The 72,089-nt window shown below is 36.5% G+C and overlaps 2 protein-coding genes and 1 pseudogene across 2 annotated transcripts; all 3 read right to left on the bottom strand.

Annotated features, from left to right (window-relative positions):
* Window positions 1-29,148: 29,148 nt before the first annotated feature.
* On the bottom strand, window positions 29,149-30,785 carry LOC113357212 (peroxidase 12-like). The gene is made up of 3 exons (XM_026600545.1): window positions 30,470-30,785; window positions 30,049-30,243; window positions 29,149-29,963 (listed from the first exon to the last, which is right to left on the bottom strand). The coding sequence occupies exons 1-3, from the start codon at window positions 30,728-30,730 to the stop codon at window positions 29,322-29,324; spliced, it is 1,098 nt and encodes a 365-aa protein (XP_026456330.1). The 5' UTR covers window positions 30,731-30,785; the 3' UTR covers window positions 29,149-29,321.
* A 2,230-nt stretch (window positions 30,786-33,015) lies between these two features.
* On the bottom strand, window positions 33,016-41,251 carry LOC113359915 (annotated as a pseudogene).
* Window positions 41,252-44,188: 2,937 nt separating this feature from the next.
* Window positions 44,189-46,011, bottom strand: LOC113357211 (peroxidase 12-like). Its single transcript, XM_026600544.1, has 3 exons — window positions 45,618-46,011; window positions 45,317-45,511; window positions 44,189-44,885 (listed from the first exon to the last, which is right to left on the bottom strand). The coding sequence occupies exons 1-3, from the start codon at window positions 45,885-45,887 to the stop codon at window positions 44,265-44,267; spliced, it is 1,086 nt and encodes a 361-aa protein (XP_026456329.1). The 5' UTR covers window positions 45,888-46,011; the 3' UTR covers window positions 44,189-44,264.
* Between the last annotated feature and the right edge of the window lie 26,078 nt (window positions 46,012-72,089).

Here is a 72,089-nt window from a genome sequence, read left to right as displayed (position 1 = left end):
ATTTGAAGACCAAACCCAAAAATGAGCATATTTCGCTAAGCTCACGAAGTGGGACCGAAAAATCCTTAAGCCAAACGAACTGGGGCTGAAAATTCCTGAGCTAATGGCTTGACTAGCTTGCAACTCGGTTAGCTTGGCTTAGCACGACTTGGCTCGGCTCGGGGTGGAAATATCCTTCAATTTAAAAGGGTGGGGTGTAAATATACCAAGTAGCATGGGAGTAACTTGCGACGCGTTGCATCGAATCAGGGCCACCGTACTACGTTGTGTCGCAATACACTAGAGCGAAACCAACTGACCGGCCGGACTATGGTTGCCGGCTCTTGCTACCCCTACTGTTGACGGAAAAGACCACCATCGCCGGTGTGCCGCCGACGACCTGCTGCTGCAACGGCGCCGGAGAAGGTGACGCTGACTTAGAAGGTGACGGAAATGGAATATTCCTCGAATACTCTGACGGCATTAGCTGACGCAATGCTGACATCACTCTTCGCTGACGTTATCAATGACTAAGCTGCTGACGTGGCAGGGGCTGACTGGTCCAAGCTGATGACGTGGCAGGTGCTGACTGGTCCAAGCTGTTGACGTGGCGTTAGACGTGACCGTCTAAAGTAGGTGAACAAAACCTCCTTCTAACGTGGGTGACGATAACTTCAAATGAGGGTGAACAAAACCTCCTTATAACGTGGGTGAACAACTAACTTAACAGGGGTTGACGACGCTGATATGGGTCAATTGAACTTTGACGTGGGTGTACGAAACCCGCTGATGTGACATGCCGCCGATCGTGGCCGCCGGCAACGCCGCCGACTTTTTTCTGATTTCTTTTTCCTTTTTCTTTTCTTGTATTTGAAACTTTTCGCCACGGTTTTCACGAACTGTGATCTTTCCTCTCGAACATTTTGTAACAGTTTTGTGAACTGTTGCTTTTTTTCGTTTTGCAACGGTTAGTGAGTTTAGCTGTTGTCTTTTCTCCTTGAACTTTTTGCAACATCTTTGGGAACTGTTACTGTCTCTCACAAACTTTCTTTGGACTTTTAGCAATGGTGCTGGACATTGTTGCAGTTTCTCATGGATTTTTCAGTCCTGTTTTTGCTATATTTTTGTAGCCCTTTCTGGAACCTTTTGAGATGCTTTTCTGGAGGTCTTCTCTAGGGTTTTCAAGCGCCTAGAGATGTAGGCAACTTGACAACCCTGTGATCATGACAGTATTGATTTTAATATACTATAAACTCGAACATGTGGACACTGCGTTATTTGAGAAGCAATTTTTCCGAACTTTGGACTTGAACATGCTGCGGATTGAACATCCAATCAACAATTTTAACGATCCTTGTAGCGTTCCATTCCTCGTGGCTTGTGAAGGTGATATTTTCTGCATACCTTGAACAGCGAATCTGGACTGCAGCAGTCGCGACCAACTGGACTGCAGTTACTGTGATTATCTGGTATGCAGCAGCTACGATCAGCTGGACTGCAACGATTGCGATGCAGCAGTTACGATCAACTGGACTGCAATAGTTATTTTTTACGACGTCCAAACTACTTTTTGACGGACACGATTTTGAAGCTTTTTGAACTACTTTTCTCAACGGGAAAACACGATCCTTTTTCTCGAAGTCCCCTTAGTCGGCGCCAATGTTTGCACCCAGAAATATTTCCTAGCACTAAACACGATGACTTTGGTGTTGTTGATGGAAACAGGGTTAATAACAGAAAATAGTCAAGAATGACAGACACAAATTTAACGTGGTTCGGCATGGTTTTCCTACATCCACGGACGAATCCCCTTGGGGGTGGTATTTTATTGATATTAGAATTATAGTAGTATTTTTTTCTCATTGCTAGCCTCTCCCCTCTCTAGCCCTCAGGACCTCCCTATTTATACAGTTGAATTCCTAATTTCAAATATAAACTTAAATGGAATTAACTGATCATTCATGCCTCCATGTTAAATTTTGCATGAAACTGCTCATTCATGCCTCCATGTTTAATTCTGCATGAAACTGCTCATTCATGCCTCCATGTTAAATTCTGCATGAAACTGCTCATTCATGCCTCCATGTTAAATTCTGCATGAAACTGCTGGAATTAATACTGCATGCAACTGACATGCATGCCTCCTGGCCATGCCCTGGATTAATTCTGCGTAAAACCCCATGAAACTCCCCTCTTGTATTAATTTTGCATGCTGGCAGACGAGATTGATGGTTGACAGGAAGAATGGGCTGGCAGTATGGATGGGAACTGGCTGACAGCGCATCTGGCAACATGGCTGGGAACTGGTTGACAGCACAACTGGCAGCATGGTTAGAAACTGGATGACAGTGCGGCAGAGTACTTGGCTGGAAATTGGTTAGCAGCACTGCTGGCAATATGACTGAAAATTATCTAGAGGTGCGACGTACAACCTGACTTTGACCGTTGACCGAGCGTTGACTTTGACCATTGACCGGTCTTTGTAATACTGGGAAGACTGGTGGGCTGCTTTTGTTAACTGGTTAACGGGCTTGGATGATAGCTGAACAGTGGCCCATACAACATTCTAGTCCTATATGTGGCAATTTTACTCATGGTACAAACACTTCTGCAGTTGAATATATGCCTGCTTCTGCGACACACTTCTTCCGTCTTATGTTCTTCAGCTTGCTTTGATCACAGCAGCAGAGAAGAATCTCTGCAACTTCTTCTTCTCGGCTCTATAGCCTCTGCTAACTACTCCTAACTCTCGATAATCTTTCTTGGACTCGTACCACCCCTTATATATACCTCGGGTCCTCTAAATCTCTTGGAAAATCTTTGTTTCTCCTCCACATCAAGTTACGAGATTTTCTTCCCTGCCAAGCTCCGGTATTTCTTCCCAAGTCTTGTTACGCGTCTTCTGGCCGTTATAAACTCTTTAATTGATTGAGTAGAATCATACAGAATATATTCTCTCTTCTTTTCACACGCGATTTCCTTTTTCTGCTGAATATCCGAGATTTTCATCTTCTCGGTATTTGTCGAGATAAACATGGAAGTTTCCTTTTTGTACGTTACCAGATCACTAACTTCCCTGTTTTGCTGTACCGTATCCATAATAATTCATATCCAAGCAAAACTCCGAGAAAATCTTGTCCAGAATTCTCCCAAAAATTTAAATAGACCCAAGAAAGGTCCATGCCCCTGTTTTGTCAAAGTCCACGATCCAGCAAATTTTAATCGAATCCATTGCATATATCAACCTTGTTTAGTCTTAATGAACCCAGGCCAACAAAATTCATGGATTGAATCTCTCTAAAACTCGACTAAAACTCAAATCCAAAATTTGCTCGTGCCTGCACCTATTTCCCGCCAAAACTGATTTTCAAATAAAGAAAATGAGCGCCCCTTAACCAATAATGAAGTATGAATAACAATGTGAGTGCCCCTTAGTAACTTGGTTATCCCTTATCCACTGTTGGGATCCCTTTAACATTTGTCCTCCGGGTACTTTTAGTAACATTTTGAACTGCCTCCAACATATTTTCAGGGTGCCTTTTACGCGTCCTTTGGGTGCCTTAAGTAATTTTCTCCCTGGTGTCCAAATTCCATTTTTCGAGTCAATTTCTACTCACAAGTGTATTTTACCAAAAACACCTACAAAGACATAAAAAGCCATAATAAATACAAAATCGAGTACTAATAATATACATAATTGAGATCAAAATAAACACATAAATGCGTCCATCATATTTATCTAAAAACTTTGTTAAAATTTATATCAATTTGCTGGTAAGTTTGAAAATCAATAAATTTCTTCAAAAATTATATTTTTGTTGTAGGGCCTACGTCTCATGGATGTGCGGCCCAACTAGATACCTAGAGTTTTCACTTTACATGTATATAAAGGATATGATACCCATGCAACCTGATCATTCCATTCAATATAAATTCTTCTCCTTCTCTGCCTCTTTGTCTTCTTCTATAATAATTTACTGCAATACGTTATCAACACGACTCTACCAACGTGCAATTTTCTTCTTCGTTCAAGATTCTCCATGGATTATTTCTTGAATATTAGCGTGGTTCCAATCCTTTTTTTTTTACCATCATGGATGCGTTACCAGGTATTTCTTTTGAACAAAAGAATTTCGTTTTCATAGTATTTACTAGGGTTTCACGAATGTATGATTATCAAAAATAGAGATTTCACCGTTAGATTTTCACAAAATTTTAACATGTTCAACCCAATTAGGTATGACTTACTCTTTTAAAATTTCAATCAAATCTGAATATGATGCAATCTCCAAAACTTGATTTTATTAAAACTGTATACGTTCAGGAAAACCCATAGTTTATAACAGCATAGTAAAGCCTAATATTGAATAATTTCAACCGTTCGATTATGGTGTATTTCTGGTATGTTTCAGATGTTGTTCTTGTTGAGCTACTGTAAAAATTCAAGAAAGATCCAACCATGGTAAATACTCTAAATTACGTGATATTTCCATATGTGTTCACAGAAACGTGAATTGGAAAAGTCATACGACTTCATGAATATCTTTTTATCTTGGAAGTAGGATTACCTTTAAATTGTATTATGTTTGGAGAAATATTTTTATGAATCATCTCTAGAAATTTCATCATCATCGGACATGGTTACAATTGTTTTCCGATCACTACAGTTGGATGATGAAATTTCCAATTTTAGGGTTAAAAATATATTTGTACCTATATGATAATAGTTTCAAGTTTATTATCAATGGGACATTCATATAGGGTTTTGAAGATTCTTCGTCCCTCCTCATTTTCCAAGGAAGAATGTTCTTCATCAATATGTCGTTTATCCGAAATAATTTCCTCCTGGATACATCAACACCAATTATTATTATTTCATTCAAGGAGAGCCATGGTCGCTTGCACGAAAAGAGATGCTTATATCAACTCCCTCATCGGTGCTGGATTCCTGAATTGTTTGCCCAGAAGTAAGATGAAGGCTGTCAACGATCAATGGAGCGAAATTCTGAGATTAACAAACATTTGTTTGTGATCCTAATTGTACGGATAAGAAAATTCATGACGGAGGAAACATCGACAACTCACCAAAGAAACGGCTGGGGACTGCACGTCATTTACTAACATCCTGTAGTCCTTACTTCTGGGTTCTCCGCCCCGAAGACTTTCTTCCATCGCCACGAAGTCTACATTGATCCGGGATCTCACTACATGATCATCTTGTGATAAAGTTAATGAAATAACCAGGAGTACAACTCAGTATGAATGATCTTTCACCATCACTCAGAGGTCCCAGAAGTACCATTTCTTAAAGTTGCATCCGTAGAGATGTCATCTCTGGAAACACCGTCTTTAGAAGTGTCATCATCGGAGTCAGTCATTCTTGCAAAGTGGCTGTGACAGATGCATAACATTTCTACTTCAACACATCGTTCATACAAATCACATGATTCAACAAAACATGAATCATGGAATAAAATTGCTCACAACAGCGTCTACAAAAATGGTAACTTTCAACTCTTACCTGTTTACGATTCCACTAACAGTAGTGATTGTGATACAAGAGTTAATACTTCAAAATTTGCTCGTTTCCTTGAACCTGCAAACACGAGCAAAATTTTTATTCAAAATAATAACTTGATTTCCATGTGAGCAATCCACAAAATCTTCACCGTATGAGCGACTCCCACCGAGTGAACACTCATTGGTTTTTGTACATACACGATCACAAAATCCATACAAACAATATTTTATCAGAAATTGTTTTCTTCTAGCAATTGCTGAAAATCAAAATTTGATTTTGCATAAATTTTCACTGTGTGAACATTCACTGGTTTTTCAAAAAATTGGATATGCGTCCATTCTATAATTGTGAAAACTCACATACAAACATTATTTCACCGCGAATAATTGTCTACTTTCAACAGTTGTTCAAAATAAAAACATTGATTTTACAAAAAAAAACATATATTTTAACGTGAAACTCACGTAATTTTGAAAATATATGTATATATACTTCTGCTCCCTCTCGCGAGCATCTGTCTTTGAAACGAGAGCATATTTCCAAAAAATTTATGAAAGCTCACATATCGAAAATAAAAAATTTCATGAAAGCTCATAGACAAATTTTTTATTACTAACAGAAGCACGTCTATTAAAAAAAAAACTTTTTTCTCTCGTCCGAGCATCCAACTTTAAAACGAGAGTTTATTCCATTTTGTGAAATCTCACAAATTTTTTATTTAAAAAAAAACCTCTTATGCTAGGGATCGTTGTTTGTTTCTTAAACTAGCGAACGAACATCCATTCATGAAACAAGGATTTTCCTTTTAGGCCCGGCCCACAAACGCTAAACCGACCAAAACTAGACCTCCGGTCGTCCAAATCAGCAGTGCTCCATCTTCCCGCGCTCGTGAGATGACACTCTATCATACTGTCAGGGTCCTTACCTGGGCATTTGCTCGGGCATGACACCATTGGAGCAAATCGGGGGATTCTAAAAATGTCTTTGTACGATTAAGCTCGATTGCTTATCTTGTCCACTGGAAAATCACCATCCAGTGCTTACTGCGGAACATGACTGTCCCCCACTAAGCAGGGGACTTAATGTTTATGGTGGATTTTCAACAAGGGCTAAAATCATAAAATCATGATACTACATGTTTCTGACCCGGCTTCAGGAACACATGTGACGATTCGTGTTTTATGATCCGTGAACCGTTTCACGATCTCTGACTGAGTGAGCATTCCTCTCAGATCCATGATGAATATGTTTCTCGAAAGGACTCCCACTAGCCGAGCGTTCGATGCTACGCATTTCATCGTGCCCTATATGTAGAAGAACGATTGGGCGGTCCTCTAGACATAATTGTTTGTTAGAGGGCTTAGCGCCTTCAGGACGTTGGCGATACTCGTTGTTCCCTGACTACATAGAGAGACCCCCCTCTACATAGAAGAACGATTGGGCGGTTCTCTGGACATAATTGTTTGTCGGAGGGCTTAACGCCTCCAGGACGTCGGAGACACTCACTGTTCCCTGACTATGTAGAGAGACCGCATATAGATTCAGGCGGCTCTCTGGACATAATTGTTTGCTGGAGGGCTAAACGCCTTCAGGACACCAACGTTGCACGTTGTTTCCTGATTATGCACTCTTCAGAACGAGTATGATGCTTCAACTATCTCGTATCTCGATTCTATAATAGATTAATTCTACCGTGACATTCACCGACTGAATTCCTAGAAAATATTCTATTTTATCTCATTACTCCGTTCCATGGCTATCCCCGGCTGATTCCATGGATTAGTAATAGATAACCATTTTATCTCATTACTCCGTTCCCTGAATTTCCCGGCTGGATTCATGGATTAGTAATAGGTACTCAATTCATTGTTATTACTCTGTTTCATGAACCATTCTCCGCTGAATTCCATGAATTAGTAATAATTACTCAACAATCGGGCGTCTGGACTATTGCCGAATAAGCCCTAAGAAAATGGTGCAAGTGCACTCAACAATGATGCAAGAACGAGCACCCAAATGCACGAACGAGCATTCAAAAATATGGACAAACGAGGAATCCTACACAAAATAGGAGAGAGAAAATAATATCAAAAAAATAAAAAAAAAAGGCGCCTAGGGACCGGGCGCACCGGCCGGCCGGTCATGCCGCCGTGGCTGGTCCCCCACGCCTCTCCCTTTATTTTTCTTATTTTTATTTTCATGATCTCATGAAGACTCCTTCATTCGACCAACTTTCCTTGTTTGAGCAAAACTCACGATTTCTCCACATTTTCACTGTTTCATGAAAAATAATAAAATAGGGAAAGGTATCATGGAATCGGGTTACATAGCCGGCCGGCCATGCCCTAGCCGTGGCCGGTCCCACACCTTACAATCCTTTATTTTTCATAATTATTATTTCCCTCATCTCATGAAACTCCCCAGTTTGAGCAAAAACCCTGGTTTTTCCATATTTTCTCAAATATTGCCCAAACCATGAAAAAGCCAAAAAGTCAAATGGTCACATGACCGACTAGGCTATTCACGGAAAATATTAAAATATTATTATTTTAATATTCTCAAAATATTGATCAAACGAGCAAAGTTCTACTTGCTCATTCGAGCAAAATCGAAAATTTCAGTCAAAGATCAAACTCTTCTGAAAATCCAAGATATTGTTCAAACGCACACCAGAAAATACCAAAACTCTCATGACTGAGACACGGACATTATGGTGACACGGGAATGCTTCCTTGACCGACCAAGGCCGGCCCTAGGGCTTGCAAGGAGCTAGTCTCACACATCTTTATGATTTTGACCTAATTTGCTCAATTGCTCATATTGGGTCCAAACTCTTTTCAACCGACTTGGAATTTGCTCAAACGACCATCACTAGTCCCACGACCAACAAGGGCCGGTCTCATTCCCTCTTGGTCGGTCCCTCACTTCTCCATAATTAGGTTTTATCACCTAATGCTCAATCGAGCACCTAATGATTAAACCCGCATTTAATCATCATTCCACCAACCAGTCAACAAGGGACTCTGGTGCGCGCTCATTCGAGCACTTGGGCACCACATGGTCGTCCATCATCCCATGTGGTCGTTTCCTCCTTCACTCAGTGATCTATTTTCAGTAATCCATCAATTGACGAACAATTGATCAAAAATTAGGGTTTCGAACAAATGCTCTGCAAATCACGATTTTGAGCAATTTCAAACACTAATAAATTTATGTTGACTCAGCAATCAACATCTGCATTAATTATATAATATTTGGTAGGCTACTAATATTTTAATTAATATTTTATTGGGTCACGTTACCAATAAGTCATCGAATTGAGCAATACTTGCTCAGTTACTTTAATATTGATCCTACTATCAATATTCAGTAATGTGTCGAATTGAGCAATACTTGCTCAGTTGTTCTCAATATTCAGTAATTTATCGAATTGAGCAATACTCGTTCAGTTGTTCGAATATTGATCTAACTATCACTATTCCGCCGAATATTACTCAATATTCAACAATTCGTCGAATTTACAATATTTGCTCAGACGAGCAATATCAACATCATTCAATAACTATAACATGTTCAATCCATGAATCATTGAGAATTCGTCAATCATGCTCAATTCAACAAAACTTAGACTTATTGTCTATTCAATCACGTCACATGGGGGATAACAATTAGGGTTTTGGTCTGCCGGCATCCAACACGTGTGTTCATCCACGATGAGAAATATGAGTAAGTCGTGCAAGAGGTTGAAGGAGTTAGCAAAGTAGTGGGTGGACGATCGATCAAGTCTCCGCACGACGTGGAACTGAATTTACCACGATCTCCCACTTCCCCATTTCTTTCACTCAAGAAACTGCCACACTTACTGGGATCAATGTGTTTACTATTATGACAATATAAATAAGTTCTGAATCGATGACTGGGAACAAGATTCGCATACACAGAATTCTCTCGATCGAAACTTATTTACACAGTTCACATACTTGCAGAAACCTTCAACACATCCACAATCCTTGACCATCATTGATCCCACACAATTCTCAGCTTCCCTCCTACAGATCAACCCATCTCCCTCTTTGTGACCGAATTGACTCCGGAACGACCATTGACTTGGTTTAGGCCGGAGTCCTACAGATTGATCTCTCGATCTCAAAGCACTCATGTGCAGTGCATCTGTTTGAGGTTAAGCAGTTTGCTCGGTTGAGGAGTCTCGTCCGCACGGTCGTCTCTTCACTTTCCTAAAAAACCAGCGAATCGTTTTTCCCCATCTACAAACAGTTAATGGATATATGCGCAAAATAAAAGATTTGATATAAAATGAGACATTAAAACACTTGGGATGTGATAAAAGACAACAAAATGATCTAGAAATATGCATTATTAGGCACCGATCATTTGACTACTCCAGGGGAACTTGGTGGAGATACTATAGATTTTCTAAAAACATTTCGAAATTACATGGCTAGTCATGATGCGAATATCAGAGTGGGAGATTTCCTCTTCCATAAATTAGGGGTTGTCATTCAAAAATGGATTGGTGCACAACTTGTTGTTCAGTCCCCATCCAATTTCTTGTAATTTCTATCTTTATTATTTCCATCAAGAAAATAATAATTGGAAAGACTGATTAAAAAAAATCAACGATAAAAAAATATTATTTTTACCTGGATATGAGAAAAACCATATATATATATATATATATATTTATATTTGTAAAAGCTAATTATATATTAATATTTTAAAAATAGATTTGTAAAAGATAAAAGTAGAAACTACCATTTAGTCCTATAAATTATATAATAGAGTGTGTTTGGTTCAGTTGGCCTAGTTAACTGTCTGTTTGGTCCTTTTTAAAAATATATATTCCTGCTTGGTCCTAGAAATTATTGTTGGTCCTACGGTGGACAATACCCACGCGGGATGATGTCATGGATGATGTAATTGTCGCTTGGTTGTGACAGAAATACCCTTTTGGGACCATATATACTCAATCATTGAGAGAGAAGAGAATCATTTTCAAATTAATTTTCTCTCTCTTCTTTGGTTTTCAGATCTACTTTCTCTCTCTTCTTTTTTTTTGGATATTTAACATTTGGTACCCAACAAATGTCCAACACCTAGCTTTGGTACCCAACATTTGAAATATTAAGGGTTGGTACCTTGACCAGACATTGACCGTTAACTACCATTAAATACTTCATTTGACCAGTTATTTTTTAATATTCTAATTTTCATTAAAATATAAAATTGGTTTGACCAATACACCCTTCACAAAAAACAATCTTCTTCCTTAGGTCATGCATTTTGTTGAACATTTCTTGTGCATATTTCGAACTGACGATGGATAATGCTCTATTAGTATTTTACTTCTTCCTTGATGATTCTCCTTCCTTGCAATATCGAAATGGGGAAGAACCCATCAATTCTTATTCATTCAGGACACTAAATATGATATCAATCAACACCAAACATTTATGGAAGCAGCTAACTTCCTCTATGACTTCTCGACTCCAATACGACCCGGAAGTTTAACACTTTCATATTTAATGTCCTTGAATCTCTTAGCTTCGAAGACCTTATCCTATCAGCAAGCGAAAACCAACTAAAACATCCCTTTATTCATCACCGTGAATCAACAGTAATCCATTTCTTCTCCAACAAAAACCAAATCTCCATGTGTTCCCTTGACTTCTAAAAACTCAACAAACCAAAGAAAAACGTCTCTCGTACCCATGGTTAGCCGGTGGAAAGGTTTAGTGCAGAACTGGTGGAACGCCAAAATAGATCACGAACTTCCAGAATATTAACATAATGGGAGAATTCGTTACATGAGCAACACCACCGTTTCACATACACGATTTTTTCTCAATTTTTTCAGTCAAACCACGAAGTCCCATCAACAGAACATAATTCAAATAAAAACATCATTATTTCTTAGGGGTTAATTAGAGAATTCCTTGATAAAGCGGATTAATTGGAGAATTCCTTGATAAAGTAAAAATCATATACTTCAAACCAGCGGAGATACACCCTGATAAAGAAAAAATCATGTACTTTTCATCAAAATATCCACGACATTTCCATATACTTGATTGGGATCATAACGAGGACCATCTTCTGAGAATCATTATCATTGTTGTTTAGGTTTTAGTATAATTTCAGATATGGGTTTTTGTCATAATCGTGTTTCGATGCCGAATCTTAAATTCTATTCGGCAACCCTAACTACTGTATCTCAAATTTAATTTGGCGCCGGCGAAGACAGAGTGAAGTTATGTTGGATCTTTCTTTAGGACCGTCGGATCAAGGGGTATTTTTGGGTCTTAAAAATGATAATTTCATTATATAAGATAATCTTTTATTTGTTACACTTTTTGACTTGACAACCCTTGACAAATCTAGGTACGAACCGTTAATATTTCAAATGTTAGGTACCAAAGCTAGGTGTTGGACATTTGCTGGGTACCAACCGTTAAATAACCTTTTTTTCTCTACAATGCAGATGATGATGAAGACGATGAAGATGAAGTATTTTTTGATTTGGTATTTGAAGACGATGACGATGAACTTGAACTCTATTTTGATTAGGTTTTAAAGATGACGACGATTCTGTTTTGATTAGGTTTTGAAGATGATGATGAAGACGATGAAGATGAACTCTGTTTTGATTTATTGTTGTTGTTGAAGATGATGGAGACGATGAATACGATGAAGATGAACACGATGATGATGAAGACGATATGATGATGATTTCGTGTAGATCTATGTTTGTTTTCATCATATTTTTTTTTTGTTCTTCGATCTGATTTTTGATGATTTAGGTTTTGTTGTGTGTTCATTTTACATTGAACTCTACTTTGTGTTCATAATAATGAACTTTGATTAGATGTTCATCTAAAAGAATGAACTATGATTAGGTGTTCATTGGAAAAAATGAACTCTGTTTTTCATATAGGTTTTATTAGGTGTTCATTCGAAAGAATGAGCTCGGTTTTCATATAGGTTTTATTAGGTGTTCATTTGAAAGAATGAACTCGGTTTTCATATAGGTTTTATTAGGTGTTCATTTGAAATAATGAACTCTTGTTTTTATTCATAATAGTGGAGTTTTTGTTTTGTGTTCATTTGAAAAAAATGAACTTTGTTTTCATATAGGTTTGATTAGGTGTTCATTTGAAAAAATGAACTCTTGCTTTTATTCATAATAGTGAATTATTTGTTGTGTGTTCATTTGAAAGAATGAACTCTGATTTTTTGTTCTTACTAACGAAATTTTTGTAGAATATAATGAAGTGTAATGAAGTTCATAGTAGGAGTGAGACTTGGGTTGGTTGGGAGGGTTAGAAAGCTTAGCCGAGGCAGACCCGTGCTAGGAATCCTTTGTCCAGATTTCCCATCGAACCTGTGGAACCGATGGACATACTGCCCAAGTCCGCCCAAATTATGTTCCTCGGGTTCCGTGGGTTCTTCGGATTGGCCCAAGTTTCGTTGGACATACGAGTTTATTAATATGATAATAACTAATAAGATTTAATTGCTCCATTTATCTCAAATTTCCAAATAACTGAAGATTATTTACAATAATATAGACTTTTTTGATATAATGAGATAAATATAATTTATATTTTTATTCTTAGATTTGAAGATAATATCTAAAATTACTCTGGATAGATAATAATACTAATTGTAAAAATATTTTTATATAATCATATCATAGTTCTTCGGGTTGGGAGGGTTGCGTGAGTTAGAAATATTTGTGTCCATGCTTGCCCAAATTGAACTCGGGTTAATAAAATTTATGCCCAAGCTTGCCCAAAGTTTTGAAATACGTTATCCGTGTCCGCCCAAAGTTCGGGTTGGGCATGGGTTGGGTGAGTTAACCCAACCCAAGTCCCACCCCTAGTTCATAGAATATAATGAAGTGTAGAGTTTTCGTGAAACGAAATGAACTCAAATCTACAAAAAGCATGATAGTTCATCAAACATAATGAACTGATATAAGAAAATAAGTAGGAATTAACAGGGAAGGTATTTTTGTCCATTTTATATTTTCAAATAATTATGGACCAAATAGGAAACGCATTTCTCGTTGGACCAAATAGTCTTGGGACCACATAAAAAAGGACCAAACAAAATTATTTATATAAAATTATAAAATTAATATTAAGAATTACCAATAAAAATTATTTAAATAATATTATTAAAGTAAAAGTGATCATCCCCGTTCCACAGAGGTTTCATGCGCTCCAAAAGGTCCCAGGTTCGAGTTCCCAATGGCGCAATATTACAGAGTTTGACATGGAAGATAGAGTTAGCTTGCCCACCTTTCGACATAATCACAACCCCCTATCCGCTTCGGCTCCCTTGGCGTGGTTCCTCATGAGGCTCGCTAGTAGGATAGCACGGGAACCTGTTTAACTAATCTAGTAGTACGATGTTGGAGCTTAGGTTGTTAGGCTTCCAACTAGTTAATGTAATAATACTCTTTATCCAATAGTAATAATAAGTTAATAATAATATATTTATACTATAATATATATAAAAACAAAAATAGTAAAAATATCAAAATATAATTATATCTTAATTATCAAAGTGAATTTCTAATAGTAAAAAATCAAATGTTATCTAAAGAAGAAAAATAATCAAAATATTTATGGAGTTTAACTTCAATTGGGGAAGTATCATTTGATTTTCCACTCAATAATGAAGTTTCAACTCCATGGAATTCCAATCCATACCTAAGAATTTGAGACTTGAACTCTACCATTGGCCCTCCGGTTAACCGAACTCCTCCACAACTCCATCCGTGCCAAACACATCTTAGGAGAACTTAACCTTTAAAATGACAAAACAAGTCGTAGCAGCCTCTTTATGTCGGCTTTTTAATTAGAAGGAAAACTGGAGAACCATCAAATGGCCTAATGATTCTCCCTTGGAGGAGATAAGGGTTCGAACTCAGGACCTTATAATTGCTAGTAGTATTTAGGGGCCACAACTAACCATTATATTAATAATCCATCAAAAAAAGAAACTTAGAGGGAAAACTGAACCCTACACCCATGACCCAACCTCACCTACAAACAACAACAGCTTATCCATTTTTTCTGTCGGTGACCTCCTATGGATAAATTTTGCAATGCCTAAATAAACATCAAATTAATCTTCATAGCTTACCAAACCCGAACTCCTTATATTTGACGTTTTCTTTATTAGGAGCAAAAATATCCATAAAAGATCTTACGATGAAACCCATGTAATTAATTAACTGCTCCCATGCGACGAAAAGAAAACAAAACAAGAACAGATAAATAATAAAATAAACAACATTTTAAAACATAAATGCATGGCTACTACAAGACAATAGCAAATTCTACTTTGAAACTATATTAGTATATATACCCTGTCTATAAAGTCGGGTATCTAATTTTATTTTATACATCTATTAGTTAAACGAACACATCTTCGCTCAAATTGGGGGATGTTTATGGTTAAATGGGGTTGAGTTTTGTCATATGGAGAAGTTTGAGTTATGGAAATACCAAGTTACGCTTTATATCTTTTCTCAATTAAATGTTTAAAACAAAATATGAAATCTATCGATCTTAATTTTCATTATCCATTTCTTTTCTTCTATGACGGTTTATTTTCTTCTGGTCTTCACTTTTTTTCTTCCATCATACTTCCAACGGATGAGAAGATAGTGATTTATATTCCATTTTTTTGAGTATTCTGATTGATTTGACCGCTATAGGTTATAAATCAAAAACTAGAGTAGGAGTAACAATCAACATTGATGGGACGATGGTTGTCATGTCGATTATTACCATTGGTATTGTATTCTACTTGAATACCATGCCAATTGTTACTGGCGTAACTATATTCTAGTTGAATACCATTCAGACTTATCAGGGGTAATCTCTATCAATTTTTATTTTTTGCATCCTACAGTCAGCATGGATTTATAAATGAATTACATGCCGACAATTTTACTAAATTTCTGGTATGAAAATACCAACAGTCGGCATTATCGATTCAATCGACAATGCTGACTTCAAGGTAATTTAGCCATAAATCGTTTATTACATATGGGCTTCCAATATTATTTCATAACATCTCTATTTTTTTCTTTTGTCTATCTTCTAATTTATAGAGGTATCCCTTAAATATGAGTTCTTTACAATATATAAGAGTTACCTCTATACTTCATCGTATTTATATTATAATTTGGAGGGATTCCGACGTCTAGTAATATGACTACCATCTTTCCAAGATTGGGACTTGGAGTCCCCCGACCACATTAATAGCGGTTGATGACCCTTTCCTTTATGGATATGACTCGGAGAATGAAGTCCAGATGGAAATACTGTGTAAATACACACGGGAATTGGGTCTACTCTAAGGAAGGTTTATTGACTGCAAGTTTTTTAGGGGATAGGTCTGGTTTCGTGCCACGTAGAACAAAGAAAGAAATTACATTTAAACATCATTTTTGTGCTGAGCATATTAAAAAGAAAATAATTTGGATCCACTAAAAAGGTAAAAGAGGTTTCTTTATTTCTTATTTTTATTTTCCAAATTACAAAAAAACAAAAAAAAAAAGAAATTCTAGAAATACACTGAAACTCGCTAAGATAAAGGCTTTACTGTGGGATTTGGGAGGATCTCCAAATGACCTGGACATTATGCTTCACTGCGTAGGAAGCAAGATTGTATATTGTAGATTAATTTTCTCTTCACGAATTTTAAAGTAACTGGATTGATAAGGTGAGAAGTACCCTTGCGTTATTTCGACCATTCTTAGAATATTCTCCACATAATTGATTATAACTTTCACTGTCGCCAAGCAATCTACCTCGATAACCAAACTCTGAAACTGCAATTGGTAAGTTAATTTGTTGCAAGAAAAAATACGAAAATCCTTCACCCCAGTGGCCTTGATTGATGGTGAGTTGTAGTAGAAGATGCAACAAGCTGACTATATATTAAAGTCTCTCGCAACTACATCAACTACAAATTTGCTGAGATATACATGTGCATTGTTAGAGCATAGCTCGGTTGAACCCACCAACCGTTGGTATATTAAGTTTGGTTGTCATATTTTAGTGAGCCAAAACTCATTTTAAGGGTCGCTTGATTATGTACTAGAGTCAACTTCGTATAGGTTAGCTTGAAAGTATTAGGATATGAGACATTACAAGTATTGCGAAGACTTGAAGAAGTGAAGAAGTAAGGAGCTACAACGACAACATCATCCTTCCACTTGAGGTTAGTGATATTTGACTTGAACTGTTTCATTCCCTAACATATCTTTCAAGTCGTGCATATTGAAAACAAAACTGCGAAGCATGCATGATTATACTCTAGTTAGACATAGTAGTAAGGAAGACAATACGAGGTTTATTGCTTAACCATTAAACTTTGTAGATAAGACAACGACATAATCTTTTGAATGCTATTGTTACTATGTATGGGTATAAAGTAACGATTTCATCCTAGGAAACAATGTTTTACATTTGTTTTAAGGAATTAAATTCATGAACTTGTTTTGTGAATCAAAAGAGAAATCGACATGCATTATTGGTATTGTTATTCATTGCATATCTTTTGAACTACCAATATGTTTGATTAGCATAACCGCTCATGACTTGTTTATGTTCTTGGTAAAACTATTCACAAAGGCCTGACTTTTGTATCGGTATGACTTTTATTAGTGAAACCGATCTTAAGTAATCACCTGAGATGGTATGATCAATTTAGTGTTATTGGTATGACCGACTCTGGGTAAAGGGGAACCGATCCTAGTAAGAGGTGCAACCTATTACAAAGGAAAATCGATCCTTGTATGAGGTGCAACAAGTTTTTAGTAGAAAGGGGAACCGATCTTATGGACATGTGCAACACGATTTTAGGAAAAGGACATGTTCAACACGTACAAGTTAGATACCATATATATGGGGGGAACTGATCCTAGTACCTAGTCAACCGAATATTGGTAACTAGTGAGACTATGCGAAATACTCACATAGAAGCGTGGAACCCATGTTTGGTAATTGAGTGTTCTTGATCAATCACGTAGTTCTTGAAAGTCAGATGAACCAATTATAAACTTCTTTGGAAGTGTGGAAAATCGGTTTCAAGATTGCAAGTATGAAAGAGGACTTACAAAGTAAGGATGTCGACATACTTTGAGCATGTGTAGTAACGCTTATCTTTAATTGTTCAAAGTTATTCCTTAATAGATAAAGGAAGAAAATCCCGGATCGAATAAAATAAATTGAGAATCTTTTATTTAAGGTTTTTAATTTTATTTTAGAAAAATGAAAATTAGTAATGTGCATTTACTAGTTGGAGATTTTCCAAGAGACTTTCGGTCAATATTTGGACAAAGCATTTCCAGAAATTCTGGAAACCGAATCTGGAATATATTGCATATCTTGAGAATATTTTCGATTTTGGAAATTCCTTGGTGTCCAAACTTCCTTGGTATATAAATATGAAAGTTAGCATTTCGAGCAAACTAATCCTCGTACAACAAGAACTATCTCGGGTGTGCTGCTGCTGTTGAAGCCGCCTATTCGGAGAATAGAGTAACCTAATTAGGCTAAATCTCTTACGGACGCTCAGTTTAAAGTATTCTTTGAGATTGAGAAGCTCTATTATTACCGTTGATGGGAAAACAGATAATTGCGATTTATCTTTTGTCTTCGATTGATTTTATTAACTAACTATTAGAGCATAACTCGGTTGAACCCACCAACCGTTGGTATGTCAAGTTTGGTTGTCATATTTTAGTGAATCAAAATTCATTTAAAGAGTCGTTTGATTATGTACTAGAGTCAACTTCGTATAGGTTAGCTTGAAAGTATTAGGATATGAGACATTACAAGTATTGCGAAGACTTGAAGAAGTGAAGAAGTAAGGAGCTACAACGACAACATCATCCTTCCACTTGAGGTTAGTGATATTTGACTTGAACTGTTTCATTCCCTAACGTATCTTTCAAGTCGTGTATATTGAAAACAAAACTGCGAAGCATGAATGATTATACTCTAGTTAGACATAGTAGTAAGGAATACAATACGAGGTTTATTGCTTAACCATTAAACTTTGTAGATAAGACAACGACATAATCTTTTGAATGCTATTGTGATTATGTATGGGTATGAGGTGAGGATTTCATCCTAGAAAATAATGTTTTACATGTGTTTTAAGGAAGTAAATTCACGAACTTGTTTTGTGAATCGAAAAGGAAATCGCCAGGCGTTATTGGTATTGTTATTCATTGCTATATTGTGAACAACCAATATGTGTGATTAGTATAACCGCTCATGACTTGTTTGTGTTCTTGGTAAAACTATTCACAAAGGCCTGACTTATGTACTGGTATGACTTTTATTAGTGAAACCGATCTTAAGTAATCACCTGAGATGTTATCATCGAGTTTGTGATTTTGTATGACCGACTCTGAGTAAAGGGGAATCGATCCTAGTAAGAGGTGCAACACATCACAAAGGGGAATTGATCCTTGTATGAGGTGCAACATGTTTTAGCAGAAAGGGGAACCGATCCTATGGACATGGGCAACACGTTTTTAGGCAAAGGGGAACCGATCCTACGGACATGTGCAACACATTCAAGTTAGATACCATATATATGTGGGGAACAGATCCTAGTACCTAGTCAACCGAATTTTGGAAAGCTAGTGTCACTATACATAGTACTCATGGAGGTAGAACCGAAACTTGTTTTGGTAGAACCGTTAAATCCATGATTTGTGATTGAGTGTTCTTGATCAATTACATAGTTCTTGAAAGTCAGATGAACCAATTCTAAACTTGTTTGGAAGTGTGGAAAATCGGTTTCAAGGTTGTGAGTATGAAAGAGGACTTACAAAGTAAGGATGTCGACATACTTTGAACATGTGCTTAACGTTTATCTTTAATTGTTCAAAGTTATTCCTTAATAGCTGAAGGAAGAAAATCCCATGATCAAAACATAAATAAGTTAAGAATCTTTTATTTAAGGTTTTTAATTTTATTTTAGGAAAATGAGAATTAGTAATGGGCATTTACTAGTTGAAGATTTTTCAAAGAAATTTTCGGTCATTATTTTGGATAGAGCATTTCCAGGAATTATGGAAACCGAATTTGGAATATATTGCATATCTTGAGAATATTTTCGGTTTCGAAAATTTCTTGGTGTCCAAACTTCCTTGTCTATAAATACTTGAAGTTTGCATTTCTAGCAAACTAATCCTTCATGACAGCAAACTTCCTCGGTTGTGTTGTTACTGGTGAAGCCGCCTATTCGGAGAGGAGAGTAACCTAATTAGGCGAAATCTCTTACGACCGCTCAGTTTAAAGTCTTCTTTGGGATTGAGAAGCTCTATTAGTACCGTTGGTGGGAAACTAGATAATTGCGGTTTATCTTGTGTTTTCGATTGATTTGATTAACTAACGGTGGTTGAACTTTGATTGCACCTAGTTTGTTTATGCTTGAGAATCTTCTCTTCTGATATAAGATTCACTCAAACTAGATCGAAGTTTCAACATGGATTTTTAGACTGTTTTTAGATCTAAAGACGATCTTGTGATAATCCATTGTTAACAGACTCCGTTCTGTGCGTGATTGATCACAAGAGATTCAAGTTGATTGTGTGCAGGTGTTTATTGAAGATCTAAGAAGATTTGAAGACAAAGAAGATATTGAAGATTTCTGATTTGGGGTTCATAATATTTGGTGTGCACAATACTTGTTTCGGTATAGAGGATCCAACTATAGTCGGTTTATCTTTATGGTAGATTGGATTGATTAGTTGTGTAGATCGGCATCAATACAATTCTTTGTGATTAAAAGTATTGATTGAAAAATCTTAACAATTACTTCGGTAGTTGAGAATAAGATAGATCTAAGAACCTGACGAAGGAGTTTATTGAGATAAACAGAAGAGCCTTTGTCGAACTCATATCACTTGGTTGAAGAGAGTTGCTACCAAACATATTTGTTGTTCCTTTACTGTTTGGAATACGAACCAAATGAATTGTTCCAAGTACGTGACTTATTCATAGGTCGGAGGCGTGGGAATACAGACGGAACTAGGTGAACTATAGTTTTAGTTGCTTGGTTTCAACTATACGAAGTTGGTTTGATTTTGTATAGCGGCTTAATCCTGAGAGTATTCAATTCTGGACAAGGTCCCGGGGTTTTTTTGCATTTGCGATTTCCTCGCTAACAAAATCTTGATGTGTCATTTACTTTTATTTTCCGCAATTATAATTGTTGTTATTATAATTTAAAGTAAATTACACAAACGTTAATTCCTATTTACTTGATAAGTAATCTTATTGTGTTTGGTTAAGTATAAACCTTTTATCAAGTAAACATACTTCGTTGTTGTATTGTCTCGATCTCGTATCCATAGACGATCACACAAAATGTGAACCGATTGTTGTATTGTCTCGACTCAGTCCATAGACAATCACTTTCGGAGAAAGCACTTATAGGTGGAAAAGTTTTAGTTTGAGGTATATTTGGGTACCCTCGTCTTTTCATACATGCATCCACATTTTTCTTACGATTTCTTCAGGAGGAACAAATGAATATTGGGCATTGCTTGGGTATTGCTTTAACTTCCGAGAATACTAAACACTTACAAGTTCGGTGTATAAAAAATTTATTGCACCGAATAATAACTAAACATAAAACCAAAAAGAAATATTATTATTGATAGATGGATATGTGGTTTATGATCCTCGAAGTGGAGTTTATTTCCAGCCTTCCATAAAGCCATAAAAAGTAAGAATCTTGACTTCATGCGTCATGAGCCATTAAAAAATGCATAATTCATTGTAATGGTTTGATCCCTGATATTATGATAGTGAGATAAGGTCCAAATAATGTTCCTTTTGTTAATTGATATGGGAAGAAAAAATAAAATGGTGATCTGCATTTTCTTCTTCTATCCCACATAATTGACATTTCAATTTGCTAAGAGTGCAAAGTAATATCCATATAATGATCGTGATTTTCAGTGCAAGAAGATTTGACCGACTAGAATTAGCGGCATAAGAATCAAGATTTCATTTAAGGAAGAAGATTCACACTACGATCTATTATAGCTTCTGGAAGGAGAGATATATAAATATACCATGATTGGTTGAACTCCGAATGAGCTTTTCCTAAGTAATACTCTCTCTGTCCTAAATTATCTGTCCTAATTTCTACTTTGGTCTGTCCATTTTTATCTGTCCGCTCTGTTTATAAACATACTTTTCCCTTAAACTTTCAAATATATACTTTATTTTTAATAATCATAAATCATTTTTAATATAAACTTAATTCAAAATCTTTAATATTATCATCATATATAAGGAAAAAAAACTTACTCAATATCTTTGTATTAGTTGTCATTCCTTTTTTTAAATAAAAACACTCATGGATAGTTATAAAATTCGTAATAAAACTTCTACTTATTCTTATAAAAAAATTCATAAATTGTGGATTTCATAATAAAAGCAGTATAATTTGCTTTTATTTTTTAAAATATTTTCTAAAATAATAATGCTATCCAATATAGAATTTTTAACACTAACAGTTTTAGTTTTGGTAACAACATGACATTAAATAGGCTAGTCAAGGGCTAGTCATGACATTTTATAGGATTTCCTTAATATCTTGACAAAGTCAAAGCAGACTGTTAATTTAGGACTGAGGAGTAATATAAAGAATTGAGATTGACTGGATTTGGTCTATTATATAACACTCAAAAATTTATTATGTTAAGTTACTAATTATTTAATTTATCTTATTCATGAACTATAGGTTTGCCTCGTATATTTATTAACTGCTAGATTAGCATCTCGAGGGGTTGAAGGGATATACTCTGTAAATAAGAAATCAAGGGATCATACCAGACTTTAATGTAATTTGATCCTTTTCCTACCGTCCATAAACAACCTCTTTTCATACACTTTTTGCTTTATAACATTACATACCATGTGGAAGAACATTTTAAAGTCTTGGTTGATGTATCTTGTCTAAAGTGTTTCACCTATAGTAATCTTCACCACAAATAGTATATGGAATGGCGAGGGTACCGACTACCGACTACACCACAATCTTTTCAATATCAACATATACAGACACACCTTGTATAATTTTACAGAAATAATAACTACCAAAAGATTATTTCAACAAGGTGTAACTTGGAATATATTTTAAGTCTGAGACTGAATTAACTATGAGATCGTACCAAGTGGATTAACATATAAGCACAATTACTTAATTATAACTATACTAATAATTATAAAGTGGAAAGTACATTAATGGAATGACACAAAAGATTTTGTTAACGAAATAAACTGTCTGGCAGACAAACCCCATGACTTGGCCCAGTTTTGAATATTCTCATAATTAGACCGCTATAAAAATCGACTACCGCAACTTCGTAGAGTGAAAACACTCTTTTGTTATTCAGTTCCTACGGTATCCTTGCGCGTACAACCAATTCAGTCTATACACTTGAATTCTAAGACATAGTTCATTATCTTGATTTGTGTGGAGACTCCCGCTCTCAACTTCTTTAGATCGTGATCAAAACATCAAAAGAGTAAATCTGTTTTAGTGACCAAATCACTTATCAATCTCCAAAATCAATATTTTAATCAAAAATAAAGTATAGTTTAGGATTTTCCGTTTAATCAATATAAATCATTTGGTCAAAGATCAAACCAAGACAATGATTATTAAAATATTTTAGTGAACAAGCTCTATCCAAACAACTTAACAAGAATATGAAACTATAAAGTTTGTTCGATCTTTCTACAAGTCTTATGTCTATCGTAATAAATTACTTGTTAGATCCCAGAGAATTAAGTGTGTAAGAAGTAACACAAAGATCATAAACCAGAGAACAAAAGTCTCCAATATTCAAAGTAACCGTTGCACAAACAACTTGATTTCACGAGTCTATTAACATTGATTGATCTATAGTTCTATCTACAGATCTTGAATCATTATATTATGTAACAATCAAATCCTCAAACAAACTTGAGTGACATTATATCAGAAGAGAAGGACTATTCAATGAGGAAGTTTGATATATCAAGGTTAACTATGTCGTTAGTTCTTAATCAAATCAACTAATCGAAAAACTAAATTAACAATACTAGTTTCCCACCAACAATACTACTAAAAACTTCTTAATCCTAAAGTAGAATTTAAACGAAGGCAACACAAGATGTTTCACCTAATTAGATTAATCATATCTCTTAACAAGTTGTCTTCCCACATAATCACTCAAGTTGTATGTCGAGGGATGATTTTGTAAAAATACAAGCTCCATGATTAATTATAGCGTTATGACCAAGGATTGTTAGGAAGACAAGGTATTACTAATTTCAAAAATCCTTAAGATATGAAATGAATATTATTTCCAAGTTTGAAAAATACCAATTATATTCCAATTAATAAACTGATGTCGCCCATAGTTGACAACTAATATTAGCTAGCACACAACTACACTTCACTAATATAGTAAGTAGAGATTTATAAACCTCTGAGATATGGTAAGAATATATTTTCAATACCTAAATAAATATTGAGAAATCTCTTTCAGGATCTTTCCTTGAGTACCAAAGGTATATGCTTGAACAAGAAGATATTTGAGTTTCACACATGTTCAAATCATTATTCACACTTATGAATATTCCCAGTTTAATTTGTATACATCTCGATGTTTGCAAAAAATCGAAGATAATAAACATAAAGAAAATGTAAAACCAAGTTAAACACTGTCACATCAGTCTTGATATTAGTCCTATACTTAATATTTGTCTTGGTATCTATCCTGAATTTACTACGAAACAAGTTTTGCAAGTCTGCTCCCTTAAGCTATGTTTCTGAAATTGCGTTTCAAACACAATTCGAAGGTCTGAATTCATCTGGAAATTCAACGCATTAAATAATAACGAATTACCAGTTAGTGCAATGTCGATACCACGAAGTCCATATATAATGATAATGTCTATATTTCGTAACTATATATACTCAAGTTACATTCGTTATTGATACTCTGATCATAGTATAATGACTAGGTCACCAATACTAAAGTAATTTTAAACAAACTTCACTTATTATGTTGTTGTTGTTTTTTTTTATTTACGAATATAGACTTGAATGAAAAAAAATGATATAAATGAAACAAGTCAAGTCTATATTTACTAACCTCAAAATGAAGGATAATATCTTCGTTGTTGCTGATACGTCTTCAGGTTCTTCGTGAGCAACAAGAGAAAGTCTCAACATTTCTTTGTTCTTAGTATAACCTAACGAAGTTGACTTTAGTAACCAAATCAAGCGGCTCCGATTTTTGGAACTAAACTTGACAACCAAATTTGACATACCAATTCTCGGTAGGTTCAACCAATTGAAAATGAGAGAGTACCAAGTACACCACCAACTTTTTCATTCGGAAACATGTATGAATAAAACCTAATACAACTGCAAGTAGACCTACTTAATTAACGATCCTTGAAAATATGTACATATAGTTTATATCCCTGTTGTTTCTCAATCAGAAAGTATAGAAAATGGAGTCTGTGTACCTGATTGTTAAGAAGAGTACTTTGAAGATCTCAAAAATCAATATAGTCTTATGCAAATATTCAGATCCGAATTCTGCCAAGTATTAAACTTGTTATCTATCTTTAAAGATAGTATAGCAAATGTGTATGTATGAAAACTATCATACTTACGACTTTGTCTCAAGAGTAGGAGATAGAGTAGATAGACTTTTGAGTGATAGATAAGTTCAATTTTCCACATACCTTTTTGGTCGGATGAAGTTCCACTGGTTCCTTGAGTAGTTCTTCGTCTTCGTAAGATAATCGCCATGGAGTCTGGAGCTCAACTACACTAATCTGTCCTACCCGAGAATTAGTTGTAAGTAGTCTAGAAATTAAGACATATAGTTTTGACAACTAAACTTGACAAACATGCTTGAGATAGCAACGCATGCGAGTTCGACCGAGCAATGCTCTAACAATCTCCCCCTTTGTCAATTTTAATGGCAAAACTATCAATACATATGGATTACAAAATAAATAAAACTTTGTAGCTTCTCGTCCACATGCTTGATCTCCTTTGTGCTTCAACATTACTCGAAAACTTCGTCTTTTCTAAGTACTCCCATGATTCCATAGATGTTCAATTCAGCATCATAGTTGTTGAAGTTCCGTAGCCATAACAATGAGAAAACAAAAGCTCTCGATCATTGTTATACAGTGTCATAGTATTATTACACAGTACCAAAGTTCTTATATCACAACTTCGACAACAATACTATGGTGATATGTATCACTCCCCCTTAGTCAATACTTTCATCTCAACATGAAAACCACTCCCCCTTACATAATGGCCCGTAATTGATCGTAATTTTACGAACGTATCTACTAGAGTTGAATACGTACTACTTGTGTAAATCACATTATAAACATTAACAACATAATGCGGAAAAAGAAAAACACAAGATACAAGAAGTTTTGTTAACGAGGAAACCGCAATAGCAGAACAACCCACGGACCTTGGCCATATTTGAACACCAAATTGTATTAAGCCGCTACAGATACTAGCCTACTATCAGACTTGATACTGGAATTTAGTTGAGACTGAATCCACCCTCCAAGCAATTCAGTCACAGTCATGCTCCTTACGTCTCTTGAACCTCGCAAGGATCTATGCAATTGATTCCCTTAGCTGACGTCCTTTACAGCCTAAGAGTTGCTTCATCCTAAGTAAATACTTTTGATACCGATTTGCCTCTAACAGATTAGCCTATTTGATTTCCCTTTAGATCAAAGATCAAGGCTTGGAAATCTATTTGCAATAGACAAAGCTAGCAAACTTCATAAATCGGTAACACTTACACTCAGTTAGCTGAGAAGCCTGGATTCTTAACCACCTCTCAAGAAAAATCGTGGACGAATCAATTAAGAATAGTTTTCAGTTATCTATCTTGAAGAATCACAAAATCTGAGACGATGAGAACTTTGATCTGGCGGGAAACATGGAATCTCATATGGTTGATAAAAATAATCTTGCTAAGAACTAATTCTCACTATAAATCAATAAATTACCTTCCATTAATCATCCACCCGTTTATGGATAAACAATATCAAGAAAAAAAATGTTATAAGAAAAAGTAAATTCAAATACTTTACTGACATAATAATTCCTCTAAAATATAATTACAAGGACCATTATAAAAATAGTTCTCAACAAGAATGGCTAGTTCATGTGAGCAACAAAATTTCACAGTGATAATAGAGAAACTTAAGCAAAGTACTTGTAAACTAAAAACACTAACAACTCTAGAGTTGCGACATTGAAAAACACCATAAAATACAAATCATTTGAATCTTCTTATCGTGAAGGTTAAATGACGTTGTTTCTTCCAAACCAATTAACAAACCTGCAAAAAAAAATGGAGGAATTAGGATAAAAAGTTAATTCATCCATCTCTCAGAGGTGTCGTATGACAAAGAACTAATTTCTTTCACATATAGCAAAGGTTTCATTGTAAAGGAGTTAGAAGATACATATTTGAAAGAACTGACTGCTTATAAACCTATTAATACACCTGCAAAAACATATGAAAGACGGAACCATATAATAATCTATTTTCAAGTAACAAAGCAACTGAGAAGAATCCAAACCAAGAGTACTCATTAGTGATATAGTCTTGCCTCTTTTTCTCTTTGAATCATATGTTTTGTCGGTTGATCTTGGAGTTGAATCTGTAATTGTTGTTGTTGTTTCTGTGATTGTTTTTGTTACTTCTGTGATAGCTGTTGTTGTTTCTACAGTAGTGATTGTTATTGTAGAAGTTGCCTCTACTAGTTTCAAGACCAGAGAAATTGTTGTTGCTGCTACTGTTTTTGTGATTGATGAAGAGGAATACAAAATTAACGGATTTTTTTTATTTTTATTTTTTGTAGATGAATTGTGGATGAATCTGAGAGACATGAGAGACTTTCCATGCAAGCATACCTAACATTTCCATGAATTAAAACCTGAAAACAAAAAAAGGAACAAACAAAGCCAAATTTTAAAAGCTTAAACCTAAAAAAAGCAAAAAAGAACATTAACGATGATATATCGACAAAGAAGAAGGAGGAGGGAAAGAAGGGTTTGGGGAGGTTTGCATAGATCTCCTCCCCATGGGGTCAACCTGAGCAGACGATAAGAAGGTTGTTTTAAGTTCTCCTATAGCAGGATAGAGAGGAAAAGAAAGCGCTAACTATAATATATGTAGATGGTTATTCTTCTGATCAATAATTGTATAATTGTCCCACCATTAGTCTGCTTAATAATAAAGGCGGATTTATTCACACTTTTATCCTCACCCTATCTTACATTTTGGATGTTATTTTTTGAATAAAATCTAAACGGTTGCGGATTTGAAGCCAATATTTTGGGGCATATGTTCCTCTTACAAAGCTATATATACCTATGGAAAATGTGCATATTCCGAGACGCATAACACACTATCTATTACTTTGAAAATCAGTCGTTAAAAATCAACTAATTTTCAATCCTTAAAATTATGATTTGTAATTTGGGGGATTTTACCTTTTACAATTTGGTGGACTATATGGAGTGAACGCAATTGCGAGTTATACGGTTGGAAAGAAGAGAAACCTTTCCCAACTTATTCTCTCTATCAAATGTATTATGTTTGACTGGTCGATCCATTCTAAGCTTTTTGGGGATGTCACTCTGGGTATCTTAATTAATTTGTAACTGGGAAGTTGTTATTGATCACAACTAGGTTTGGTTTTTTCTTTTCTGTACTCAACATTTATCATTCTGATGACTGTTATTTCGTAATTCAATTTGCCTTTTCCATCTGTTTTTTTTCTTTTATGATTTGTACATAGTGAGGATTGATATTTTGGAATGTATACATTTTTTTTGTAGGTATATAAGTCTTCGCGAGAATAACATATTCTCAAAATATTATTTTCAAATCTACCACTGTTTAGGTTTTATTCAAAAGATAATAATGCCTAAAATGTGAAATAGTATGAGTGAATCCACACCCGTAATAATATACTCCCTTCGTCCCAAATTAATTGAGTTAATTGGTTTTAAATTTTGTTCCACAAATAATTGAGCTATCTCACTCATCAATGGAATATGCCTAAAACTACCCTTTTAATTGATTATTGTTACTACAAGAAATATGTATAATTTGATAGTCATATTTATATTCGTTAAGTAGGTGTTTAAAATGCTTTTCAACGGTATAAAGTTGATGAAAAATCATGATATAGTTTAAGAGATAAATCATTTCTAAGTTTTACTAATTATCATCCATAAGGGTATAATTGTAAAAAAATACTTAAACATACTCCCCTTTTCTCTCTGTCTTAATAATTGTGTAAACTACAAATAACTCAATTAATTTGGGATGAAGGGAGTAGTAACTTATCTTACATATGATTTCATGTCAATTGTATGGAATTTAAGTACTGTGTATTTTTTTTAATAATGCTCTGCTTATAACATTTCAATTTTCACCTTGTCCGGAATCTTGACGTTTTCTTCTTTGTTTTTGTTTTGAACAATAGATGCAAGTTAAATTTCATGTCTAAGGCTCAAGAGAATTTGGCTCCTTTATTTCATTAATTATATATGGATAGCAACATAAGCACTAGCTAGGCAGCTGGCTATAGCCACTAGCTGGAGTCTTTTAAGTCTTGATAGAACTAATTCGATTTCTCGTACATCTTGTAATATTAAGAAAATAGCCTAGCAAATAAAATTAGAATGCAGCACTTTCTCCCTCTACTACTTGTTGTTCTTCATCAATGTCAACCACAGATGATAAGTACGATGAGCTGCTGGCAGGGTTTCGGGCGGAGCAGTTGGACCGAATTTCTCCCTGACTACCAGTTAATACGCTTAATTGTCCCATCTTAATCATCGAAAACACAAATCTCTCAAAAAACAAAGACTGGTTAACAGCGTAGCTAGTCACAATGGGTCGGGTTCTGCTATCTGTATACAGATCTTGATCCGAGGTGAACAGACCTTGTCGGTTCATGAGATCCACATAATACCTGTTATCGAACACGTTTGGAGTACGTATGTCTAATACCGTAGTATTGGTGGTGTTGAGTGCAGGACATGTTCGTTTGAGGTTTCTGGCAAAGGTTTGGTCCATAGTAGTATCTTGGGTCGGGTATAATCGATCTTCGAAGGAGCCACAACTCCCGATACCTATGGTGTGACCCCCAGAGAGTGCAACCAGATCGGTGGCTGTGAGGTTCAAAGTTGCAAGGGCAGAGATGAGTACACTGGCATTTGCTGAAGGAGGAGGCAGATTCTGAAGCGTTGCATTCAGAGTTGCAAAGGTCAGTCCATCTCGCCTACCTAGCGGGACTCTGTAATATGGACCTCCGGACTGCAACATTAAATTTTTTAAATCTGTTAATTATCCATAAAATATTCCACTCTTTTTTTGTGTACATGTACGAGTGTATACATACCAGGAAGACGGAATCACGGGCCGCGATCGCAACAATGTCTGAGCAGGAGACAATACGGCCACAAGCACTATGAACACGGGCACGAAGGTCCTCAATGATCCGGAACGCTTCTGCTTTGAGTGAGAGGTTTGGTGGCGCATTCTTCTCACTCGGACCACTAGCAGACCCATCCAACAATACTGATCCATCACAGCCCTACATGTTCACATTAATGCATACCTATTAATAGTTTTATCACTAAAGGTGCACAACACACGCAATAAACAGATCCAGAATTAATCAGTCTCTGTAGGCATTTATGACACCACAATGCAGCTAGAAGCATTAAAAGGAGTAAAAAAATAAATCGTTCTTACTATTAATCGATATTAAGTATGTATGAATGGACAGTAAATATAGTATTATAGTAGTAATTGGTTACCTGAACAAAGCAGTCATGGAAGTGAAGACGGAGCAAGCCGGCAGCTTGTGCAATATCATTGTTGAAGATAGTCCAGAGCCTGTTTCTTATTATAGTTTCCAAGTTGGGACAGTTTGTTTCATGGAAAATCAATGACAGTCCCGGTGCTATTGGTGGTGAAGTTTGTGCGTCAACTACCACTACTCCTGATCTAGTACTAGTTCCAAAAGCAATGATAAACACTAGCAGCATCATCATTTGGAGAAATGAAGAAGAAGCCATATTGAATGAACAACTTTTGTAGATAGTAACTGGATTTGCTTGTGGTTTCCTTTCTCAGTACAAAAACAGAAAGGAAATAAATCTTCTATATATAGACAAGTTAATAAAAGATGACATCAGATGATTTGTGATTGATTACCTGTTTATGCAAAACCCAAATGGATACACCAAAGTGGGTGGGTATAAAATGAGTTATGTCGACATCAATGGCCTCAATAAGTCATGGTGGCGGATTGCGATTTAGTGAAGAAAAACGTAGGAGATAATACCTCCTTTAATTAGGCGTTTATAAGACTATTCCCTCCCGACGCCTACTAATCTAACGCCAACTACTAATAAGCATCAAATTTCAAAATGTTTTGACAAAACGAGTTTATTTATCTTCTGAAATGTTTATTTCTTGGGTGACTTTTAGAACTTGTTTGTTTGCAGCTGACTCGGCGTCTGAATCTGAGTCAATCTCTGACTCGGACCGAGTCAGCAGTCAGACCGTTTGTTTTCCATTTTGAGTTAGATCTGACTCGACCGCTGACTCAGACATAACCCCTGACTCGGACTCATCTGAGTCAGGTAACAAAATACCCCTGACTCATGGGACCAAACCACTGACTCACTTATTTCCGAGTCAGATGAGTCAGATCTGTCTCAAAACAAACATATCGACTCAGATCCAGATGAGTCAGGTGATTTCACTCAGATCCAGATGATTCAGATCCAGACGACTCAGATGAGTCAGGAGTAAACAAACATGGTGTTAGTTTCAATGAAATATGGACTTCTCTTTGTCAAGAAAAACAAAAACAAAGAACCAAACCCTTCAATTATTTGACTTCTGTACGTATATATGTGTTCTCTCTTGAATGAGTGGATCTGATTCTTACCACATGGTCTTATTCAATCAATGCCTCTTTTTCATTAGACTTAGTCTAATGGTACTCCAAGATCCAGGATTTGGATGAAAAAGCGTGGTCTAATGTGTCATTGTTAGTCTGATTCCTAATTGATCCAAGTGATTGCTTGGATCTAATCTGGGTGCAATCCAGTCACGCCATTAGAAATGGCGTACCAAAAAAGCATCATACGCTGTTACAAATGGCGTTTTGTCACTATTTTATAAAAATTCAAATTCACTATCATATAGACCGTTGGATTCATAATCTTATTGGAGATCTAAAGGCTATTAATGATAAGCCATTTGAAATGGCATCCTACGCCATTTCAAACGGCGTTTTGACTTTGAATGTTGAATTTCCATTGACCTGGTGCTCTTATTTCAATGGTACGCAATTTCTAATGGCGTGTCGCGCCAATTCTAAAGGCGTTCCAATGCCGGATCCTGGGTTATCACTGCGGCTAGGTAAAGCGTTTTGCTGACGTGGTTCCAGGATTCAGCTTGAATCCTCGAGGACCATTAGACCCAGTCTTAGGAATGGAAATGTCCCCAAAAGATCCCATGATGACTTTCATGCTAGTAACTACTCCCGCAGTGCCTTGAAAAGGAAGATGTATCAAAAACAATTTTCAAACATAAATGAATGTTACAAAGATGCAGTAAGATATTTGCTCATGGAAACATAAAAAATCCATTACCACCAAAAGATAATCTGAAAAGTATCGTTTTTTAATTTTTTTTTTTTTGCGTCAACGATATTTGCTTAGAAGAACATTTTAATTAGTTGTTGTGCTGTCGTTATAATAGTTATTAGCGTTTTATTTCTGTGGAGCAGCATATCAATGTTGATTGACATGAAAGGGAACAGCTCGCAATCTAACATCTTTTGGGGAAAACGTTGTTTTAAACATTTTTACCAATATCATCGAGTTATATAAAGTCACATATTCAGTGGTTACTGGTTAGAAGTGACAGGATTTAGTGATGGTTATCAACGGACATATATGGAGAGGACAAAAATAAATGTCTTGCTTCAATTAAATGTTTTTGCTTTCTCTTCCTTCAAATTATATGAAGCTTTTTAATTAAATACTGAAGTTCATCTTCATGCGCGTACTAAGGACGCAGAATGCTATTAGGACTGGCGAATTGTTCGGGAACGATCAATACGTAATAATTCGCGAATCATTTTCCGAATTGCTAACTAGGGTATGATATAACAAGAATTGTAGCTTTTATTTCATTACATTTATAAATGGATAGCAACATGTATAGACCAACAGCTAGGTATAGCAAGCTGGCTAGCTAGCTAGCTTAAAGGTTCAAAATCATGTAATATAATTAAACTAGCTGTATGTACTCAAAATGCAGCACTTTCACCTTCTACAACTTCCTATTGTTCATTATCGTCAACCACAGATGATAAATATGAAGAGCTCCTGGTAGGGTTTCGGACGGAGCAGTTTGCTCGAATCTCTCCTTGACTACCAGTCGACACATTGAGCTGGCCCATCTTAATCATAGAGAACACGAACCTCTCAAAAAACAAAGTCTGGTTGATAGCATAGCTAGTCACAATGGGTCGGGTTCTACTATCCGTGTACAGATCTTGATCGGAAGTGAATAGACCTTGTCTGTTCATGAGATCCACGTAGTATTTGTTATCGAACACGTTCGGAGACCGTATGTCTAGTACCGTAGTATTAACAGTGTTGTTTGCTGGGCACGTTAGTCTGATATTAGGGAAATTAGGAATTACTAGTTAATCCTATTTTAGAGAACCCGGTTACTGTCTAATCCATTCATAGAAATTATTTAATCGGTAGTCCAAAAACATGTTTTTGGACCAAAATTCTTTACTGCTGGTCCACCACACGTAATGTGTTCTTTCACAGATGCCCATAATACCCTTGACATCAAACAATAAGGAGAGTTAAATCTTATCATCATCATTTGCATTTTCCTTTCCCTGCTCGAGCTCTGATCTAGATATGAAGATTGTGAACTCGTTAGGATCTCTGATGGAGTCGTGTTTTCAAGCAAATATATTTTGGTAAGTGGGTTCCATTGTCATTGATCTAAGTTTAGATTTGTTTTTTGATCGATTTTACATAATCGTGTATTTTAGGGATTTATTTTTGAATTATTCCAATTGGTTTGATTTTGGATCTCAATTGGTTTGATGGTACATATTTTATCTTGAACTTACAGCGATGGATCTTCCATTCTTATGGAAGATATTTAGGAAATTTTAACCTAATTTATTAGACTCTTACTTTCATTCTGCAAATTAAATGTATGATTGGATTGATGATAATGGTGGAGGAACATTTACTTTGTGTTTATTGATATGACATACAAAAATGACTTTCTTGCCTGATTGCCAAGTAGGTGATGAAGAATTATCAACTTATTAAAAGAAAGACACGGTTGGTCCTCCGGTGATAAATATTGGGTTTTTAGAATGAAATTAGTGCTAGAGAAACATAAGTTTTACATAAATTTTTGCTTCTTTAAGCTCTAGTTGGGACTTGTATGACTATTAATGAAATTTTGGATTTTTTTCGGTAAAGCCGCATCATCTATAGGATATGTAATGTAGGATATGTAGTGAGTATTAGAAAATATGTATTGTAGCATATGAATTGAGTATACTGTGTATATTTGATGTACCGAGAGTGAACTTGAGTGTACGATTGGATTCTATAGTGATTTTGGTGTACGATCTTTAGGTTTATGGATCTACTATGTTGTTTTTGTTTTATCAATTGAGTACATAATTTGATGTACTGAGAAGAAAATGAATTCATATCTGATATTTCCATTCAAATAGACTTTGCAATATATTTATTGTTGGTACATCTCCAAAATATGCATATCTGCTTGTGTTCTTAATATAATCATTTTCTTGTTCTTGGGATTCTTGTAACGATCAGATGATCTTCGCCAAAACATATTTTTGACTGGATTAATGCGTTCTAGGGGTCAACACATATTAATATTTACTAGGTTTTACTCAGTACATATTAAAATGTACTAAATTCATTTATGTCTGTTTACGTGAATTTGTAATGTGTTTTTCTTCAAATCTTGATGTTTGTTTGCTAAATTAATAAGCAACTTATTTACGCATGTTATGATGTGTTTGCTTTTATAAGAAGCATGAGAGTTCAATGGTTTTCTGAATATACATATGAAGAAAGTAAGATAAGTTTATTGCATTTCTTTATTATCTTCTGTTGATACACTTTCTTTTACTCTCTTGCTTGTGTCAAATCATCCTTGGATTTTATGAAAATAGCATTGCTCGTAATCGTGCATTAGATCCAGCAGTTCTTTCTCGGCTTAAACAGTTTTCTGCAATGACATGTACATATTCTGCAATGATATTCTTATCAGTCTTTGCAGAAACTGCACTTAATTCTAGACAAAATCACTCAAAATCTACTAGGATTTCACTTAGTATATATCGAGATCTACTAGTTTTTCGCTCAGTACATATCGATATGTACTAGGTTAGGTAAGATAGTTAACTAAGATGCTTGTACACGTAGTGATTCATATTGATACATACTGTCAGTTGGGCTTATTTTTGTTTTCGAACTTTTTTTTTTGTCCTATTATTATTTTGTTCTCTGTGATGTTTACCTAATATTGCATAATGGGGTCTACAGGAGTTGGCACCATCAGCGTGCTCATCAAACAAGGAGACGATATCAAATGTGTGATACTAAATTTCACTTGGTACATATCAATATGTACTAAGTTTTCGCTCAGTAGATATGTACTAAAGTTTCACTGTATACATATTGATATGTATCGGGTGATACAATATGTACTAAAGTTGGATAAGTTATGTTTATGGCAGAATTTTCTTTTAAGTACCATGTTTGTAGTACGGGTAGATATGTACTGCTATTAGATAAGGCTTCATACTCTTTTTAGTCTTTTATTTCAAGTTCATACGATTAGTATGTTGCAGTACCATAAGAAATATTGAAGCTAAGTTTGTTTTTTCTTTTTTCCATAGACCCTGTTGTACTAAATTGTAGACCTTTTTGTACTAAAAATAGTCTTGAGTTAAAATTTCAGTTTTCTTATTTGCGCGCAAGGTTTTACAGTACATGCAGATATGTACTGCTTGTATTTGAGGCTTCATACTCTTTTTTTTGCAGATATGTACTGTTGTTTTCTTAAAGAGGCTTCATACTCTTTTTCAATCGTCTTCATGCTGACTAGTATGTTGCAAAACTATAAATTCAAACAAAGAATTTAGAACAGCGGTACAATATTGCAAAATATTACAAAATAATGACGGGAAAAATAATATAAGAGACGATAACGTACTCAACCATGTGTTACTTGCAAAAAAAAATTCCAACACAACAAAATGATTCAGTATATATATCAATATCCGTACATAACCTACTTTATAGATCAATTTTTTTTTTTTTTGACATTTTGCATTGAGAAGAATATTGGTCATAAACCATGACATACCATACAAAACACAAAAAAAGAGAAAACATTACTTATTGTAAAATAACTCTTCATTAGCTAGTTACAATTGAAAAACATCTAAGCAAACAAAGGATTAAACGAACACCACAACTACTAGTTTTCCATTGCCACACTGCTCCCGTAACCAATTACCGATCCGTACCCAACTACAACTCCCTTATCAGCACTATATCAATGCTCACCAGCAAAGCTATTACCAGCTCCAACACTATCACCTAGCGTATACACCTCCACCAGCACCATTGATTACAAAGCTACCATAAGCACCACAAACCCACATAGTCATTTACCTGTATAATCAACAAGCATCAGAAATCTAAATTACAAACTTATCCAACTGTACATGTTGATATTTAATGGTGGATATGAATTGTTAAAAGTCAGTTTTTCGATTAGTACATACCAATTTGCATGTTAGTACATATTATAACATAAGATTAACCCGTATCTACTAGATATAACATGAACTGGTCATATATATCCATCATTACATGTTGATATGTACTAATTCAACAACAAAGTACTTTCAACAGCACATATCAAAATATAAACTAGGATTTCTAACAGTACATACTAATGTGTACTGTGGGATCATACAGAACATAATATGAACTGCAAAAGTTAAAGACTATGATACATGCGTTACATATTGATGTGTACTGTATGAGTATGATCATACACAACATTTGATCAGTACATATCAAAGGTTTTTAACAGTACATTTCAGTATGTACTATAGGATCATATGAGGAAATTTCAAAATATACAATACATATCAAGGATTTACCTGGTACATATCAAGCATACAAAGGTTTAAGCAGTACATGTTAATATGTACCTTATATCTATGTAAGATAAAGTACCGATGGTTCATATCCTACAATACATATCAAGGATTTTGGTTTGTACATACTGATATGTATTGTAAGATCAGATGCAGCAAAAGGGGCAGTACATATCAAGGGGTTTTTATCAGTACATACTGATATGTATGTACTGTAGGATCATATAAGAAAATTGGTATAAAAAATAAATAAAAGTAGAAGTAGAAACATTTCACAGATAGAAACAAATTAGAATCAGTACCATTTTTTTGTTTTTGGATGAAAACCCAGATTTTTTTGATTTTGGTTGAGTATCAATATATTTTCTTATTTTTATTTGATGCTGATTCAATTGATTTCTTCTTCTTCTTTGATTTAGGTTGAGAAGCGAAACTAATTTATTCTTCTTTCATTTGTTCTTGTTATAACCATTTTTGTCGATTTGAGTAGAAATCAATTTTCAGATCTACGGGTTTTGATGATTTAGGTTAGATGAAGATTGTAATGATCCTGTTGATGATTTCCTTTCAGATTCGGGTTACTTTTGATTTCTGAGTTTTCGATTTCAGGGGTTAAATCATTGTTCGTTTTGATTTTGATCTTTATTGAGCGTCCTAGTTTATATCGATGTTGGCTTTGAATCTTGATTTAGGAGAAATGTGACTGTGTTGGCACGTGAAATATCATGGGTAAAGAAGTAATTTTCGCTTCTCAAACCTTTTTCTAGACCTCCAGATAAATGTTATTTCCCGCTGGACTAGCGATTAAGCTGGGTCGGGTATTATGGACGAAATAGCAAAGTTCTCTTTCGGAAAAAGGTTTGGTCCATATTAGGATCTCGGGTTGGGTATAACCGACCCCCCAGAATTACCGCAACTAGTACTAATACCTATGGTGTGACCACCAGAGAGTGCAACCAGATCGGTGGCTGTGAGATTCAGATTATTTGCAAGAGTAGAGATGAGAACACTAGCGTTTGATGAAGGAGGAGGGAGATTTCAAAGTGTTTCCTCTCTGGTTGCAAAAGTCAGTCCATCTCGCCTACCCAGTGGGATTCTGTAATCCGGACCTCCAGACTGCAAAATTTATTGAATTCATTTAATTACCACGCACTCCCGTTCGTAATCTACTTAACACAAGTTCAAATATCATTGAGAGTGTATAATATATACCAAGAAAACGGCATCACGGGCAGCAAGAGCAGTAATATCTGAGCAAGAGACAATACGGCCACAAGCTCTCTGGACACGGGCACGAAGGTCGTTGATGATCCGAAATGCTTCAGCTTTGAGTGATAGATTTGGTGGAGCATCCTTCTCACTTGGACCGCTAGCAGATCCATCCAGCAACACTGATCCATCACAACCCTACATGCATATACGCAGTGCGTGCAGAAAATCAACATAATTATGCTGTCAACTCCACCGAACACAAAACGGGGATTTATTTAATTTCAACCTCGAGTATGAGGTAAATGAGGGAAAGTAGTATTAGTTACCTGAACAAAGCAGTCATGGAAGTGAAGACGAAGCAAGCCAGCAGCTTGGGCGATATCATTGTTGAAGACAGTCCTGAGCCTGTTTCTTATTATAGTTTCCAAGTTTGGGCAGTTTGAATCGTAGAAAGTCAATGACAATCCCGGTGCTATTGGTGGTGAAGTTTGTGCGTACTACTCCTGATTTAGTAGTTCCAGAAGCAGTAATAAACATAATCAGCATCATCATTTGGAGAAATGAAAAAGAATTCATTTTGAATGATCTTTTTGTGGCTAGTTTCTCTCTACTTGAAAACAAAATGCTTCTGAACATATCTATTTTTAGGCAAGTCTAGAAGAGACGAGGCAATAAAATATGACATCATATGATGAAATCACCTCTAGATGATTCGCAATTGATCGACGATACATATGCAAGAGCGAAAAGTAGATCATACGGAACGTGTGTATCTGAAAACGACTAGTTCATGTTTCATATACAATACACAGCTGCAGCATCTCGGCCTCGGGCGATGATAATTCTACCTACAGCTTATGTAAAGTCCAATAACGTATTAGCTTAATAACTTGAAGTAAACAGATTAACAGGCCAAAAGACCCTCTAAAATATAGTCACATTATCGCTAATCATCTTGCTGTTTAGGATACCAACCAAATCTCATTATGTTGTCAACTAATTTTATTAGTTTCGCACACGCTATGACTAAAATCAACTACTATAGGAGGAAAACAGGGGAGGGGAACATTAGTTAGAACTAGTTACCTCTGAAGAAGAGCGTAGACAGCGTATGACATTCAAAGCTTAAATTCTTATCCTGAATTAGCAGGCAAAAATCAACCCCACATGATTTATGCGTATCTATTTTACTATTCTGGAGTTGAGAAGTAAGACAGGAAATTTAAGGCACACCGTCACGTCTGTCAGTGTCTCAGTTGAGAAATGTGACCATTTGCGGTAATTACTTGGTACTAATTAGCAAGATTCATACCATCTGGTACTGGTCCTGTCTTAATTCATTCAACCGAACATATTGACTGTGGTTGCACCGCCGGCCCTAAAGTTACTTTTGATAAATTATGCGAATATAGATGGTACCTATATTCTATACACCTACCCTGGTACCAAATTCAAAGCAAAAATCAGCGGTACTATATTCGCTGTGCTAATTAAATCCTTTTGTCTGCTTGTATACGACCTAAGAAACGACGGGGTTGGCAATTCAATATGGGGACTCATATCACATGCATATAGGTTATATCTAGTTGTACTATGAAAATGGATACTTTTATGTAGGTTTCACAATGTTTAAACATCTTCGTGAAGGATCGCAGTCGAGTTATATGGTGTGCTAGTTTGGACTTTGTAATCGAAAACGAAAAATATATATATACATATGGACAATTCTTATGTAACTAATTGACCATCCTTCTGTTAGCTGCTTTAGTCACTCTGCCGGGATTGTAAGCTCCTCGAGCTGTTTCTTGCTTACCTTAACCTATTAATGAATATATTTCTTACCTTTGCTGCCGATATCAAAATAAAAGGGAATCGCTCTCATCAAAACTTTCTTGCAGAAGGAAGAAAAAGTTTGAGAACAGAGGTCCGCATGAATGAACTAAGGCTGCGTTTGGCGTGGAAGTAGTTTGAATTCCAGGGAGTTCCAACTACCTAGAATTCAAACTACCTAGAAATTAAATTCCATCCTTCTAAATTTATGTGTTTGGCATGATTATTAATGAAATTGGAAATTACGTCATTCACCTTTTTCAAATATTTATTTCTTCAAAATATTTATTTATAATATATTATTTGCTGGTAAATTTATTCCTGAACCACTGACTTTCTTCAAAAAATTATATTTAATTATTTTTAAATAATTTTTAATTTAATTATCATTAATAATGTATATTTTATAATAAATAACTAATAAAAGACTAGTAAATTAATAAATGTGATATTAGAATTAAATAAACATAATATTATTTCAATAATTTTAAATATAATATTAATTAAATATGACATAAATATAATATAATATTAAGTAAATATATTAGCATATTAATATAATATAGTATAATATTAAAATATTAATATATGATAATATTCATGTAATGTAATATTAATATTAATTAATTAAATACAATATACTAGTTATTTTAAACATAATATTAGTATTACAATGTGTAGACAAAATAAAACTATTTTTTATAATCATTATACAAAGCTTTTTGGTTGGTAACCTAGCAACAAGCTGGGCTCCAACACAAATAAATTATTTTATTTTATTACAAATAGTATTATAATATTATTTTATTTTATTATAATATAAATGTGATTTTTGAAGTGAAAAATTTATTTAAATTATTATTTTAAGTAAATATAATATTAATAATAGTCATGTCTTGACATTGTTTAAATAAAACTATTATATTTTAATGCAAAAATAATTTAACAACAATAATAATTAATTAATTATGTAATTATAATTTTAGTAATAATTTTATATTAATTGAAAGTTTATTTAAATTATTAATTCAAATAAATATAATATTAAATAACAGTCAGCTTTTTAATATATTAATTAATTAAAAATATTAATATATGATAATATTAATATAATATAATATTAGTATAATTAAATATATAATATACTATTTATTTTGGAGTTGAAACCTGCTGATATTCTTGTGCTTAACTGGGAAAATGCAAAGGATGTTTGTATGGATGTCACAGGTGTCTCGCCCTTCACAGGTGATGGAATTCGCTCTTTCGTCCCTGGAAAAGCCATAGCTAATGCGGTCTCACGCAAGCACTCTAAGTACTTGGACAAGTGTGTTACACATGGCCACGGTTTGGGAGTCCTAGCCTTCACTACTCTAGGAGAATTAGGTGAGGATACTTTCTGTTTTTTCAAGCGTCTGAAAAATTGTTTAGTTAGTAATGACGCTAGTAGTGGTAGTTTTATTTTTCATAGATTAGGTGTTGCCATCCAAAAAGGCGTTGGAACCCAGCTTGTTGCTAGGTAACTGACTAAAAGGTTGTTTAATTTTATAACAACAATTGAAGTAAAAACAATATATTAATAATATTATTTTATTTTATTATAATATAAATGTGATTTTTGAAGTGAAAAAGTTATTTAAATTATTATTTTAAGTAAATATTTTTTTTTGTACGAATTAAATAAAATATTTAATTACTATAATAAGTAAATATAATATTAATAATAGTCAGTCTTAACATTATTTAAATAAAACTACTATTTTTAATGAAAAAGTAATTTATCAACAATAATTATCAATTATGTATGTAAATATAATTTTAGTAAATAATTTTGTATATAATTGAAAGTTTATTTAAATTATTAATTCAAATAAATATATAAATAATAATCGGTTTTGGAAATTTAAATAAAACTATTATTTTAAATTTTAAATTTAATAATTTATCAACATTGGTAATGTATTTAAATAATAAGATTTTTTTTCCATTTTTTAATATGCGAAAAAAAAATATTATTAAAGTATTAAATATTACTAATTAAAAAATATTATAAATTTTAAAATAAAATATAATATAATTACATTTTAATTATATAGTAAATTTATAAGTATAGGAAATTAATTATTGCTTAAAGAAAAAAAGAAAATAAAATGTCAAAACGGTCAATGGGAGAGTTGGAAGGATGGAGTTTCAAATTCCATGGGGGAGGTGTCATTTGATTTTCCACTGAATGAAGTAGTTTCAACTCCCTGGAGTTCCAATTCCACCCATGCCAAACACCCTTGGAATTAGAGGTGTAAATTGGGACGGGCCAGCACGTTTAAGACACAACACAACACGTAAAAATTCGAGCACAGCGCGGCACAACACGTGACCGGTCCAGCACGGGCACATCACGTTTGTTTAATGTGTTGTGTTGTGCCAGACAAATAGGCACACCGGCACAGCACAGCACGCGGCACGTGTTAGCACGCACGTCACGTCATGCGTAAAGTACTACAAAATACATCACATTTGATGCATATTTCACAAAAGAAATCATTGTTTTAGCCAATTTATGACATATTATTTTCGTTATGCTAATTTATTTTAATAGTAATACATGTACTAACTAAAATATCTCAAAAATATTAATTTTGGAGAATATAAAATAAGTGTGATAGCACAGCCCGGCACGGCAAAACACGTTTATTTTTTTGGCACAACACAACACGACACGCCATTTAGCATAGCACAACACATCACCTCTTAATCTCTGGCACAGCCAGCACAGCACGCAGCACGCTAAGCACGTGACTTCGTGGGCCGGGCTGTGCCGGACCGATACGTTTTACACCTCTACTTGGAATTCAACTCCACCCTTGACTCCTCTCATTGACTGAACTCCACCCTCGACCATATCCGTGCCAAACACACCTATGAAGCCGATGACTCGGCTTTTCCTGCGGTCCTTGAATGCATTTTTATCTCGGTACTCTGTATACAGTTGAAGTCTTCCAGATCAGTCGTAATTTGAAATACCTCTCAATCTTTTTGATGTATATGGACTATGGTGATAATCAATATACGGTAGGAAAGATCACAAGATTTTTTTAATCTGTGTGTAGAATCCTAAAAGTATATCACTATCGATACAGAAGGAGTGGCTAAATTTTGAGTAGCACAAGACTTGCATTCATGTGAACAAGTCAAGGTCCGAAGGAAGACTCAAGACTACATTGTCCAGGATTGGAACAAAACAACCTGTGGCTGGCACAATTACGCTTATGTTAAACAGTTTTTTGGTTAAACGTACTTGATAATCGAAAATGAAGTGCACATTTAACTACTAGACTGGCCTGGTTGATGGATCACGACATCCCAAGATCATGAGTGAGCGTCAAACTACAAAATGTATAGACCACCTTGTTTATTCTATGTAATTATGACATAAATAACATTATTATCGGAGTTGTGGTTGATTTTTTAACGTGAAAATAAGATGGTTATTAATACAAAAGAAAAAATTGTACAAGCAGCCACAATTTTTTTCCAAAAAAATCCGAGAAAAACCCAGCGATGATGGGGATAATAAAGGTTTTTAATTGGTCCCACCACATATTTCACCCGATAATCTTTTCTAGACAAATATTTAGGTCAACCTAAAAATTCTCAGAAGAAAAACAAAACAATTGAAAAACATAGGAGAATAATTGTCGTTTATATATAGCCCACAAAAAAAATGACAAAGATTAGACATAATTTTTTTTTTACTCACTATGGAGGTCGTGTCGTTATGGCACGGGTGAATTTCTAGTGCAAATAGATCAAAGAGCACGATAAGCTTATATATTAAGGTCCGACCAAACTATTTTTATGATCGCTGTAAAGGATAATAGTCCCACACTGTTAATATCCCTTTAATAACTTAAAATATAATATGGAAGGACCACTCCACTCATTGCCAATTGGTTTTGAGTTGGATGTCCGCAGACTTTAATTTGGTATCAGAGCTAGGCCCGTGTGTAAGTAGGTCCAACGGTCACCACACAACGTAGGTCCACGTGTTAGACCAACGAGGCTACACGTGAAGGGGCGTGTGAAGGATAATAGTCCCACACTGTTAAAATCCCTTTAATAACTTAAAATATAATATGAAAGGGTCACTCCACTCATTGCTAATTGGTTTTGAGTTGGGTGCCCGCAGACTTTAATTTATCGCCAACAACGTAAAAACAAAATGGAACATAGAAACAAACTGCTTACTACATAAGTAAAATTTCGCATACATCAATTCAAACTTGATTAGTCGTTGCCCACTAAAAAGCTTCAGTTTCACCTTCGTCGACCACAGATGACAAGTAGAATGATGAGAGTTTTGACGGGTTTCGGGCAGAGCAGTTAGCCCTGATCTCTCCTTGAGCACCAGTCAGCACGCTTAACTGGCCCATCTTAATCACCGAAAACACAAACTTCTCGAAAAACAAAGTCTGGTTAGCAGCAAAGCTATTCACAATCGGGCGGGTCTTAGTATTTACAAATAGATCTTGATCGGAAGTGAATAAACCTTGTCTGTTCACCAGATCAGTGTAGTACTTGTTGTCGAACACATTTGGCGTTCTAATGTCGAGTACAGTGGTGTTGGTAGTGTCAGTCTTAGGGCACGTTACTTTCAGATTTGCTGCGAATTTTGGGTCCATGGTTTTGTCTTGGCTCGGGTATAAACGTTCCGTGAAGGACGTGCAACCTGCTCTACCAATGGTGTGACCACCGGATAGAGCGACGAGATCTGTGATGTCGAGGTTCTTGGCTTTTAGATCAGAGATGAGAACACTTGCATTTGAGAAGAAAGCAGGGAGGTTATTCTCTGTTGCTTCTGTTGTTGCAAAGTTGAGTCCATCTTTCCTACCCAGTGGGATTTTGTAGTCCGGACCTCCAGACTGGAATTAATAAAAGAAAAGTTAAAAATGAAATATAATTGCATTAAAGTGAACATTAAAGTCCGAATGAAGAAATTGTCGTTGAATTAATCCTCTTACAACAAGTCTTATGCTGGAATCCAACCTATTCCAAGTGTGGAAAAACCATGGAATGTTAAATCTAATGGCTTCCAAGTTGGGGTCTTCCACAAAAAATTCAAGCAAGGTTCCACCGTTTCGTGGAAGGGTTCGTGGAATTCATGGAAACGCCAATAAGAATAGCGCTAAGAAAACGCTATTAAGAATAGCGTTTTCACTATTCCACCACTACACTTGCACTTCCATCCACGATTCCAATTGTTGAGGTGGCGTGGAAGATGGAAGATGGAACTCTTCCACCATAAGACTTGCTCTAAGGCCGAGCTTCTTAGGCAAAGAAATTATGTAGTTACCAGGTAGACAGCGTCACGAGCAGCAAGAGCAGTGATATCAGAGCAGGAGACTACACGGCCACAGGCTTTGTGAACACGGGAACGGAGGTCGTTGATGATTCTAAATGCTTCAGCTCGGAGCGACAGATTTGGTGCTGCCGATTTCTCGCCTGGACCACTAGCAGACCCGTCTAACAACACTGAGCCATCACAACCCTACCACACACATTAATTTATAAGAACACGTAAAAACAAAATAGACATTTTTTGTCTACAAGTTTGAGTTTTTGGAGAATATATTATATGACATATATATATATACCTGGACAAAGCAGTCATGGAAATGCAGACGAAGTAATCCAGCAGCTTGAATAATATCCTTCTTGAAAACTATCTTGAGCTGGTCTCTAACAATTTTTTCAAGATTTGCACAGTTCGATTTGTAGAAACTCCATGAGAGTCCCTTTACTAATGGAGGTGTGGTTTGAGCTTCTACTACCGACGAAGACAAGTAAGAAGAAGCAGTGAGTAATAAAACACAAGAGATTACGAAGGAAGATGAGGAAAATGTAGAGGAAGATGAAGCAGCCATATTTCCAGCGATATATGGATTTGTTATCAGGTGTTAGATTTGAAATCTAATTATGTTTTAAACTTTCAGTAGTGAACAATAGTGTGATGATACTACTTTCCTCAACTGGCAATGTTGAAAGAAAACGACGAATGAATTCGCTATTTATAGATGCTTAATTAAATGATGATAGATTAGATTAGAATACTAATTAAGCATAATGGTGGGCATAGTGGTGGTGGGCGTGGTGGGTGCAAAAGAACAAGGCTGCTAATACGTCCACAATCTATAAAAATGAGCAGTTTTTCAAAGAAAGGTAGAAAGCAGAAACTTCCGGGTTTTCTTTTTTCATTTTAAGCCAGACATTTGTTGCTTTCGAAAAATTGTACTATGTTTTACTATTTATTTTTTTTGACTTGATTTACCTGGCGAGATTGGGTATACCCAGATTAATTGGGATATACCCATTTTATTCCTATCCAAACTATTGTGCTAAGGGGTGTCTAAAAGGTGTTAAAAGACCAAATTGTCCATATTAAAAAACCATGCCGATCAAAACATATTAAAAAAAAAATCAAAATTTTTCTTCCACACTCTAACTATACATGTGAAATAAAAAAAAAAAAAAAAAAAAAAAAAACGAAGAATCAAAACGAACCAAAAGTCGGCAAGGTATTTTTTGTCGACCTTGCCAACTAATATATAGTCGACAGGGTATAAGGTTGAATTTCATGCCGGCTTTTCATCTCTGAAATTAGCAGTTACATGGTCGGCAAGATATCCATCTCTATATCTATAGTCGGCAGGTTATGAAATTAATACCTTGTCGACTAATCATGCATTTGTAACACCTTCTCTGTATGTCAAAAATCCTATAGTCGGCAGGGTATTTTTTTATCGACCTTGCCGGCCATAAGTTGTCGGCATGTTCTTCATCCGCAGACCTTGCAGTACGGATTAATTGGGGTATACCCATTTTATTCCTATCCAAACTATTGTGCTAAGGGGTATCTAAAAGGTGTTAAAAGACCAAATTGTCCATACTAAAAAACCATGCCGACCAAAACATATTAAAAAAAAATCAAAATCTTTCTTCTGCACTCTAACTATACATGTGAAATAAAAATAAAAATAAAAACGAAGAATCAAAACGAACCAAAAGTCGGCAAGGTATTTTTTGTTGACCTTACCGACTAATATATAGTCGGCAGGGTATAAGGTTGAATTCCATGCCGACTTTTCATCTCTGAGATTAGCAGTTACATGGTTGGCAAGATATCCATCTCTATAACTATAGTCGGCAGGTTATGAAATTAATACCTTGTCGACTAATCATGCTTTTGTAACACCTTCTCTGTATGTCAAAAATCCTATAGTCGGCAGGGTATTTTTTATCGACCTTGCCGGTCATAAGTTGTCGGCATGTTCTTCATCCGCAGACCTTGCCGGACGGATATAGTGGGCATGTTCTTCATCCGTAGACCTTGCCGACTTTTCATACTTTCAGAACTGAAAATGTTGATTCCTTTTATAATTTTGAGTATAAAATCGCCCAGCGGCTCTACAATCCCATATTTATAAGTGTTTGGTTAGTACGATTTCATTTCCGTTACAATTAGAATTCTTGGAAAAAAAATCTCAAAAATCTACCCACATTCATGAGTTCAATTTAAAATAAACCCTAATTTCAAAATTTTAATCAACTAATTAATTAATTAGCCTAATCACATTTACTAGTGTTAATTAATCAAGGGTAGATTAGCCATTTTTGTAAATATGTGGATAAGGGGCTTTGTGTTTTACTTCAAAATGACCTTACTTTGTCTCATTTGGTATAACCTAATCAATCCAGGTTGATTTAGTGTCTGTTAACGTTTTTTCCTATGTAAGTTTAACCCGGATATTATATTTCTACTGACCGGCGAACTTTATTTTATTTTTTTGGTTCAGGAGAAATCAAGCAATGTAGGGTTTTGAATCACCGTTTAATTGGGGACCCTGAAAAACAATTAGGGGCTTCATACTACAGGACAAAAAAGGTCACTAAAACCTAATTTGAATCACCCCTTATCTAAATTTTTGTTTAATGGTTAAACTATCCCTAAATGATTAGTGTTAATAGATAATTAAGTTAAGTTAATAGTATGTTTAGATAAAGATCAGATTTTAGAATTAAAATTTTGGGATTTTTTTTTTTGTGTTTTCTTTAGTTCATGAGAAGAAGAGGAGGAGGTTTTAGAGGGATCATACACATTATGTCACAACTCAGAGAAAGAGTCGTTAATGTCAGGAATTTATTCCCCGCCGACTCCGTAATGTCGTCAACTTCTTATCATAAAAGTTGACGATTCAAACCTGTAACATTTGCAGGTTATGAAAAATCGTCAAGATATTATTTTATACCATAACGACTCTAGTTATCATTTTCTGTCTATACATAAACAAAAGGTTCGGTCTCATTTTGTCACTTTTGAAAACAGAAGAAAGGGTCGTTACATAACGAACTCAACTACTAGAGTTTTGAAAAAAGAAGCCCTACTTAAAAACTAAGGACCCTTAAGATGACGTGACGACCCTCACATTTTTTGGTCAGACTTGAAAGGGTCGTTCTCATATTGTGTCATATGGGTGACGATCCTCAGATACAAAGTGACGATTTACTGAATTAAGATGAGGACGCTTCCATCTTTTTTGATTAGAGAGGTAATTTTTGGTCATATAAAATCGTTAGTGTATAAAAAGGGGTCGTCAGAGTAGGATCCTCAATTGGTTCTATAATAGATTGACGATTCTATTATGGGGCAAAAATTCTTAAAACCCAGAAAAAGGGTCGTTATCGCCTACATCTTAGACATCAACGATTTTTCATAGAAATAACATGCAGATGAAAAATCGTTAGGGTATATAACTATCGAGGTTGACGATCCTTATTCTGTAACTGCTATTTTTCATTTAAAAACTGAATTTTGCGAACAAAACATCATATTAAACTCAAATAGGAAGTAGATTCGTAAGTTTTAGTTCACTTACTTTCTAATTGGATCATGTCTTCTTTCCATTGGCCTAAGTCGTTAATGGAGTTGTGATTGAGAGTCGAAATAGAAGGGAGGAGGGGACTAATTATTTTTTTGGGTTTAAAAATGAAAATGAGTTGGGGTTTAAATTTAATTAAGGATTAATAGAATTTTATGTTTTAAGCTTAGTGAAGGGTAAAACAGTATTTTCATTATATTTTGGGGTGGAAATAAATTATTTGAGGTGGGAATAAAATAGCCGAGACCCCTAATTATTTTCCAGACCCCCAATTAAACGGTGTTTTGAATTGTTATCATGGCCCAAACATTTCGACAAATATATAACGTTGCCAAAGAAGCATGGGCATGTTTTGAACTTCTGATAATTATCTAGTGAATTTTTGGAGAAAAACATAAACTGCGTACTGGCTGTTGTTGGTAGAGGTAGAATGCATGTGCTTAATCTGAACCCAAGTTTAATATCTCAATGAGGAAGTAGATATTTTGACTCTTGAGATGAGAGGTGTTCACTATAAAACGGTAACTTATTGACTAGGCGACTAGCTTTATCTTTTACCATGATGATTATTTTTAAAAAATGTTTATAAAGGTAATCAAAAGGATATTCTTTCACTCAATCTACGATATAGGACACTTCATTTGAAAACACCCTATGAAAAGGAAGATTAAATGCAAAAGCTAAAGTAACACTAGCATATATAGTCAAGCCGCCTGTAATATAACATGTGTGCTCTACTGCTCTCAATAGTTTGAAGTAGTGGAAGGAATATTATTTCTTGGTTGAAATGGAAACCTTTTACATTTAGTTACTTGATTTGTGACGAATATTTTACACCTAAACACTTTGCATTTGCAAACAAGTTCATCTCCCACCTCAGTGCTATCAGTGTTTAAAGTTGTTGTGGTAGTTCCTGCAAGTTATTGTATTAGTATTCTGCCTATTTTTGTATCCGTATGCTAATATAGTCAATATAAGAGGTTTCATAAAATATCAACTTCATTGTTTATTTGTATTTCTTTTTTTTTTTTTTTTTGTTGATAACAAAGGAACCTTTCATTAATGGAAATTCAAGGTTACATTGGGTTTAAAATGAAAATTAGAGAATACAAAGTAACAAGAACATGTCATACAATCCGACAAGAAAAAGAGAAGGATTAACGAAACATGACGAATACAAGCATGAATAAGAACCGATTGAATCGGTGGAATAATGGTTATTAGCGGAATTAAATTCCAACCATTTTTCGGTGGAATAATGGTTGTTAGCCGAATACAAGCATTGTTTATTTGTATTAGTTGGTGTAAGCTAACCCGATAGTTTCTGGTTTTGTTCTTGTGTTCGATAATATTTCCTTTCACTACTTATAGTTTTTTCTATGTGCCTAGAACTCATGTGTTCTTTTAGAAGAACCAACCTATAAAAATGTTGGAATCTTGCAACAATGAACAACACGTTAGATGTATCAAGGTAATATGTAAAGAATTGAATCAAAACAACTCTACCGAAACTACTTGATGAGGGCAGAATCACAGATTCAACAAGGTGTCCTTAACACATTAGTTCGCCGGTATACTCGAAATGAGTAATGCTAAACGCCTCATAGCGAAGATGTGCCCGGGATAAGACTGCTCGATATGCTTGAGTTAGCACAACGCAAGTTACCCACTCTTGAACTTAGCAACATGGATTGGAAGTGAACACGCCGCACAAAACAAAGCAAGAAGATGATGAAAAGAGGACTAGAAAATAGTCGCTTCTGGTGTGCATACTAAAGAGATTTTCGAGTTGTATTTATAAGAGAAGACTATTTGTAAATCAAGTTAGGTTTAGGTTTTCTTATAAAAGAAGTATTGCTTCTTGTAAAACAATTCGTAAAACAAAAACAGAATTCTCCATAAATAGAACATTTAAAATTCCCAGCTGAATCACATCACTTTCAATGATGATGTGAGTTAACTGTTGCTCCAAGGCTTTCTTCAGTACTGCCCAGATGGCTCTTGCTTCATCTTCTTCAGCAGAATGTACTTCAAAGACTAAGGACGCACAAAAGGTTGCTTTTCTTGAGAAATCTCGCATCACATACCCTGCACCATTTGCTCCAGAAGTATCATCAAAGGCACCATCAGTATTACATTCAATCCAACCAAAAGAGGGGGCATCCATTTATCACAAATACTGATAGAAGTAGCAGTAGAAACAGTCAAAGTAGTTTTCCTAGTGAGAAGCATAGCTCTGGCTCTAGTTAGGACAGTGGTATGATTTTCAGAAATATTTTAGAAGATGAAATTGTTTCTACTAGTCCAAAGAGACCATAAGATAGCAACAAAAAGGCTTTGAGCTTCATCAGAGGGTTTAGACTGAGGATCAGTTAACCAAAAAAGAAGTCAATCAATGAAGGACTTGTTTTGAAAAAATTGGGTGTTTATGTTGAAATCAGAGATAAACCAGACTCTGCTAGCAAAGGGACAAAGGACCAAAGCATGCATAATAGTTTCATAAGGATCAGTACACCTAGGACAAACCACACTATGCATAGGCATTCTAGTGTGAAGGATTGTTCTGGAAGGGAAAGCATTTCTAGCTGCTCTCCAGACAAAAACTTGAATTCTGTAAGGAACTCTGACTTTCCAGATACGCTTCCAAAGATTTTAAGGGAAGGGTATAAGACCTCTGAGTCCCATGTAGGCAGATTTAGAAGAAAACTTGTGATTTTTTGAAAGATCCCAAGCCCTCCTATCAGGAGTGCAAAGCTGGCTTAAGGGAATAGTGATAACTTCTGAATAGAAGCATTATCAAAGTGGGTGTTAAGTCTAAACACATCCCAACTTCTGGTTTGTGAATCAATAAAATAATACACTTTAATACTAGGATCATGGGGAAATAGAGGGTTGGGTGTAGCACAACCCAAAGTAGGTATCCATTTCTCACACTATGGGTCAATAAATTGACCATCCCCAACTATCCAAGAAATGAAAGGTTTGATTAGTTCTTTGATGGCATGTAGACAATTCCAAGTCCAAGGACACTTACCAGTACACTTGGCATTCAAGAAATGAAAGTTTTGATTAGTTCTAGCCTTAAGAACTGTGGCAAGTAAGCAATTAGGATTTTCCAGAATTCTCCAGGCATTCCTAGCTAGCATGGCCAGATTATTTAATTCAGCCTTCCTAAAGCCCAAACACCTTCAGATTTGGGGGATCATAAAATATCCCAACCAAGCAGGTGCAACTTCATATCTTTTGGGTCTAAGGTTTCACCCCACCAAAATTTACATAGATGAGAGTCCATTTGTTTACAAATATGTTTAGGAATAAGAAAGGCTCCCATTTGAAATAGGGGAATAACTTGGACAATATGTTTAATTAGAGTAGTTCTAGAAGCTTGGGACAAGAGATTATGAAGCCAGGTGGATATTATGGCATCAACATCTTGGAGAATACCCATATGTGTCTGGATTTTTTAGGCTTGGAACACAGTAGGAGTGCCAAGATATTTTTCTCTTAAGTCCCTGGTCTGGATTTCTAAAATATTGCTAAGAGAGCTTTTCAATGCTCAGGAATCTTCCTACTAAATAAAATACCAGATTTTTCAAAATTTATTTCTTTCCCAGAAGCCAGGCAGTACTTTTGAAAATAGTCTTTAATGACTTGGAAATTTTGAGAAGTAGCTTTTGAAAAAAGGAGAGAATCATCAGCAAACAAAAGATGTATCATTTCAGGAGCATCTTTACAAACTTTTATACCTACTAAAATACCCTTCTTTTGAAGACTATCAATGTAAGAAGATAAAGCTTCAGAGAAAATGATGTAAAGATAAGGAGAGAGAGGATCTCCCTGTCTCAGCCCTCTTTCAGGTTGGAAAACCCCAGTTGGGCTACCATTAAGAAGGACAGAGTAGGAGACAGTAGAAACACACTGGTTTATGAGTTTAACCCAGTGGTTAGAGGGACCCATTTTAGTTAAAAACTTTTCTAGAAAATCCCATTCAAGCTTGTCATAAGCCTTGGACATATCAAGTTTGATAGCAGCTATGCCTTCAACTTTGTCATTGTGATTGACAGCATATATGTCCTCATTGGCTAGCAGAATATTATCAGAAATACTCCTCTTAGGAATAAAGACACTTTGATTTTGGGAAATTATATTGTTCATAAAAGGTTTAAGTCTATTAGCCAGAGTTTTAGAAAGAATTTTGTAAATAAAGTTACAGATCCCTATTGGTCTGTACCGAGAAACAAGTTCACCAAGAGGAACTTTTGGAGTAAGAGCAATATTAGTATGGTTAAAAACCTTAGCAATATGCCCAGTTCTGAAGCAGGTTTGTGTCATATCAATGACAGCATCTCCCACAATATCCCAGTGTTTTTGATAAAAAAAGACATGTGAAGCAATCAGGTCCAGGAGCTTTTTTTCCCCCATTTGGAAAACATCATTTTTAATTTCCTCTGGAGAAAGAGGCATATTTAAGAATGTGTTATCCTCAGCAGAGAACTTAATGGGGATATCAGCAAGAATTTCATCCTGGAACTGCTGAGGATGGGAAGAATAAAGGTTTTTGAAATAGTTTATGAAAGAAGTTCCAATACTATCTCTATCAGTTACAATAGTATTCAAGGAATTCTTAATCCAGCTAATGGCATTTCTTTTCCTCTTAAAGAGAGTTACTCTATGGAAATAAGATGAGTTTCTGTCACCTTCCATGCGCCAAACCTCACTAGATTTATCTTTCCAATATAACTCTTCTAAGTTATAAAGGTACTCAAGTCTAGCTTTGAGTCTAGAAGTATTACTGGTATCAGTAGGGTTAGAGAGTTGGAGCTCAGCTAAATCTTTCCTAATGGTAGATATATCAGTTTGAATATTACCAAAAGCAGACGACTTATTCCAATCTCTTAGACCTTTCTTAGTACTTAACAGTTTAGCTTTAAGCTTGTAAGCAGGGGATCCTACCACATTGACAGACCAAGAGTTAGCAATAATGTCTCTGCAGGTAAGATCCTTAATCCACATAGCCATAAAATGAAAAGGTCTAGGCATACAAATATCCTCATAATTAAAACCTATATGCATTGGGCAATGATCAGAGGAGTCCCTGGGGAGATTGTTAACAAAAAGTTAAGGACAAAGATCTTCAGCAGTTTGGTTTATAAGACATATACCTAATCTTTCAAGAATTAAATCAGGACCTTGTTGCATATTGTACCAAGTGAACCTAGGTCCAGAAAAACCAGGATCATGCAAGTTAAACACAGAGCAAAAGTTTCTAAGGTTTTCAAAATCAGGATCATCAACTTCTAGGCCACCATTTTTATCTTCAGTTCCTAAAAGAGCATTAAAGTCATCTAAGAGAGCATTAGATTGTTGGCATTGTTGTTCCCAGAAAGCTTGTCTCAAACTACTATTAGGTTCACCATACATAAAATGAATATGACAAGTTTTAGAGTGAATGATGTCAGTAGATGTAACATAGATACCCCTCATACTGGATGAAATAATGTTGAGATGAAGTTCCTTCTTCCAACCAAGGGCAAGGCCACCACTTCTACCAACACTATGGACATTAAAGGTACAAGGGAATCCCATTTTTTTAAACTTTCTAGCAGTCATATCTTTGTTCATTTTTATTTCAGAGAGAAAAATGATGTCAGGGTTAACATTCCTACATAGTAGACTAAGTTCCTTATTAGCAGATTTTTTTTTTCCAAATCCTCTAATGTTCCAAGCAATCAGATTGATGTTATTGACAGGGAATTGGTTGATAGTATTATCAGCAATATCAATTAAAGGGGTTGGGTGAGGTTGATTTACCTGATTGGTAGAGTCAGACCCACCACCAAGAGAAGCACTAGTATTATCACCACTTTGAGAAGCATTTTGGGAGGAATCGAGACTAGAAGTAGCAGCATTGAGATGAGAATTATTGCGGACACCATTGTTGTTTGGGGAATTGTAAGCAGGTACATTGTATCTCCCATAAGAATTAATCAATGGTTGGGTATTGAGAGAACAGGTAGAAATATTGATAGCAGGTAAATCCCCCAATTTGGTAATTGGAGGACACAATTGAGCATAATCAGGTTCAGTGGTATCATGTTCTTCAGGAATAACCACTATACTTGCCAAACTAGAATTAGCTCTTGTAGGTTTCCTCAAATCATACCTGGGATTAATCTTCCTTTTGAGATTTTCTAAAGCATCATGCTCAGTTGAATTAAGAGCTCCTCTAGTAATAACGGGGTTGGTATTTGGAACAGCAGTAGTCTTGAATCTTCTTGAAGAGTTGGTAGTACGAATCGGTCCACTAGGAGTTGGCTCGGAACCAGAAATAAAAGCTTCCACAGTAACATTTTGAGTAGTAACCTGTTTAAAAATGATTGGTAAACCATTATCCAGCTGAGTCGATTGTTGTTGAACAAGACCAACATCAAATATCTTCAGAGTAGTTGATCTGTTTACAAAGGGACCCATTTTAAAGGTGTTTGATAAACCTTTATGAGTAGTATTTTCCATTCTTTGATCAATATCCTTTGTTTTTCCTTTGTTGCACATTGTGATCGTAGGTGATTCAATTTGATTTTCTGGCACGGTCTCAGTTTGTTGCATGATGGTATCTGTCATAGCAGTAGAGGAAGAGACTACTTGCTTGTTTACCATTGGAAGTGGCATCATTAACCTTGAGACAGCGGGGAGCACATACTTGCTGCTAGAAGCTTCAATTTCTTAAATTTTTTCTGCTTTAATTTCCAGGATGGACAGTTTTGATCTTTATGATCAAGAACACGGCATGAAGTGCAGAAGTACCTTGGAACTTTGATATATCTACATTCAATCAGAAATGGTTGAGTTCTACCACTGGGATATTGCACAATAAAAACCACATTATTTCTTCATCAAAGTGGAGTTGGTGATTTGCTGGCCATCCTTCTGTTGGGACCACTTTTAACACCATTAGATAACCACAAACAAACCAAGGTCTCTGAGAATTGATTCTGTTGAAATCATCTTCAGCTAATAAACTAATAAGAACTTTGTTTCACAATCCACTAAATGTGGTGACAGTAGGAGGTTGGGCTAAAGGACAATTATTGCATATGTAGAAACGGATTAAGGATTTAGGAACCAATGTTTCACAGCATAAATATCCCACCATACACCATTTCCAATTACTATCAGACTCAGCTAGAACAACGTTTTTGTCGATGAACACTGGTTCAAAAAGTGTGGATGGGAAAGTTAATTTCTCAGCCATTTGAGCAGTCAGGGTTTGAATATCTTGGTCTAATTTTTGAGGGTTTTCTGTGGAATTTGAGAACTCCATCAGGTAAGAGAATTGGATATATATGAATATAGTTTGATTGAGATCAGTGCTACTGATAACTAATATAAAATGCAATTGTGGAGAAAGGAATGTCTTGTTGGTACTGTACTGGTATTGATCACAGACAATGTGGATGGAGAAAAGGCAAGAGGGTTTTGTTTGTTTATATGTTTGAACCTTAAAAGGGGAATGAGAAGGTTGTTGACTAAAATTTGAACAGTTTTCAGGAGAAAATTGGTGTAAGGTAGTTGTTATGATACTGCAATGACTATGTTGGGGAGGGGGTTTATCATACGAGATGTCACTTTCGTATTCATGCTTTATGGACACCTTCAGATTGGAGATATGTATATATATTCACGTGAGTTCGATAGTAAAAGATCCGCGTAAGGACAAAACCAATAATACATTGTAGGTTTTCCTGGGATATAAGAGAATGGTATGTAAACTTGGCGTAGTTTGGTGTTGGTGGATTATTAATGGGTTTGTCTGTTTTTAGATGGACGTAGGTATGATGGTACAAACTGCCAAAAGTAATAATGGTAGTAAAAATGTAGACTGGGAAATAAAGGTAGGAATGGAGGGAAAGATTATGTTGTAGTTGATGGTTTTGAAAGGGTGGTTGTAATTCGATGGAAGGCGTAGGTTTGGTAGTAGATCTAGTAACCCATCTGGCAGACATGCCCCGGACTATGAATTGATGAGGTTGAGAGATGAAGTTCAGGGTGAGATAAACAGGCGTGCAAGTGAATAGGCTCAACGATTAAGGGAAGAGGAGTAGAGAAAGAAGAGGGAAGAAGAGGAAATTGATTCACTTTTTGATGCATGGGTTCCAAAGCATTATGCAAGAACTGATCGGAAGGATGAAGAGAGGGATGAGAGGCATCAGAAAGGTCCAAAATATGGCAGTGCCACAGAGAGTGATTTTGTAGCAGGTTCTGATGCAGGTTTTGAGTATCCAGTTGAAGAGGTGAACACTAGTGATGAAGGTTCAGATGTTGCTGAAGAGAAAAGAAAGATGAAAAGGTATCTTGATTGGAAACTGCGCAGGCGGTTTGAGTTTGAGAGAGCAAACCCCAAAATATTTGCCAGAACCATGCAGGAGGGAGAACCCAAAGTAGAGAATAAGCCCCTTGTGAGGATATATCCCATAGTTGCTCTTGTGGAAGAAACCAGTGCCTCTGATGAAGATCTTCCTGATGTTTCCAATGATGAAGATGATGAAGAAAACAGTGATGAAGAGAGTTTATCATCTGGAGATAGTGATACTTCCCCTGCATCATCAGGTAGCAGCTGCAGTGAGCGATATGAAGAGGACGAGGATTGGAGTTACGATGAAGGGGACTATTAAAGTCCTCTTTTGGGGCGTCGAAAGTAGCCAATTTTTCAGATTTTGAAAAAAGTCTGAAGATGATCAACAACGTTTTAACAAAATGGCTTTCTCGATGCTTACTTCCAATCCTCTTAAACTTCTTATGGGTGATGGTGGTTCTGATTTTGTGGTGTCTCTCTCTTTGGTTTGTTGTTTTGATGTTGTTTCTAGGATTTTTTGTTGATGTGGAAATAGTGTTGGTGATGGTGATGACAAACAACTCTTGTTTTAGGGCTTCGGTAGTTTTTGTAAGTTGGATTTCTTGGTGTTTATGTTTGTTGATGGGTCTGCTCTTCTTGGTTTGTAATTATGGTAGACAAGATGGTAGTATGTTTAGTGTTATCGTTGTTGATTTGAATGCAATTGTACTTGTTTTCTCTTCTATGAATGTTTCTGGTACTAAAGTTAATAAGATAGTTACACATATTGATAAGCAATGCAACAACTTGGATTAGAGATTTCAAGAATAAGGAACTGTAGTTGTTGATTTTGGTAGGATGAACACCAAACTGCATCTGTAAAAAAAAATGGATGACGTCATAGTGACGGAGCAGAGGTCTTAAGTTAATTCTTTGAGCTAACTGGTATTGAGGAACCAACGCTATATTATTATCAGCCTCCAAAGCACTTGGTGGTATGTATATGCATGGGTTGAGACACACTTAAAAGAAAATGATTTTGGAAATAATTTCCTACAGAAAAAAGTTACAAAAATAAATTCTCATAGGACTTGGTGCATGGTATACGCGCATATGCATGGGTTGAGACATGTACCCGTTCCACCCTCATTTTACAGTATATCCATAAGAGAATGGTTATATAGTGGTCATCCTTCTCTAGTATGCCCAATGTAGGACTAAAGAGATTCATTCACTGAAAGAAATAAGTGAGCATCCATATAACCCTTAGGTCCTATCAAACCACACCAAGACCAAAAATATTGTATTAAAAACTCATTTTTCTCCAACAATATAAGTAATATATAAAACCGTAATCAGATCTTGAAGTCATCCCCTTTCCTTTTGAGTATTGTAATTGATGATCTTGAAAATGTATTCGCTCATATACATAACTGCACCCATTGTTTCGCTTGAACCAAATCATCCTTAACTCCAACATCTTCATGTACATAACAGTACCCACTGTCTTCCTCTCCCACATTCTTCTCTGACTCAACTCAGCAATTTCCTTCCCTGGTTTGCTCTAAGCCCACTTTCCCATGTCTTAAGCACCAAGGCCCATATAAAGTTTTTTTCTAACAACTTTACTGGACACTACTCCCTCTCTTCATCTATGTTAATATAACCTATTATAACTAACTCATGACAAACTAATAATGACTATCCTATCTTGGAATTGTCAAGGTATAAACCACCCAATTGTAGATGGTGGATTTTCAACAAAGGGCAAAACCGTAAAATCATGAGGCATGTTTTGACACGGCTTTCAGGCATGCAACGATTCATATTTTACGAAGCCATGACGAATATGTTTTCGAAAAATCCTCCACTAGATGAGCGTTCGATCCCTGGCATTTCGTCGTGCCCTCTATGCAGAATAACATATTTGGGCGGTTCTTTGTAGATTGAGAACTTAACGCCTTCAAGACGTCGATGATACTCACTGTTCCCTGACTGCAGGAGAGAGACCCCCTCCACATAGAAGAATAGTTGGGCGGCGGACGCCTTCAAGACGTCGGTGACACTCACCGTTCCCTGATTATATGGAGAGAGTGCATAGATTCAGGAGGTTCTCCGTAGATTGAGAACACTAACGCCTTCAGGTCGTAAACAACATCGTGACTCCCTGACTGTGCACCATTCAGAATGGATGTGACGCTTTAACTGGCTAATATCTTTTCTTAAATAGATTACTTTTGTTGTAACATTCACTACTGAATTCCCAGAATAATCTATTATTGCTCTTATTCCATGGTCGAATCCACGGCCTGATCCCATGGAATGGAAATAACAATTGCTCCTATTCCATGGTTGAATCCACGGCCTGATCCCATGGAATGGAAATAACAATTGCTCCTATTCCATGGTCGGGTCCACGACCTGATCCCATGGAATGGCAATAACAATTTGCTCCGATTCTATGATCGAATCCACGGCTTGATCTCATAGAATGTCAATAAAACAACGGTGCTATCTCATTACTCCGATTTCATGATCGAATTCACGGCTAATCTCATGGAATGGTAATAGATAATCATATTACTCCAATTCTATGGTCGAATCTACGATCCCATAGGGTGGTAATGCTTGTTTTATTATTCTGAATTCGTAGTCGAATCCACAGCTGATCCTATGAATTAATAATGAACATCTATTCACTTTTATTACTCAGTTTCATGAATTAGTCGAATCCACAGCTGATCCTATGAATTAATAATGAACATCTATTCACTTTTATTACTCAGTTTCATGAATTATTCTCCACTGAATCTCATAAATTGGTAATAAATACTCAACAACTGGGCATCTGGACCATCACTGAGTAAGCCCTACAAAAATGGTGCAAGTGTACTCGACAATGATGCACGACTGAGCACTCGGATGCAAGAACGACATCCAAAAACATGAAACAATGGAGAATCCTACACAAAACAGGAGAGAGAAAATAATAATAATAAAATAATAGAGAAGCGCCCATGGGCCGGGCCTACCGGCCGGCCGGACGTGCCCTAGCCATGGCCGGTCCCACGCTTCCTCCATTATTTTTCCTTATTTTCGTTGTTTTCATGAATTCATGAAGACTTCTCCATCTTGGCAAAAATTCCTGATTTGTGCAAAACTCGTGAGTTCTCCATAACTTGGTGGATTCACCAAATAATATTATAAAATAAGGAGAGATGTGTGGGACCGGGCCACCCAGCCGGGCGGCCATGCCCAAGCCGGTCACACACCTCATAATCCTTAGCTTTTTATAATTATTATTCCCAAAACTCCTTGTTTCAACAAAAACTCATGGATTCTCCATATGTTCAAGGATTCTCCATATCTTCAAGGACTCTCCATAACTTCAAGGATTCATGAAAAATAATAATAAAATAGGGAAAGGTGTGCGGGATCGAGAAACATGGATGGTCGGCCATGCTCTAGCCGTGGTCGGTCCCACACCTTGCAATCCCTAATTTATCATAATTATTATTTTCCTCAATTCATGAAACTCCTGGGTTTGAGAAAAATTCGTGATTTCTCCTTTTTTATTTCTCAAATATTGCTCGAATCACAAAAAACAAAAAGCCAACATGGTCACATGGCCGGCTAGCCTCTCACGGAAATTTTAAATATTAAAACATGTTTATTTTAATATTTTTAAAATATTGATGAATTGAGCATACATGCTCATTCCACCAAAAAATCGAGAATTCTCAGTCAAGATGAAACTCTTCTGAAAATTCACGATATTGCTCAAATGCGCATCAGAAAATACTAAAACTCTCAGTATGGAGACACGGATATCATGGCAACACGTGCATGCCTCCACGACCAAGCAGGTCGTTCCTCGGGCTTGCACGAAGCCGGTCCCACACGTTTTCGCAATTCTGGCCTAATTTACTCAATTGCTCATACTGGGCCTGAAATCTCTCCAACCAACTGGAGAATCCTCCAAACGACCAACAACTGGTCACGTGACCACCTAGAGCCGGTCCAATGCCATGATGGTCGGTCCTCATCTCTCATACCTAGGTTTTACACCTAATGCTGAACCCATCAATATTTTCAGTAAATGGTGAATCCACCATTTATTCATGATTTCTCACCAACTCTCTGAGAATCCTGGTGCGTGCTCACTCGAGCACTGGGCACCACATGGACACTCCTCATCCCATGTGGTCGGTCCCTCTTGATTCATGATCAATTTTCAGCAATTCTCCAATTGATGGAGGATTGACCAAAAAATTAGGGTTTTCGAATGAACGCTCTGTGAAACCATCATTCTGAGCACTCTTCGAACACTAATAAAATTTATGTTGATTCACTAATCAACATCAATATTTTAATTGATATTTTACTGGGTCACCTCACTAGTAAATAATTTGCTGAAACGAGTAGTACTTGCTCAATTGCTCGAATATTGATCAATATTCAGCAATTCATCATAATTTGTCGAATTGAGCAATACTTGCTCAGTCGCTCGTCAGTAATTCATCAGTGAATCAACAATATTGACATCCCTTCAGAGAACTACATGTTCAACCCGTGAATCGCTGAGCATTCATCATTCATGCTCGATTCAACGAAACTCAGATTCATTGTCAACAATTGACTAATCAAAACACGTCTCCCCTGCAGACTCCACGACTTGTGAGACATCAATCACGTCACAAATAGGGGGATATCACTTAGGGTTTTGGTCTGGCGGTCTACGGCACGTGGATTCATCCACAACGAGAAATGTGCGTAAGTCGTGTAAACGGTTGAAGGAGTTAGCAAAGTAGTGGGTGCACGATCAGTCAAGTCTCCACACGACATGGAACTGACTTTACCACGATCTCCCACTTTCCCACTCTTTCACTCAAGAAACCGTCACACTTACAGGTATTAGTGGTTCATCATTCTTGCAATATAAATAAGTAAAATCGAGGACAACAGATATCATCAGTATCAACGTTTTCAGTCAACAACTCGATACAAACTTATTCACAGAACTCAACTTCAGCAGTTCACCATTATTGCAGAAACCTTCAACACACCCACAATCCTCGATCATCACTGATCCCACACAATTCTCAGCTTCCCTCCTACAGATCAACCCATCTCCCTCTTTGCGACTGAATTGACTCTGGAACGGCCATTGTCTTGGTTTAGGCCGGAGTCATACAGATTGATTTCCCGAATCTAAGCACCCCCTTTGCAGCGGTGCATGTGTGTGAGGATTAACATTTTGCCCGGCTGAGGAGTCTCGACAGCACGCTCGACTCTCCACTTTCCCGAAAAACCGGTGACCCGTTTTTCCCCATCCACAGATTGGCGACCACAGTGGGAGATTAATCTCTCGGTTGCAATTTCACATTTTCACAAGATGGCTGGTCTTAGGTCTGGGTTAGTCACAAATCCCAACACAAACAACGCCATCACTAGTAACAATGGTGGTACTCCAGAAACTATTCTTGCTTCCAACATCGGTGTTGGTCATACCACTCCTTCTCAAACCAACAAAGGAACCTGCAGGATTCATCATTCGTGAAGTCATGGAACGCTTTATGGAGAATCGAGGAAAGGAACATACACCATACGTGCACCGTCATCAGCCTCCATATCCTGCTGCTACACAAAAAATCCCTCTCCCAAAGGGCTACACTTCTCCAACATTCACACTCTACAATGGAACGGGGAATGCTCGAGAACACGTCTCTCGATTCCTGGAAGCACTAGGAGAGAACGAACCCGACCACGTCGTCCGTCTGAAGGAAATCTCGAAATCCCTGACATGCCGAGCATACACCTGGTACAACAACATTGCACCAGGGAGCATTTATAGTTGGGGAGAGATGGTTAACGCTTTCTACCGGAAATACTTTTTCGTCTCAGAGCAGATTACTCTCTCCGACTTAGGAAGAATGTCTCAGAAGAACAATGAACGTCCGAACGACTATGTGAAGAGGTTCAGAGTCCAAGCTTTGGATTGTCATGACACGAATGTCACTGAACAAACAACTGGTGGACTTGTGTATCAACAGAATGATCCCGGTGTACATTGCCTTGCTGGAAAATCTCCGGTTCCAGACTTTCTCAAAGCTTCATGAAGCAGTCAAACGATCAGCGACTACTGCACCTGCTTTCCTGGAAAGAACAAAGTCTGCAAGATCGAGGAACCTCGAAGCAGCCGACGCCTAGTCAACAATCAACGCAATCTCCAATCTTCCACGAACGTTGTTGCTGAAAGAAGCAAAAGAAAAGCCGAAGCACCACAGTAAAGCATACTTCTCCAATCTCTCAGGATCCTTCGGAAGCGCAAAGAAAGGATAACCAATCCTGAAATACACAAACCTCAAGCCTGCATCAACAAACGAGGAAATGACCAAACGGGGATTCAAACTTTCATATTCCCACTGAAGAAGTGATCGAGTTACTGGAATTCTGGATTCAAGATGATGCAATTTACTGTTCATCAGAGAGAGCCAACTTAAGGAAAATAGAAAATCCCAGAACCTTTACACTCTCTGAACAACCTATCAAATAGGAAATTCAATCCTTGTTCGAACATATATGATCTATCTGTCAAAGAAACCAAAGGAAATACATGTTCACAGCATCGCAAATTGTCAGACGTCTGTCTATCCCGAAAATAGTCCTTGAACCTTCATCCACGGACAAGAAGATGCAAGACTGGGGACTGCTTACCACAGTCCATCTCAGAGGAAATGAATTCATGAGAATGATTGATCGATGCTAACACCGTCATCAACATCATTCCACTGAAAACCCTCAGATGCATCCGCATGCATCATTCGACGAGAAGCTACTCATGATCCCATCTCAATCAGAAACCATGAAGGAACTCTCAGTGATATTTGTGGATACATCACTCTCAAAGTGAACATGAGTTCAACAAATCAAGTTTCACGTAATCAGGAAGACCCAGGATAACATGGTCTTCAGATGAACGTGAATCGAAGATGAAAACATGGCTACTGACAAAGCGCCTTTAGTTGCACATCTCTCCAACAAAGAAAGTTCTGGTCCAGAAGATTTGGCGAACATTCCATTATCAGAGCACTTGGACGAATTTCAAACTTTGACGAAGTAGAAGCAAGAACCTGCAAAAGATGCATAGAAATTCATCGGGAGGTTCCGCACTCAGGAAAGTCTCATTCCATGTCTATGTCATTTATTTCCTCACATGCTATCCTAGCGTGGGGACTCAATTCTGCTAGCAACTCTGCTAGACGTTATGAATGGTAGCTGCACCGCATTAGTATTTTACCAAGTAGTTGAATCTGACGTTTCTCTGAATCGAGCATTGAGACATTCATTACTGAGATGACGTCAAAGCATGGCAAAGAACACTTTGAGCGTTTCTCCATAGCCTTGAAGAAGTGTTCATGTGTGCCATAAAATCAAAAAGCTCTAATATCTGCACAAGTGTTGAATCCCACTACCGCAAAGAAAATATGCTGAATTAACAGAAGATAGTTTGGGCCGAGACAATCAAACCTAATACATGCTCAACGCTCAAGCATCTAAGAAGCTCTCAAATCGTACTCCCAATCAAAGAGTACACCTTCGATAATGGTGCCTCTGGCTTCAGCACAAATACCTCGACACTGATTCAACACCAGCACGATCAAAGTGTAACTGAACTACAATTAATAAGTCTTCATTATCCCATGATAAGACTTCTAAAGTAGATGCAACATCATTCATCCATGGATACACAAACTCCTTCAACATACACTGGGGACTTGATCTTATTGGAATTTGCAACCTGATGTGATTCCATGAAACTTCATCGACGGGACTTCTCTACGTTACAAATCACTGCACGGCTGAGGAACTTCCTCTCTTCACCACAATGAAGACTGGTGCTACTGTCTTCCACAACAACGTCGATTCCAGAGAACTTCGGATGATCAGTACGCCTTCATCTTTGGAATGCTCAACCCCACCAACTAGTTCGTGAAGGTAAAGGCTCACTGGATGGAGGAGCAAAGATTATGTTGATAATCATGGTTCTAGTCTTTTCGGTCTTTGGAACAACTTCAACCACGATATCAGCATCGACAATAATCTCTAGAGGAAGACCATACATGATATCAGCATCAACAAGTATCTCTGGAGTGTAATCACTCGTGATCTTAGCATCAACAACGGTCTCACGAGCAACATCCCCATGACAGGGCTTCATCAACTAACCATTCTCTGAAGTGTTACGCATGAAGCAGACTTCTCCAAGTATTAATGCTTCATATCAAGATGTGCGGACATGATAACATATTCACACGAAAGTCTTTCCGAAACTTGCACAACTGGCGGGCACAATCCCAAGCCTTCTACAAGATGTTCTCATCAGCTCTACAAATGGGATACATCATACTTCAGCCCGTGGGTTTACAAAAATGTACTAATAGGTAAGGAATGGGACAATACTTACTTAACGAAAGATGTTAGTCTATGTCTATTATACAACATACCAAAAGGGAGCATCAATCGAACATACGAGATGAAAGATATGGCCTTTACTGTCAGGTCTACGAAATCTGAAAAATTTGTACGGGATTACGAATTACAAATGTGCACGCTTCGTTGGCTGATCTCTGCAACTCCAAATTGAGTGATTCTTATCTCATGTGATAATTCATTCTCTTAGCTTCAAAAGTTGGGGTCAAACACTGAATTCCGACATCGTATGAGGTTTCTACAACTTTCAGAGCATACAACATGCAAGCAACAATTCTTAAACGGGATTCATAACTTCCACAGTTGATCGGTATCCACCACGTCTTCCCACTAATTCCTTCATCAAGGTATCTCCAACTTTGACCATCTATGTCTTAACATCAATTTCTCTATCTGGGTCCTCTATCTAGGTCTTGCCAGAAGAAAGGAAAACGAAAATGAGAGATTTCTCTGGGTTCTCTACTGGGGACTGACGGTCCACTGATCATGGCGATTAGTTTCACAGTCCAAGACCCATGGCACCAGACTCTCATGTGCTGATCACTCATCATAAAAGGAATGCTACCACCGGGACATGAAACCATGGGCATTACATCACTCCCTCTCAAGAGCAACCTCAGTTATGGCCCCGTGACCAGGGTTTCAGAAGCGATGTTTCTACGACTGACAAAAACAAGATGGCATTGCAAGCACCATGCTCATGTATCAATCAAGGAGTCCTGATCTCAATTGAATCGATGACATCAAAATCCTTCACCAACCGTTCAAGACACAAGCGAATGGTCTAAAGACACGACATGAGTATTTTGCGACAAATCCGTCTGAAGTAATTTTACACTGCCATGTACAAAGCGACGATCTGGGAGCAATTGGTGAAGAATCTAGGGATAGGTCATATACCGTTCTCTTTGTATGGACGTACTCTACAACATATCCAAAATTCAAAGCAATTGGAGAAGCGAGCAAAGAGATGTGTCCAAAACATTGGACTATATGCCAGCTGAAAAATTTCTGGAAGTCTCCTGGAACTTTATTGTTTCGCCTTTTCAGGCCCTAAACATGCTCAAAAGTCAAAAATCTGCTTTCCTAAGGCTTTGGAATTTCTTGGGATTGAGGATTCATATGCAGACATCGAAAATCCGACTCTAAACGAGGATTCTACGGTGTTTTTACTAAAAGCTGAAGTCTGAAATTTTCTGGAGATATGCTTACTAGGGGAGTCTCTAAATCATTCGAAGGCTCGGCAATGCCGGAATCTCCATTGGCAACGCTGCTATCTCCATTCGGTTCGGGAATTCTCCATATTCCCATATCCCAAAGAAGAGCACGCTTCATCAACATGCTGCTTATCTACAATGATTTCTTTCTGGATTCATCAACAACAATTATTTCATTCAAGGAGATGCAACGATCACCTGCACGAAAAAAGATACTTACATCGACTTCTTCATCAGTGTTGGATTCATGAGTTGTTTTCCCGAGAACAAGTTGAAGATCGCCAATCGATGGAGTAAAAGTCTGAAAAGAAATAACAAACCTTGGTCTCGTGATCCTAATTGTATGGGAAAAGTCATGACACAAGGAGCGCTAACATCTCACCAAAGAAACAGCTAGGGACAGCACGTCATTTGCTAACATCATAGTCCTTACTTATGGATTCTCCGCTCCCGCAGACTTTCTTCCATTTCCGTGGAGTCTACATTGATCCAGGATTTCACTATACGATCATACTATGGTAAAACTAATGAAATAACCAGGAGTACAACTCAGTATGAATGATCTCTCACCACCACTCAGAGGTCCCAGAAGTACCATTTTTTAAAGTTTCGTCCATAGAGATGTTATCTCTGGAAACACCATCTTTGGAAGTGTCATCATGGGAATCAGTCATTCTTGCAAAGTGACTACTTCAGCACGTCGTTCATACAGAGCGAAGGATTCAACAAAACAATGAATCATGGAATAAAGGTACTCAAAATAGCGTCTACAAAATGGTAATCCTCAGCTCTTACCTATTTACGGTTTCACGAACTTAGTGATAATAACGTAAAACCCTCGAAAAACTTGCTCGCTTCTTCAAACTTTCCAAGACGAGCAAAATTTATTATTTAAAGTCAATATCTGACTTTTCATGAAACTACGAATAATTCACATAACCTTTCATGTGAACGTTCGTTGATTTTCTACATGTGTGCATACACTATAAAATCGCCAAACTCATACATACATTATTTCATCACGTATACAATTGTTTGCTTTCAGCAATTATTCAAAATCATAACGTGATTTTCATAAAACTGTGAATAATTCACGAAACTTCCATCATGTGAACAATTCACATAATTTTCACTTTGTGAGCCACTCCCACTAGGTGAACATTTCTGGGTTTTTGTGCATACGCTGAAAAATCACGGAACCCAAACAATCAACGTTTTATCAAAAAATTATTTACCTCTAACAATTGTTGGAAATCAAAATTTTGATTTTACATAAATTTTTACTGAGTGAACATCCACTGGTTTTTCGAAAATTGGACAGACGTCCATTCTACAATTGCGAAAACTCACATACAGATATTATTTCACCGTGAATGATTGTCTACTTTCAATAGTTGTTCAAAATCAAAACATTGATTTTACAAAAATATATAACGTGAAACTCACGTAACTTTGAAAATATGTATTTTCTTGGTCCCTCTCGTGAGCATCTGTCTTTGAAACGAGAGTATATTTTCAAAAATAAAATTTTTCATGAAAGCTCATAGACAAAATTTTATATCATTAGACTCGGGTCTATTTGGTTTGTTTCTTAAACTAACGAACGAACGCCTGTTCTTAAAACAAGGATTTCCTTTTTGGGGTCGAACTCGTAAACGTCCGACCGACCAAATCAAATCAGCAGTACCTTATCTCTCCGCGCTCATGGGATGACACTCTATCACAGTATCCGAATCCTCACCCGAACATTTGCTCGTACATGACATCATTGGGGTAAATCGAGGATTCTGAAACTACCTTTGTAGGCTGAGTTCAACTAATGATCTCGTCGACTGAAAATCACCATTTAATGCTTACTGTGGAACATGATTGTTCCTCACTAAGGAGGGGACTTAATGTAGATGGTGGATTTTCAACAAAGGGCAAAACCTTAAAATCATGAGGCATGTTTTGACACGGCTTTCAGGCATGCAACGATTCGTATTTTACGAAGCCATGACGAATATGTTTTCGAAAAAGCCTCCACTATCTGAGCGTTCGATCCCTGGCATTTCGTCGTGCCCTCTATGCAGAATAACGTATTTGGGCGGTTCTCCGTAGATTGAGAACTTAACGCCTTCAGGTTGTCGGTGATACTCACTGTTCCCTGACTGCAGGATAGAGACCCCCCTCCACATAGAAGAATAGTTGGGCGGCGGACGCCTTCAAGACGTCGGTGACACTCACCGTTCCCTAATTATCTGGAGAGGGTGCATAGATTCAGGCGGTTATCCGTAGATTGAGAACAGTAACGCCTTCAGGTCGTAAACAACATCGTGACTCCCTGACTGTGCACTTTTCAGAATGGATGTGACGCTTTAACTGGCTAATATCTTTTCTGAAATAGATTACTTTTGTCGTGACATTCACTACTGAATTCCCAGAATAATATATTATTGCTCCTATTCCATGGTCGAATCCACGGCCTGATCCCATGGAATGGCAATAACAATTGCTCCTATTCCATGGTCGAATCCACGGCCTGATCCCATGGAATGACAATAACAATTGTTCCTATTCCATGGTCGGATCCACGACATGATCCCATGGAATGGAAAAATAAAACAACGGTGCTATCTCATTACTCCGATTTCATGATTGAATTCACGGGGAATCTCATGGAATGGTAATAGATAATCATATTACTCTGATTATATGGTCAAATCTACGATCCCATAGGGTGGTAATGCTTGTTTTATTATTCTGAATTCGTAGTCGAATCCACAGCTGATCCTATGAATTAATAATGAACATCTATTCACTTTTATTACTCAGTTTCATGAATTATTCTCCACCGAATCTCATAAATTGGTAATAAATACTCAACAGCTGGGCATCTGGACCATCACTGAGTAAGCCTCACAAAAATGGTGCAACTGTACTCGACAATGATGCGCGACTGAGCACCCGGATGCACGAACGAGCATCCAAAAACATGAAACAATGGGGAATCCTGCACAAAACAGGAGAGAGAAAATAATAATAATAATAAAATAATGGAGAAGCGCCCATGGGCCGGGCCCACCGGCCGGCCGTGCCCTAGCCATGGCCGGTCCACGCTTCCTCCATTATTTTTCCTTAATTTCGTTGTTTTCATGAATTCATGAAAACTTCTCCATCTTGGCAAAAATTCCTGATTTGTGCAAAACTCGAGAGTTCTCCATAACTTGGTGGATTCACCAAATAATATTATAAAATAAGGAGAGATGTGTGGGACCGGGCCACCCAGCCGGTCGGCCATGCCCAAGCCGGTCCCACACCTCACAATCCTTAGCTTTTTATAATTATTATTCCCAAAACTCCTTGTTTCAACAAAAACTCATGGATTCTCCATATCTTCAAGGATTCTCCATATCTTCAAGGACTCTCCATAACTTCAAGGATTCATGAAAAATAATAATAAAATAGGGGTGTGCGGGACCGGGCAACATGGCTGGCCGGACATGCCCTATCCGTGGTCGGTCCCACACCTTGCAATCCCTAATTTATCATAATTATTATTTTCCTCAATTCATGAAACTCCTGGGTTTGAGCAAAATTCGTGATTTCTCCATATTTTCTCAAATATTGCTCGAATCACAAAAAACCAAAAGCCAACATGGTCACACGGACGGCTAGCCTCTCACGGAAATTTTAAATATTAAAACATTTTTATTTTAATATTTTTAAAATATTGATGAATTGAGCATACATGCTCATTCCACCAAAAAATCGAGAATTCTCAGTCAAGATGAAACTCTTCTGAAAATTCACGATATTGCTCAAATGCGCATCAGAAAATACTGAAACTCTCAGTATGAAGACACGGACATCATGGCAACACGTGCATGCCTCCACGACCAACCAGGTCGTTCCTAGGGCTTGCACGAAGCCGGTCTCACACGTTTTCGCAATTCTGACCTAATTTACTCAATTGCTCATACTGGGCCCGAAATCTTTCCAAGCAACTGGAGAATCCTCCAAACGACCAACAACTGGTCACGTGACCACCTAGAGCCGGTCCCATGCCCTGTTGGTCGGTCCTCATCTATCATACCTAGGTTTTACACCTAATGTTGAACCCAACAATATTTTCAGTAAATGGTGAATCCACCATTTATTCATGATTTCTCACCAACTCTCTGAGAATCCTGTTGCGTGCTCACTCGAGCACTGGGCACCACATGGACACTCCTCATCCCATGTGGTCCGTCCCTCTTGATTCATGATCAATTTTCAGCAATACTCCAATTGATGGAGGATTGACAAAAAAATTAGGGTTTTCGAATGAACGCGCTGTGAAATCATCATTTTGAGCACTCTTCGAACACTAATAAAATTTATGTTGATTCACTAATCAACATCAATATTTTAATTGATATTTTACTGGGTCACGTCACTAGTAAATAATTTGTTGAAACGAGCAATACTTGCTCAATTGCTCGAATATTGATCAATATTTAGCAATTCATCATAATTTGTCGAATTGAGCAATACTTGCTCGGTTGCACGTTAGGTTATAAAAAATCATTAATTTGGTGAATTGAGCAATATTTGCTCAGTTGCTCATTAAATTCTCGTAATTTGGTGAATTAAGCAATACTAGCTCAACTGCTCATCAAATTCTCATAATTCGCAGAATTGAGCAATGCTTTCTCAGTTGCTCATCAAATCCCCAATATTCAGTAATTCGCAGAATTGAGCAATACTTGCTCAGTCGCTCGTCAGTAATTCATCAGTGAATCAACAATATTGAAATCCCTTCAGAGAACTATATATTCAACCCGTGAATCACTGAGCATTCATCATTCATGCTCGATTCAACGAAACTCAGATTCATTGTCAACAATTGACTAATCAAAACACGTCTTCCCTGCAGACTCCACGACTTGTGAGACATCAATCACGTCAAAAATAGGGGGATATCACTTAGGGTTTTGGTCTGGCGGTCTACGGCACGTGGATTCATCCACAACGAGAAATGTGCGTAAGTCGTGTAAACGGTTGAAGTGGTTAGAAAAGTAGTGGGTGCACGATCAGTCAAGTATCCACACGACATGGAACTGACTTTACCACGATCTCCCACTTTCCCACTCTTTCACTCAAGAAACCGTCACACTTACAGGTATT

This window comes from Papaver somniferum, chromosome 3, assembly GCF_003573695.1.
Source record: "Papaver somniferum cultivar HN1 chromosome 3, ASM357369v1, whole genome shotgun sequence".
NCBI classification, from domain to species: Eukaryota; Viridiplantae; Streptophyta; class Magnoliopsida; order Ranunculales; family Papaveraceae; genus Papaver; species Papaver somniferum.
Note: the sequence above shows the minus strand (reverse complement) of the source record. Positions and strands in the feature narration are given on the sequence as shown.

Bases quoted from the DNA above. Each gene is read 5' to 3' on its own strand.
- LOC113357212 (XM_026600545.1), bottom strand. From the start codon at position 30,730: ATGGCTTCTTCTTCATTTCTCCAAATGATGATGCTGCTAGTGTTTATC. The intron at 30,244-30,469 runs GTAACCAATTAC...GTGAACATGTAG, and splicing joins TCCATGACTGCTTTGTTCAG to GGCTGTGATGGATCAGTATT. The intron at 29,964-30,048 runs GTATGTATACAC...TTAATGTTGCAG, and splicing joins CCCGTGATTCCGTCTTCCTG to TCCGGAGGTCCATATTACAG.
- LOC113357211 (XM_026600544.1), bottom strand. From the start codon at position 45,887: ATGGCTGCTTCATCTTCCTCTACATTTTCCTCATCTTCCTTCGTAATC. The intron at 45,512-45,617 runs GTATATATATAT...TGTGTGTGGTAG, and splicing joins TCCATGACTGCTTTGTCCAG to GGTTGTGATGGCTCAGTGTT. The intron at 44,886-45,316 runs GTAACTACATAA...TATTAATTCCAG, and splicing joins CTCGTGACGCTGTCTACCTG to TCTGGAGGTCCGGACTACAA.